The following is a 72,089-nucleotide window of genomic DNA, read 5'->3' as shown; positions in this document are numbered from 1 at the left end:
AGCATCGCGCGGTGGTTATCGTTATGTTCTAACCTTCACAGATGATCTGAGTAGATATGGGTATATCTATTTCATGAAACATAAATCCGAAACTTTCGAGAAGTTTAAGGAATTCCAAAGTGAAGTAGAAAATCAACGTAACAAGAAGATTAAATTTCTACGATCTGATCGTGGAGGTGAATATCTGAGTTATGAGTTTGGCATGCATTTAAAGAAATGCGGAATACTTTCACAATTGACACCGCCGGGAACACCACAGCGAAACGGTGTGTCCGAACGTCGTAATCGAACTCTCTTAGATATGGTTCGTTCTATGATGTCTCTTACTGATTTGCCGTTATCATTTTGGAGTTATGCATTAGAGACAGCCGCATTCACTTTAAATAGAGCACCATCAAAATCCGTAGAACACTACAAGAAAAGTTCTGATAGACAACGTCTCAAAATCGTCCGCTAAGGGGTATTTTTCGTCGCCTATGGGCCTAACCCGACGATATGGGTTCTGTTGTCGAAACTGCGTCAGGCAAAGTCCTACCACATATTTTTCGGTCCGTCGCGCTTGGGTGCCCTTCCGCCACGGAAAATCGGACCGTTGCAGAAGTGTTTCCGGGAGCCCGTTGACTGCTGACGTCATGCAAACTGCCACGTGGCAGACGCCGTTAACTGGCGGTTAACGGCGTTAACCGCTGAAACCCCGTGGTAGATGGTAGACCCACACGAGGCCTGCCACGTCTTAAGCGGGCCGGCCCATTAAGTTTGCGGGCCGGGCCAGCTGACTTAGTTTGACCGGTCAACTATATAGCTGGGCTGGTCCATTAGTTACGTGGGCCGGGCCTAACCTCTAAGGTTGACTGGTCAAAAGATTAATGGGCCGGCCCACTAAGCATGTGGGCCGGGCCGAATGCACTCGTTTGACCGGTCAACAGGCAAAGGGCCGGCCCACAAAACATGTGGGACCCACTTTCATGTTATCGGGCCGGCCCATTTACCATGTGGGGTCCACCTTAAAGCAAGTGGGCCGGCCCAAGAAGTTATTGGGCCGGCCCAATTAGCATGTGGGTCCCACTTTCCTGCTATTGGGCCGGCCCATTTAGTACGTGGGGTCCACATTAGATCAAATGGGCTGGCCCACCAAGCCAGTGGGCCGGGCCAAAAGCACAGGTGGGTCCCACTTTCCTGTTAATGGGCCAGCCCATTTAGTACGTGGGGTCCACCATATAGCAAGTGGGCCGGCCCAACAAGATTGTGGGTCGGGCCAAAAACACAGGTGGGTCCCACTTTCCAGTTAAAGGGCCGGCCCATTTAGTATGTGGGGCCCACCATATAGCAAGTGGGCCGGCCCAACACGCTAGTGGGCCGGGCCAAAAGCACAGGTGGGTCCCTCTTTCCTCTTAAAGGGCCGGCCCATTTAGTATGTGGGGTCCACCATGTAGCAAGTGGGCCGGCCCAACAAGATAGTGGGTCGGGCCAAAAACGCAGGTGGGTCCCACTTTCCTGTTAAAGGGCTGGCCCATTTAGTATGTGGGGTCCGTCATGTAGCAAGTGGGCCGGCCCAACAAGACAGTGGGCCGGGCCAAAAGCACAGGTGGGTCCCACTTTCCTGTTAACAGGCCGGCCCAGTAAGTACGTGAGCCGGCCCAAAATGAAAGTGGGTCCCACACTACTGTTAATGGGCCGGCCCAATCTGTTATAGGGCCCTGGTTGTTTGACTAGTCAACTTGCATTAAATTACATGAGCCTAAAATCTGATATCAATGATACACACAATTACATACACAAATAAAATAACTAGGAAAATTACAAGGCAATTAATGTGCCCAAATAAAAAAATTACATAGAATCATTGAGGACTTTTATTAGCAGCATCAATAACATGTTGACATTTGGCAATCGCCTTGATTGAATCTTGTGTACTCTTGGTCAACATATCAGCTACAGACCTTAAAGCAGAAATACCATGTCTTTTATAAAGTACAACCTTGAGATGTTCACTGTTTGATGAAAAGAATGGTCTAGGTTGACGGCTATGAGAGGATGCATCAGAACAAAGATCAGAACTTTTTATGGGCCTCTCTTCTAATGAAGATTGCTTCATCGTAACCGCATTACGATAATAATGCAAAAAGAGTTAAACGATGAACTATGCAAACATGTATTAAGCATTGTCGATATGAGATAGTCACAAGTACTAAGCGCAGACTTACATTATATCGTTGCATAGGCTCACGCCGGAACCTTTTTTGCGCTCTATCTTCTACTAAGGACTTCTTCATTACAACTGCATTCTAGTAATGTTGCAAACATAGTTACAACAGTGAACTATTCAAACATTTATTATGCAATGTAGATATAAGATAATAACAAGTTGCATAAATAAGACAATGTATGGAACTTGTACTAAAGGACTTACATCATAATGTTGCACGTGGTCGCTTTGGCGACTATCTTCTAATGATGACTGCTTCACTAAAACTGCATTACGGTAATATTGCAAAAATAGTTACAACAATTAACTATTCAAACATGTATTACGCAATGTAGAGATCGAGATAACGACATGTAGCAGAACATACCGGCTCATTGCAGGTCCTTCTCTTGCGTGCACTAGTCGTGGTCGACATGCCTGTCATTTTAGATTCAGCCATCAAGTGAAATGCTAATACTCCTGCTCCATTGTCCTTAATCTGTGTTTAGATATCACATTTAAGACCAAGTCAGCTGGTTTCAAATAACAAAAAACTTGAGCTGCCAAATGAATAAGCCAATATTTACCAGATATCAGATTAAAACCAACTAGATGTTGCTTTGCATGAGATACGAATTTCGGACATTGATTTAGAGTAGGGTAATGCCAAGGTTTTCCACATAAAGTAAACTGGGATTAAGAATGACCAAATGTCAGGTTCAAATCACCTTCGCAGTTGCTCCAAGACAAGCATATCAAATAGGCATAAACATAGTAAAGCATGGATGTCATTGGTATGGCAGGGTTCCAAGTGTTTATCTCTTGCATAAGGAACAATGCATATAGGTTATAGATAATAACGGAAGTAAACTGCCAAAGTTACCAACCAAGAACTCAGATTCCAACCTTCCCTAGCGTCCCCGCTGTTAATGTTGGATATTCTAATAAGTGGTTCGCATGATCAATCCCTAGGAAAAATAACATTGACAAGTTAGTCTACGATAATACAAAGACCAGACATGCACGCAGCAATAACTATACAAGCTGTGCAACAGGAGCATTCATGGAAAAAAATAGCTATAAGCTAAAGACGAGGTATAAGAGCAAGCAGATTGGAAATGCACATAGCATGATTATAAAAGCAGTAAAAGAATAGCAGACACGAGAAAACAGCTAGCGGCTAGCGGTGAGCTAATGAGGTGGTATAAGAACAACCAGATTGGAAATGCCCATAGCATGACTATAAAAGGAATAGCATGCAGTACAAAAACAGTTGGCAGCAAATGAATGGGTCCCCTATAAATATGTGGATGCACACAGGCGTCAGTAGAATGAACAGGATGGTAGCGACCGGATAATGCTTTGGCACTGTACAATATTTAAACGAACTTCATGCGAAGTAACACATCAAGAAATTTAATGGCATATGAGATCTGCAAATAACTACACAAAACATGGCTAAAGAAACACCGTGATCTAACGGGCCAACGTACTAACCAAGCTGTGGCGGGGTGGACGGGGGCGGCAACTTGCATTCCAGCGGCGGCGAACGCGGGAGACGATGAGTCGACCCTGTTTCAGTAGAAGCGGGCGTTAGTGAAGCAGATCTGGTTGGCTGGCAAGGGATTCGGTGAAGTTGATACAACCGCTGCACCGAGGTAGTCGGTGGAATAGATCGGCTTCTGTGGAGGGGGGGCGCGGTGAAGTAGACACGGTTCCGTTGGAGAGGATCCGGTGCGTCGACAGGAAAGGTGTTGATTGCTACGCTGTGGATGAGATCGGCGGTGAAGCAGATCCGTCGGTGGCGAGGTCGGCAGTGAAGCAGATCCATCGGTGGCGAGGTCGGCGGTGAAGCAGATCCGTCGGTGGCGAGGGCGGTGGGGGAGCGGATCAGGTGGGTGGACAGCCAACACGATCAAGGCTAGGCTGTGGAGGAGTATGCCGGCGGTGAAGCAGATCTAGTAGTACTGTAGAGAGTCAGAGCTTTGGCGTGTGAGAGTATTTTTGAGCTAATGGGGCGAATGGTTGGTGGGTGGGAGTGGGCCTGTGGGGAGGGTTCGGGATCTAGGCAAGATATTTCATTGTTACCGAATGAGCCCTCCATGGTCGGTGGGTTGTAGCTTCCGGACCAGGGTTAAAAGGGTAAAACTGGTCACGGGATTTTCGAATGGATGCGGCGGGATGATTTGGCACGCGGCCGAAATTTTCAGTTTCAAGCTACGAGCAGAACGACAAAAATAATGTTCTTCCCCAGGGAGCTCTTATTTCTTCCTCTTCTCTTTCTCTCTCGAGTCTCTCCCACTCCCCTGGCTCCTCTCCCCCTTCTCTCCGTCAGCCTCGCCGGCCGGAGACGAGGCCGACTTCTCTTTGTATATCGTACACCCTCCGAACTAAATTAATTGATTCAACATTCCTTAGACGTGTATGTATCTCGAGTAAAAACATGTGTGGATACATCCATATTTAGATAAGCAAAGTTGAGTCAGTTAATTTGGATCCGAGGGAGTTCATGTTGTTGTAAGCTTAGATCCAGTGTTTCCCATGAGCAGAATGGCGCAATGGAGTCGGGGATCTCGTCATCGGCTTCAGATCTGGCCTACGGTGAATCTGGCGGATCTTGCCGGCCAAACCCCGATCTGGTGCCATCAAGGTGATGGCGCTAACGGTGAGGCTTGCTTTGGTCAGTGCTTCAGATCTGGTCAATGGGGAAGTCAAGCTGCTAACGTTCACAAGCTCGGGGCATACGACGGCGTCATCCGTCTTGCCCGTGAACATCTTGGCCTTTCAGCGGCCCTTCTCAGAGCCAATGTGCCGTTGCTGAGGCCCTTCTTCTCCTTCGTCCTGGTGACTACCGGCGACACCGTCCCAAGTGGTGCGTCCCCGGCGATGGAGTTGCTGGAAAGGATGCGGAGCAGAGATCTGATGTGCGGTCCAGAAGGACTCGATTGATTTTCTTCTATATGTTTTGGGGTCCTTTTTGTAAAGTTGCAGGTCCTATTAGTTATTGTCTAGTTCTCTTGGACCTCTATGTAATTTTTTGGACTAGTTTCCATTTGCACCGATAAACTTGAATTTTGACAAGTTCACGGGAAAAAATTCCTTTGCACATATGGCCTATCATGTATGAACATTCTTGAGTTTTAAACTATATGTAATGGCCAGCACTTGCGCAAGGGGCTCGTCTAGTGCGCACTAGTTTCCATTAGCACCGATAAATTTGAATCTTGACAAGTTCTTGGAAGAAAAAATTGATTCACATATAGCCTATCATGTATGAACATTATTTGGATTCAAACTATACATAGATGGCCAACACGTGTAAGAGGGGTCCTCTAATGTGCACTAGTTTCCATTAGCACTGATAAATTTGAATCTTTACAAGTTCTCGAAAAAAATTGCTTCACACATATGCCCTATCATGTATGAACATTATTGGGATTCATATTATATATAGATGGCCAACACTTGTGCAAGGGGTCCTCTAATTCTTGGGGATTTCAATCTATCTATCTCTCTCGATCTATCGTTGGTGGCCAGAACAACACACATATGCATGCACTTTATGCGCAAAGGCGCGGGTGCCTCTAATAATTCATGTGTGTGCGTATATTTGAACATATTCTTGGGGATTTCAATCTCTATCTCTCGATCTATATATCGTTGGTGGACAAGAAACACACTTATATATATACGCATGCACTTTATGCGCAAAGGCGCGGGTGCCTCTAATAATGTGTGTGTGCACTCAATCGATGATCCCTAAACCTTAAACCCTAAAACCCTAATCCCTAATTATACCCTAAACATACACCCTAAACACCCTAAACACTAAACCCTAGACCCTAAACCCTAAACACTACTCCATATACCCTAAACCCTAAACACTAGACCCTAAACCCTAAACCCCAACCCTTGACCCTGAACCCTAAACCCTAAACCATAAACCCTAAATATATTTCAATCTCTCTCTAGATCTATATATCTTTGGTGGCCAAGAAACTTACTTATATATATATATACGCATGCACTTTATGCGCAAAGGCGTGGGTGCCTCTAATAATTAATGTGTGTGTGCACTCGATCGATGATCCCTAAACCTTAAACCCTAAAACCCTAATCCCTAATTATACCCTAACCGTACACCCTAAACACCCTAAACACTAAACCCTAAACCCTAGACCTTAAACCCTAAACCCTAAACACTAAACCCTAAACCCTAACCCTAGACCCTAAACCCTAAACACGTACTAAACCCTAAACCCTAAACCCTAGACCCTAAACCCTAATTAACCCTAACCCTAACCCTAAAACCCTAGCTAGCTAACCCTAAAACCTAAACCCTAATTAAACACTACATATATATAGGCCAACGACACTTAATTGCGCATCAAGCAGGCGACCAAATAATTAGCGCTGATAAATTAATTAACTTGAATCTTGACAAGTTCTCTCGAATGAAAACACATTAGATTAAGTTGCCTCATAATATATACAATTAGTGTGCATGCGCGCATGGCATACCATGGACATATCATTCGTGCATATATATATCTCAATATATATCTGAACATATTCTTGGGGATATATATATATTTCAATCTCTCTCTCGATCTATATATATCGTTGGTGGCCAAGAAACACACTTATTATATATATACGCATGCACTTTATGCGCAAAGGCGCGGGTGCCTCTAATAATGTGTCTGTGCACTAGCTTGATCGATGATCCCTAAACCTTAAACCCTAAAACCCTAATCCATGATCCCTAATTATACCTTAAACGTACACCCTAAACACCCTAAACACTAAACCCTAGACCCTAAACCCTAAACCCTAAACTCCATATACCCTAAACCCTAAACACTAGACCCTAAACCCTAAACCCCAACCCTTGACCCTGAACCCTAAACCCTAAACCATAAACCCTAAATATATTTCAATCTCTCTCTAGATCTATATATCTTTGGTGGCCAAGAAACTTACTTATATATATACGCATGCACTTTATGCGCAAAGGCGTGGGTGCCTCTAATAATTAATGTGTGTGTGCACTCGATCGATGATCCCTAAACCTTAAACCCTAAAACCCTAATCCCTAATTATACCCTAACCGTACACCCTAAACACTAAACCCTAAACCCTAGACCTTAAACCCTAAACCCTAAACACTAAACCCTAAACCCTAACCCTAGACCCTAAACCCTAAACACGTACTAAACCCTAAACCCTAAACCCTAGACCCTAAACCCTAATTAACCCTAACCCTAACCCTAAAACCCTAGCTAGCTAACCCTAAAACCTAAACCCTAATTAAACACTACATATATATAGGCCAACGACACTTAATTGCGCATCAAGCAGGCGACCAAATAATTAGCGCTGATAAATTAATTAACTTGAATCTTGACAAGTTCTCTCGAATGAAAACACATTTGATTAAGTTGCCTCATAATATATATACAATTAGTGTGCATGCGCGCATGCATACCATGGACATATCATTCGTGCATATATATATCTCAATATATATCTGAACATATTCTTGGGGATATATATATTTCAATCTCTCTCTCGATCTATATATATCGTTGGTGGCCAAGAAAAACACTTATTATATATATACGCATGCACTTTATGCGCAAAGGCGCGGGTGCCTCTAATAATGTGTCTGTGCACTAGCTCGATCGATGATCCCTAAATCTTAAACCCTAAAACCCTAATCCATGATCCCTAATTATACCTTAAACGTACACCCTAAACACCCTAAACACTAAACCCTAAACCCTAGACCCTAAACCCTAAACCCCAAACCCCAAACCCCAAACCCCAAACCCTAAACCCTAAACCCTAAACCCTAAACCCTAATTAATTAACCTTAACCCTAACCCTACCCCTAGAACCCTAGCTAGCTAATCCTAAATCCTAAACCCTAATTAAACCCTACATATATATAGGCCAACGACACTAAATTGCGCATCAAGCAGGCGACCAACTAATTAGCGCTGCTAAATTAATTAACTTGAATCTTGACAAGTTCTCTCGAATGAAAACACATTTGATTAAGTTGCCTCATAATATATATACAATTAATGTGCATGCGCGCATGGCATACCTTGCACATATCATTTGTGCATATATTTCAATATATATCTGAACATATTCTTGGGGATAAATATATATATTTCAATCTTTCTCTCTCGATCTCTATATAAATCGTTGGTGGCCAAAAAACACACTTATATATACGCATGCACTTTATGCGCAAAGGCGCGGGTGCCTCTAATAATGTGTGTGTGCACTCGATCGATGATCCCTAAACCTTAAACCCTAAAACCCTAATCCCTAATTATACCCTAAAGGTACACCCTAAACACCCTAAACACTAAACCCTAAACCCTAGACCCTAAACCCTAAACACTACACCCTAAACCCTAAACCCTAACCCTAGACCCTAAACCCTAATTAAACACTAAACCCCGAACCCCAAACCCTAAACCCTAAACCCTAGATCCTAAACCCTAATTAATTAACCTTAACCCTAACCCTAACCCTAAAACCCTAGCTAGCTAATCCTAAACCCTAAACCCTAATTAAACCCTACATATATATAGGCCAACGACACTAAATTGCGCATCAAGCAGGCGACCAACTAATTAGCGCTGCTAAATTAATTAACTTGAATCTTGACAAGTTCTCTCGAATGAAAACACATTTGATTAAGTTGCCTCATAATATATATACAATTAGTGTGCATGCGTGCTGGCGCAAAGTTGACGTGGGAGTTAGAGATCTCTGTGGTGTAACTTTTCTTCACGTCCCCGGCAACGGCGCCAGAAAATATGCTTGATGGCGTGTATTTCACACGTTCGTTGGGCAACCCCAAGAGGAAGGTATGATGCGCACAGCAGCAAGTTTTCCCTCAGAAAGAAACCAAGGTTTATCGAACCAGGAGGAGCCAAGAAGCACGTTGAAGGTTGATGGCGGCGGGATGTAGTGTGGCGCAACACCAGAGATTCCGGCGCCAACGTGGAACCTGCACAACACAACCAAAGTACTTTGCCCCAACGAAACAGTGAGGTTGTCAATCTCACCGGCTTGCTGTAACAAAGGATTAACCGTATTGTGTGGAAGATGATTGTTTGCGTAAAAAAGAGAACAGTATTGCAGTAGATTGTATTTCAGTAAAGAGAATTGGACCGGGGTCCACAGTTCACTAGAGGTGTCTCTCCCATAAGACGAACAGCATGTTGGGTGAACAAATTACAGTTGGGCAATTGACAAATAAAGAGAGCATGACCATGCACATACATATCATGATGAGTATAGTGAGATTTAATTGGGCATTACGACAAAGTACATAGACCGTCATCCAACTGCATCTATGCCTAAAAAGTCCACCTTCAGGTTATCATCCGAACCCCTTCCAGTATTAAGTTGCTAACAACAGACAATTGCATTAAGTATTGCGCGTAATGTAACTAGTGACTACATCCTTGAACATAGCACTAATGTTTTATCCCTAGTGGCAACAGCACATCCATAACCTTAGTGGTTCTTGTCACTCCTCCAGTTCACGAGGCATGAACCCACTATCGAGCATAAATACTCCCTCTTGGAGTTACTAGCATCAACTTGGCCAGCATCTACTAATAACGGAGAGCATGCAAGATCATAAACAACACATAAGCATAGCTTTGATAATCAACATAACAAGTATTCTCTATTCATCGGATCCCAACAAACGCAACATATAGAATTACGGATAGATGATCTTGATCATGTTAGGCAGCTCACAAGATCCGACAATGATAGCACAATGGGGAGAAGACAACCATCTAGCTACTGCTATGGACCCATAGTCCAGGGGTAGACTACTCACACATCACACCGGAGGCGACCATGGCGGCGTAGAGTCCTCCGGGAGATGATTCCCCTCTCCGGCAGGGTGCCGGAGGCGATCTCTGGATCCCCCGAGATGGGATCGGCGGCGGCGGCGTCTCTCGGAAGGTTTTCCGTATCGTGGTTCTCGATGACCGGGGTTTCGTCACGGAGGCTTTAAGTAGGCGGAAGGGCAAGTCAAGAGGCGACACGGGAGGCCCAGACCATAGGCCGGCGCGGCCAGGGGTGGGGCCGCGCCGCCCTAGGGTTTGGCCACCCCGTGGCCCCTCTTCGTTTCGTCTTCGGACTTCTGGAAGCTTCGTGGAAAAATAGGCCCCTGGGCTTTGATTTCGTCCAATTCCGAGAATATTTCCTTACTAGGATTTCTGAAACCAAAAACAGCAGAAAACAAAGAATCGGCACTTCGGCATCTTGTTAATAGGTTAGTTCCAGAAAATGCACGAATATGACATAAAGTGTGCATAAAACATGTAGATAACATCAATAATGTGGCATGGAACATAAGAAATTATCGATACGTCGGAGACGTATCAGCATCCCCAAGCTTAGTTCTGCTCGTCCCGAGCAGGTAAAACGATAACACAGATAATTTCTGGAGTGACATGCCATCATAATCTTGATCATACTATTTGTAAAGCATATGTAGTGAATGCAGCGATCAAAACAATGTATATGACATGAGTAAACAAGTGAATCATAAAGCAAAGACTTTTCATGAATAGCACTTCAAGACAAGCATCAATAAGTCTTGCATAAGAGTTAACTCATAAAGCAATAATTCAAAGTAAAGAAATTGAAGCAACACAAAAGAAGATTAAGTTTCAGCGGTTGCTTTCAACTTATAACATGTATATCTCATGGATATTGTCAACATAGAGTAATATAATAAGTGCAATAAGCAAGTATGTAGGAATCAATGCACAGTTCACACAAGTGTTTGCTTCTTGAGGTGGAGAGAAATAGGTGAACTGACTCAACATTGAAAGTAAAAGAATTGTCCTCCATAGAGGAAAAGCATCGATTGCTATATTTGTGCTAGAGCTTTGATTTTGAAAACATGAAACAATTTTGTCAACGGTAGTAATAAAGCATATGTATCATGTAAATTATATCTTACAAGTTGCAAGCCTCATGCATAGTATACTAATAGTGCCCGCACCTTGTCCTAATTAGCTTGGACTACCGGATCATCACAATGCATTGTTTTTACCAAGTGTCACAAAGGGGTACCTCTATGCCGCCTGTACAAAGGTCTAAGGAGAAAGCTCGCATTGGATTTCTCGCTATTGATTATTCTTCAACTTAGACATCCATACCGGGACAACATAGACAACAGATAATGGACTCCTCTTTTATGCATAAGCATATAACAACAATTAATAATTTTCTCATTTGAGATTTGAGGATTGTTGTCCAAAACTGAAACTTCCACCATGGAACATGGCTTTAGTTAGCGGCCCAATGTTCTTCTCTAACATATGCATGCTTAACCCTATGGTGGTAAATCTCTCTTACTTCAGACAAGACGAACATGCATAGCAACTCACATGATATTCAACAAAGAGTAGTTGATGGCGTCCCCAGTAAACATGGTTATCGCACAACAAGCAACTTAATAAGAGATAAAGTGCATAATTACATATTCAATACCACAATAGTTTAAAGCTATTTGTCCCATGAGCTATATATTGCAAAGGTGAATGATGGAATTTTAAAGGTAGCACTCAAGCAATTTACTTTGGAATGGCGGAAAAATACCATGTAGTAGGTAGGTATGGTGGACACAAATGGCATAGTGGTTGGCTCAAGTATTTTGGATGCATGAGAAGTATTCCCTCTCGATACAAGGTTTAGGCTAGCAAGGCTTATTTGAAACAAACACAAGGATGAACCGGTGCAGCAAAACTCACATAAAAGACATATTGAAAACATTATAAGACTCTACACCGTCTTCCTTGTTGTTCAAACTCAATACTAGAAATTATCTAGACCTTAGAGAAACCAAATATGCAAACCAAATTTTAGCATGCTCTATGTATTTCTTCATTAATGGGTGCAAAGCATATGATGCAAGAGCTTAATCATGAGCACAACAATTGCCAAGTATCACATTACCCAAGACATTTATAGCAATTACTACATGTATCATTTTCCAATTCCAACCATATAACAATTTAACGAAGGAGAAACTTCGCCATGAATACTATGAGTAGAAACCAAGGACATACTTGTCCATATGCTACAGCGGAGCGTGTATCTCTCCCATAAAGTGAATGCTAGGATCCATTTTATTCAAACAAAACAAAAAACAAAAACAAACCGACGCTCCAAGAAAAAAAGCACATAAGATGTGATGGAATAAAAATATAGTTTCAGGGGAGGAACCTGATAATGTTGTCGATGAAGAAGGGGATGCCTTGGGCATCCCCAAGCTTAGACGCTTGAGTCTTCTTAATATATGCAGGGGTGAACCACCGGGGCATCCCCAAGCTTAGAGCTTTCACTCTCCTTGATCATGTTGCATCATACTCCTCTCTTGATCCTTGAAAACTTCCTCCACACCAAACTCGAAACAACTCATTAGAGGGTTAGTGCATATTATAAATTAACATATTCAGAGGTGACACAATCATTCTTAACACTTCTGGACATTGCATAATGCTACTGGACATTAGTGGATCAAAGAAATTCATCCAACATAGCAAAAGAGGCAATGCGAAATAAAAGGCAGAATCTGTCAAAACAGAACAGTTCGTATTGACGAATTTTAAAATGGCACCAGACTTGCTCAAATGAAAATGCTCAAATTGAATGAAAGTTGCGTACATATCTGAGGATCATGCACGTAAATTGGCTTAATTTTCTGAGCTACCTACAGGGAGGTGGACCCAGATTCGTGACAGCAAAGAAATCTGGAACTGTGCAGTAATCCAAATCTAGTACTTACTTTTCTATCAACGGCTTTACTTGGCACAACAAAACACAAAACTAAGATAAGGAGAGGTTGCTACAGTAGTAAACAACTTCCAAGACACAAAATAAAAACAAAGTACTGTAGTAAAATAACACATGGGTTATCTCCCAAGAAGTTCTTTCTTTGTAGCCATTAAGATGGGCTCAGCAGTTTTGATGATGCACTCGCAAGAAATAGTATTTGAAGCAAAAGAGAGCTTCAAGAGGCAAATTCAAAACACATTTAAGTCTAACATGCTTCCTATGAAGAGGAATCTTGTAAATAAACAAGTTCAAGAAGCATAATGCAACAAGCGTAGAAAGATAAAACAAGTGTAGCTTCAAAAATTTCAGCACATAGAGAGGTGTTTTAGTAACATGAAAATTTCTACAACCATATTTTCCTCTCTCATAATAACTTTCAGTAGCATCATGAGCAAACTCAACAATATAACAATCACATAAAGCATTCTTATCATGAGTCTCATGCATAAAATTATTACTCTCCACATAAGCATAATCAATTTTATTAGTTGTAGTGGGAGCAAATTCAACAAAGTGGCTATCATCATATATAGGAGGCATATTGTAATCATAAAAGAAAATTTTCTCCTCAATGCTTGGGGGACTAAAAAGATCATGCTCATCAAAGCCAGCTTCCCCAAGCTTAGAATTTTCCATAGCATTAGCAACAATGGTGTTCAAAGCATTCATAGTAATAACATTCCCATTAGCATGCATATAAAGTTCCATGGGTTTTTTAATTCTCTCTTCAAACACATCATGTCCTAATTCAAGATAAAGTTCATAAAGATCTCTCATATTTTTGTTGTTTTCCATTATGCTTAACTAGTGAAATAAAAACATGCATGATATTAAGTAAAGTAAAACAAGTAACTAATTTTTTTGTGTTTTTGATATAGCAAACAAGATAGCAAATAAAGTAAAACTAGCAACTAATTTTTTGTGTTTTGATTTAGTGCAGCAAACAAAGTAGTAAATAAAATAAAGCAAGACAAAAACAAAGTAAAGAGATTGGGAAGTGGAGACTCCCCTTGCAGCGTGTCTTGATCTCCCCGGCAACGGCGCCAGAAATTTACTTGCTGGCGCAAAGTTGACGTGGGAGTTAGAGATCTCTGTGGTGTAACTTTTCTTCACGTCCCCGGCAACGGCGCCAGAAAATATGCTTGATGGCGTGTATTTCACACGTTCGTTGGGCAACCCCAAGAGGAAGGTATGATGCGCACAGCAGCAAGTTTTCCCTCAGAAAGAAACCAAGGTTTATCGAACCAGGAGGAGCCAAGAAGCACGTTGAAGGTTGATGGCGGCGGGATGTAGTGTGGCGCAACACCAGAGATTCCGGCGCCAACGTGGAACCTGCACAACACAACCAAAGTACTTTGCCCCAACGAAACAGTGAGGTTGTCAATCTCACCGGCTTGCTGTAACAAAGGATTAACCGTATTGTGTGGAAGATGATTGTTTGCAGAAAACAGTAGAGAACGATTGCAGTAGATTGTATTTCAGTAAAGAGAATTGGACCGGGGTCCACAGTTCACTAGAGGTGTCTCTCCCATAAGACGAACAGCATGTTGGGTGAACAAATTACAGTTGGGCAATTGACAAATAAAGAGAGCATGACCATGCACATACATATCATGATGAGTATAGTGAGATTTAATTGGGCATTACGACAAAGTACATAGACCATCATCCAACTGCATCTATGCCTAAAAAGTCCACCTTCAGGTTATCATCCGAACCCCTTCCAGTATTAAGTTGCTAACAACAGACAATTGCATTAAGTATTGCGCGTAATGTAACTAGTGACTACATCCTTGAACATAGCACTAATGTTTTATCCCTAGTGGCAACAGCACATCCATAACCTTAGTGGTTCTTGTCACTCCTCCAGATTCACAGAGGCATGAACCCACTATCGAGCATAAATACTCCCTCTTGGAGTTACTAGCATCAACTTGGCCAGAGCATCTACTAATAACGGAGAGCATGCAAGATCATAAACAACACATAAGCATAGCTTTGATAATCAACATAACAAGTATTCTCTATTCATCGGATCCCAACAAACGCAACATATAGAATTACAGATAGATGATCTTGATCATGTTAGGCAGCTCACAAGATCCGACAATGATAGCACAATGGGGAGAAGACAACCATCTAGCTACTGCTATGGACCCATAGTCCAGGGGTAGACTACTCACACATCACACCGGAGGCGACCATGGCGGCGTAGAGTCCTCCGGGAGATGATTCCCCTCTCCGGCAGGGTGCCGGAGGCGATCTCCTGGATCCCCCGAGATGGGATCGGCGGCGGCGGCGTCTCTGGAAGGTTTTCCGTATCGTGGTTCTCGGTACTGGGGGTTTCGTCACGGAGGCTTTAAGTAGGCGGAAGGGCAAGTCAAGAGGCGACACGGGAGGCCCAGACCATAGGCCGGCGCGGCCAGGGGTGGGGCCGCGCCGCCCTAGGGTTTGGCCACCCCGTGGCCCCTCTTCGTTTCGTCTTCGGACTTCTGGAAGCTTCGTGGAAAAATAGGCCCCTGGGCTTTGATTTCGTCCAATTCCGAGAATATTTCCTTACTAGGATTTCTGAAACCAAAAACAGCAGAAAACAGCAACTGGCACTTCGGCATCTTGTTAATAGGTTAGTTCCAGAAAATGCACGAATATGACATAAAGTGTGCATAAAACATGTAGATAACATCAATAATGTGGCATGGAACATAAGAAATTATCGATACGTCGGAGACGTATCAATGCGCGCATGGCATACCATGGACATATCATTCGTGCATATATATATATCTCAATATATATCTGAACATATTCTTGGGGATATATATATATATATTTCAATCTCTCTCTCGATCTATATTTATCGTTGGTGGCCAAGAAACACACTTATTATATATATACGCATGCACTTTATGTGCAATGGCGCGAGTGCCTCTAATAATGTGTCTGTGCACTAGCTCGATCGATGATCCCTAAACCTTAAACCCTAAAACCCTAATCCATGATCCCTAATTATACCTTAAACGTACACCCTAAACACCCTAAACACTAAACCCTAAATTAACCCTAGACCCTAAACCCTAAACCCCAAACCCCAAACCCCAAACCCTAAACCCTAAACCCTAAACCCTAATTAATTAACCTTAACCCTAACCCTACCCCTAAAACCCTAGCTAGCTAATCCTAAATCCTAAACCCTAATTAAACCCTACATATATATAGGCCAACGACACTAAATTGCGCATCAAGCAAAGGCGATCAACTAATTAGCTACTGCTAAATTAATTAACTTGAATCTTGACAAGTTCTCTCGAATGAAAACACATTTGATTAAGTTGCCTCATAATATATATACAATTAGTGTGCATGCGCGCATGGCATACCTTGCACATATCATTTGTGCATATATTTCAATATATATCTGAACATATTCTTGGGGATAAATATATATATTTCAATCTTTCTCTCTCGATCTATATATATATATATCGTTGGTGGCCAAAAAACACACTTATATATACGCATGCACTTTATGCGCAAAGGCGCGGGTGCCTCTAATAATGTGTGTGTGCACTCGATCGATGATCCCTAAAACTTAAACCCTAAAACCCTAATCCCTAATCCCTAATTATACCCTAAACGTACACCCTAAATTAACACCCTAAACACTAAACCCTAAACCCCTAGACCCTAAACCCTAAACACTATACCCTAAACCCTAAACCCTAAACCCTAACCCTAAACCCCAACCCCAAACCCTGCTAAACCCTAAACCCTAGGCCCTAAACCCTAATTAATTAACCTTAACCCTAACCCTAAAACCCTAGCTAGCTAACCCTAAACCCTAAACCCTAATTAAACCCTACATATATATATATATAGGCCAACGACACTTAATTAATTGCGCCTCAAGCAGGCGACCAACTAATTAGCTAGCGCGCTGATAAATTAATTAACTTGAATCTTGACAAGTTCCCTCGAATGAAAACACATTTGATTAAGTTGCCTCATAATATATATACAATTAGTGTGCATGCGCGCATGGCATACGTACCTTGCACATATCATTTGTGCATATATTTTAATATATATCTGAACATATTTCTTTGGGATAAATATATATATTTCAATCTTTCTCTCTCGATCTATATATATATCGTTGGTGGCCAAAAAACACACTTATATATATATGCATACACTTTATGCGCAAAGGCGCGGGTGCCTCTCTAATAATGTGTGTGCACTCGATCGATGATCCCTAAACCTTAAACCCTAAAACCCTAATCCCTAATCCCTAATTATACCCTAAACGTACACCCTAAATTAACACCCTAAACACTAAACCCTAAACCCTAAACCCTAAACCCTACACCCTAAACCCTAAACCCTAACCCTAGACCCTAAACCCTAAACACTAAACCCCAAACCCCAAACCCTAAACCCTAGACCCTAAACCCTAATTAATTAACCTTAACCCTAACCCTAACCCTAAAACCCTAGCTAGCTAATCCTAAACCCTAAACCCTAATTAAACCCTACATATATATAGGCCAACGACACTTAATTGCGCATCAAGCAAGCGACCAACTAATTAGCGCTGATAAATTAATTAACTTGAATCTTGATAAGTTCTCTCGAATGAAAACACATTTGATTAAGTTGCCTCATAATATATATAATTAGTGTGCATGAGCGCATGGCATACCTTGCACATATCATTCGTGCATATATTTCAATATATATCTGAACATATTCTTGGGGATAAATATATATAGTTCAATCTCTTTCTCTCTCGATCTATATATATATCGTTGGTGGCCAAAAAACACACTTATATATACGCATGCACTTTATGCGCAAAGGCGCGGGTGCCTCTCTAATAATGTGTGTGTGCAATCGATCGATGATCCCTAAATCTTAAACCCTAAAACCCTAATCCCTAATCCCTAATTATACCCTAAACATACACCCCCTAAACACCCTAAACACTAAACCCTAAACCCTAAAGCCCTAAACCCTAAACCCTAAACACTAAACCCTAAACCCTAAACCCTAAACCCTAACCCCTAGCTAACCCTAAACCCTAAACCCTACATATATAGGCCAATGACACTTAATTGCGCATCAAGCAGGCGACCAACTAATTAGCACTGATAAATTAATTAACTTGATTCGTGCATATATTTCAATATATTTTTGAACATATTCTTGGGGATATATATATATATATATTTAAATCTCTCTGTTATCTCGATATATATATCGTTGGTGGCCAAGAAACACACTTATATATATACGCATGCACTTTATGCGCAAAGGCGCGGGTGCCTCTAATAATGTGTGTGTGCACTCGATCGTTGATCCCTAAACCTTAAACCCTAAAACCCTAATCCCTAATCCCTAATTATACCCTAAACGTACACCCTAAACACCCTAAACACTAGACCCTAAACCCTAGACCATAAACCCTAAATGTACATCCTAAACACCCTAAACACTAAACCCTAAACCCTAGACCCTAAACCCTAGACCGTAAACCCTAACCCTAAAACCCTAGCTAGCTAACCCTAAACCCTAAACCCTAATTAAACCCTACATATATATATATATATATAGGCCAACGACACTTAATTGCTCATCAAGTAGGCGACCAATTAACTAATTAGCGCTGATAAATTAATTAACTTGATTTTTGACAAGTTCTCGATCTCCAATGAAAACACATTTGATTAAGTTGTCTCATAATATATATAATTAGTGTGCATGTGCGCATGGCATACCTTGCATATCATTCGTGCATATATTTCAATACATGTTTGAAGATATTCTTGGGGATATATATATTTCAATCTCTCTCTCTCGATCTATATATCGTTGGTGGCCAAGAAACACACTTATATATATACACATGTACTTTAATTTATTTGCCTCACAATATATATAATAAATATGCATGCATGGCCTAACCATGTATGCTTATATATGTGTTTAATTTGGAGATTTCAATCGCTCTCTCGCCGCTCTCTCGTTGGTGGCCAACAACACACACATGCACTTTGTGCGCAAAGGCATGTGCCTCTAATAATGTGTGCGCAGTCGATCGGTCTAGTTTTGATTAATCATAGCACACAAATATAGAAGTTGTATTTGAATCCACACAACCCTAATCTAAAACACATAGCCCCTAACATGGCCTAATTAACTGACCCCTTCTCTCTAGCTAATTAGTGGAAATTGCACAAAATCAAAAGGGGTCCCTCACTAATTATACATATATATCTAGATTGTGATAAACTTTTGCCCCATATTTGGTGGATAGGTGCATCTTGGCACGTAAAACAATTAATGTTTGCAAATGGCGTTGTCAAAATTTATGTACAAATGATTTCTTTCCATCCAAAGTGCATAAAATGGGAGTTTTAATGAAGAAGGTACAAATAAAACAGCTCAACATGCCTCCATAGTCCACACCCCGATTTTCACAGGAAGTAGAGCATATTTAAAGGATAATTCCAGAGTTTTACTATTTTTCAAGCAACTTTGCTAATTTCCACCCACTCACATGACTTTATGTCGATTTAACGAAAATAGGGCGAATTTAAACTACATGGGCGGGATAGTTTGAATTGTGCACGCGGCAAAGGGAACCGCCTATTCCTCAACCTTGTGCACGGCAAATTACACACGCAACTCCATTAAACACCACCTACCGGGCGGCCTGGCCGCATGACCCCCCACCCACCGCTACACAACTTATCCTCGTCCGTGCGAAGAGCTTCCCCTCCCCGTCCCGTCCGTGCGAAGAAGAAGCTTCCCCTCCCCGTCGTTCTTCTCGAGACGCACCGGCGGTCAAGTTGATCCACGGTAGGGTTGCTATCTCTAGCTCAATCATGCATCGAGCAAGACAGCCTAACGATTTATATTTTCTTGATGCTGCTAAAAAAAATCGTCAGTATGCTCGAACTAATTGGCACTTTATAGTTTTCCGCTCGATTTGTCCTCAATCAATTTGTTCATTTGCATGGGCATATAGAGTCAGTTCTGCACTCGATCCGTTAATTTGCTGAAATGCCATGGCAGAGATTTGTACACGATCTGTTTGCTAAAATGTCGATGGGCATTTTTTGTTTTGTACTCGACATGATTGCTGAAATGCATAATCATGTACTAGTATACTTTTGTACTCGATGGATATACATTTCCTACTTCGCCTTAAATTAATCACCAACCATTGTATCTCATAATTAAACAGATGGACAGAACTTGGATACTGCATGGACACTTATGTTCCCCTTCATATATAAATGGTGTTCAACCCTTTATGGGGTTTATTAGAGCTCATGAAGGTCACGACCTGGACGTGTATTGCCCGCGCTGCACATGTATGAATGGTGAGAAGAGGCCTCACCATGTAGTGGAAGATCATTTACACATTTTTGGGATGGACCGCACATATGTTAGGTGGGTTTATCATGGTGAACCACATAATGATCCTTCAGCGGGAGAAGCAGATCTTGCTCACACTGTATGTGTGCTGGCATATGTAGTTAATTATTTATATTGATGCTGCCGCTGTTTCGATCAATAGTTTGCATTGCTGTGCAAGTTCTGTACTCAAATTTAACTTGTTGCAGATGGATGGACGGGAAGGAGAGAAAAAGCGCTTGCTTCAGGAACCGGGTTTCAGCTCTGGGACATGTGCTGTGCCAGATGAGAAGGTAAATATGTAAAACGGCATTTGTTCAGGTTGCATCCCTTAGATGTTTGTCTAATCTGTTGATGTACTAATTGCAGAAGCATAGAGTTGAAGAGGTCTCTCAGTTTGATGGGAGATTTGAAGATGAATCTCAGTTTGATGCACCTGTGGATGGTACTGATGACGGGCCTTTCATAGACGAAGGTCCTGCACCTGAGATTATCCAGCCTACAGAAGGAGGCCGTGGACCGAGTACACAGCTTTGCGTTGAAGTGGATGCACGCCCAGAGATCATCAGTGGCGTCCGGGTAGTCTCAAGACCACCCAGCCCTGATGCACCTGTGGATGGTACTGATGACGAGCCTTTCATAGACGAAGGTCCTGCACCTGAGATTATCCAGCCTATAGAAGGAGGCCGTGGACCGAGTACACAGCTTTGTGTTGAAGCAGATGCACGCCCGGAGATCATCAGGGGCGTCCCGGTAGTCTCAGGACCACCTAGCCCTAATGCAAAATGTTGAGCTACTTTATGATTCGTACTCTTATGTTCTGGTGCTGTAGTATGTACTATCTTTGTTATGATTTGTACGCCTTTGGCGCTAGAACTATAATTAAGCATTCAGTGGATGATCGCGTTGCAAAATTTGACACCCACACAATCAGTTCATCGTATGAGTAGTAGCACAATTACTTCTACAGCCAGTCCTGCCAGCGCATTAATTGGTAGCATGAAACACTTTCAGGCACTCCCCTCTGATTCATATTAATTGACTCAATTTTGTCTAGATATGGATGTATCTAGATGCATTTGTTAACTAGACTAACAAACTTGAGTCAGTTAATATGAATCGGTGTAAACCGCCCAAGTCCTCCAGCAGCTAGTTTATTGACTCTGGACTCCAAGCCTCTCGCGGCAAGCCATCGACGAAGCTTTGACCAGATCTTGGCCCGCTTTTTTTTTGCAAATAGCAAAGCTTTGACCAGTTCCTCTCGGGATACAGCACGCCGGTGAGCTTGCACGGTTGCCATGAGCACTTTCCGGCGGAACTTCCTCTGCAGCGCCCTCAAGCCGCCGCTGCGAGACAGCACGCAGTGCCTCGAGGTGGACGGAACGGACGAACTCGGGATCTCTGGGCGGGGGGTCCACCTCGTCCGGGAACGATCTCCAGCGGGTTAACGAGGACATGCATGGCGGCCAGGGGATTTGGTTTTTTTGTTGTTGTTGTTTGAGCTTGGGATTTGGGGTTTTTTCGGATAGGGGAGGAGGAACCGAGGAAGTGGAAGGAACAGCCCGCGTGCTTGGCGCGTGGCAGTGTGCTTGAATTTCGATTTTTTGTGAAATGTTTCATTTCCCCGCTACAATTCGGGGGTTTTCTTGACGCGCCAATGCGTCCCGCCATGCAGGTTCAAGTGAATTTGGGGTGCCACACTATGGGCCCCAGTTTCAGTGAGACATGTAATGACTAGTCACAACAGTAAGTTCACTGTGTAATAAAATATGTTACCCCTCCCCTTTATGTAGCCCCCTTTGTCTCTCCCGATCGAGTGCCGACAGCCGACGGATGCAAGCCGCTAGCTCGATCCCCTCCTTTTGCCTCCACCGTCCAGGCATCCAGCTTGGAGGGGCAAGCTGCATCTAGACCAAGCGGATTAGGTAGTACTAGTAATGCTCTTTCCTTTCTCGAGATCGGTTCTTTTTTCCTCACCTCGATATCTTGCGCATCTACTATTTCCTATTCTGGGCGAAGGGGTGTCTTTCTGGTCACCCTCGCGCTGTGAGTGATTGATGGGGGTGGGGGCGGGGGCTACCTTTGCTTGGATTGGGGTGTTCTTCCTTTATTTGTCGACATTTGCAACCTTTGTAGTTTCTGCAGATCCTCAATGTATCTTTTGTCAGCTTGTACAGGAAAGGAAATACCTCGGTGGTGGTGGGGGGGCAATGGAGCGTAAGGCCACCACGCATGTGGGCAGTTGGCTGAGCCTGAGCTGCGTCCCCAGCCCCGCAAAGCAGGTACTCCGTTTGCTTATCCACTCTGTCTGTCTGCATCCTCAATATGTTCCTGTTCTGGAAGATGCTTAAAGTAGCACATGTCTTCAGCTGTTTGTGCATAAAGCCTCTGTGACACCATGCTCTATATTCTCTGTATCAGGTTGGTACCTCCAGGTTCCGTGGCCGAGGCTATGGGGAACGAGAATAGCGCCCACCTGCCGCAGGAGCATGGCCCGATCTCGCAGCACAAGAAGCGAAATGCCATCGCCGAGCTGGGCAGGGACCGCCGAGGGGTAAATTTTTTAACCAACTTACCATGATGTAGTCCGAATCTGATACTCCCTCAGATCCAAATTAATTGACTCAACTATATGTAGATACGGATGTATCTAGATGTGTTTTTAGCTCTAGATACTACTACCTCCATCCCAAAGCTTAGGGATTATATTATTTTTAGAAAGTCAAACTATACCATGTTTGACTAAGCTTTTACCAAAAATCATTAACATGCAAAATACAAAATTAATATCATTAAATAGGTTGTGAAATATATTTTCCTATGGTATCTACACAATATTATATTTGTTGATAGAATGTTCTAAAATTTTGGTCAAACTTTACTTGTTTTGATTTCTCAAAAATAAATAAGCCTTAAGCTTTGGGATGGAGGTATCTAGACAAAGCTGAGTCAACTGGAGTAGTTTTTTTTGTCTGTCCATAGCTAGTGTTCATGGTGCAAAATGCTAAGAGCATCCACTATATGCATCAGTCTATCTCATACAGTAATTCAATATCACTGCCGAGGTCTGCCTTTTGTTTTGCTATTCATATGCAGACTGAAACTTTAGGGCCTTTACTCAAAAGGAAGATCAAAACTGCGGCTGATCAGGCTGCCAGTATGTTGATGCCGCCCCCATATTCTAAATGCCTCTACAAGCACAAGGCCACGCGCCCGCTGGGTGGTGATCTTTTAATGAATATGGTATATTTTCTTAATCCACAAAACATGCCTTGATATTTGTCTGTTTATTGTCGGTTTTTTCTAATGCTTGCCAAAAGTTTACAACAACAACAACAACCAAGCCTTTCAGTCCCAAACAAGTTGGGGTAGGCTATAGTTGAAGCCCATAAGATCTCGAAGCCAAAAGTTTAGAAACACCAAATTCGTTTGCTTACAATCATCATACAGTAATGTTCATCTACTCTCCAGTTCCCCTAACCCAACAAAAAATGATGTTAATTACGATTTTTAGATTAAAAGAGCACCATTAGGCGCTGTTAATTAATTAGTTTAACCTTGATCTATTCCGCTCTCCAATTTTCCCAACCGAAAAAAATGTAACCATTCCATTCCTCTGAAATGGAACCATTCCATTCCATTCCACGCTGTTTCAGAACTGAACACACCCTCGCATTGTTGTGAACTGTTGTCCATACACAGCCATACCCTTCCACTTACATCCAGCACTATATGCATAAGTCTGTCTCAGAGTCATTCAATATCACTGCTGAGATCTGTTCTCATTCTTATGCAGGCTGAAACTGCTGCGCCTTTACTCAAGTGGATGCAAAATGAGGCTGATGAGGCTGCTGTGAGGACCCACCATCATCCGAAAACCTCTACAAGCACAAGGCCATGGGCCAGCTGGGTGGTGACCTTTTAATGAATCTGGTATATTTTCTTAATCCACATACATGATTTTATTATTATCTGTTTAATTACTGTTGGCTTTGCCTAATGCTTACCAAAAGTTCAGAAACACTGTGTTTGCTTACAATCATCATACACTAATTTTTCACTTTTCAGTCTGTCTCATCCAGTATATAAACTGTTGAGTTCCGTTGGCTTCTTTTGTAATCATTTGCATTGTTGTCAACTGTTGTCTATGCACAACCCTATTCTTCCACTTACATCCCGCACTTTTTGCATCTGTCCATCTCATAGATTTATTAAATATCAATGATGAGTTCTGTTGCTATTCATATGCAGGATGAAGCTTCTGTGCCTCTACTCAAATGGATAAAAAATGATCCTGATGAGGCTGCTGTGAAGATGATGGTGCCGCCACCATCTTCTGAAAACCTCCTCAAGCACAAGGCCACGGGCCAGCTGGGTGGTATCCTTTTTAAGCAGGTATATTTTCTTAATCCTCATACATGATTTGATTTGTCTGTTTATTGCCGGCTTTGTCTAATTATGCTTACCAATAGTTCAGAAACACACACAACCCTATTCTTCCACTTACATCCAGCACTATATGCATCAGTGTCTCATAGATTCATTTTATATATCACTGCTGATGTCTGTTGCTCATCAATTTTCATATGCAGACTGAAACTGCTAAGCCTTCATTGGTCAAAAGGATTGCAACTGCTGCTGATGAGGCATCTGCAGAGGCTGCCACCAAGTTACTATCAGCCCCACCTTACGGATGCTTATATAAGCTCAAGTCCAAGGACCAGCCGGGCCGTAACCATCCAAGGGTTCGGGTATATTTTCTTAAGCCACATATACATGCCATGATTTATTTACGATATTATCACCAGCTCGTTTCATCGCTTCTTGGAATTCGGAAACGCCAAATTAGGATGCTTATATTCATCATACAGTAAATTTTGACTGCTCAGCTTTGTAGCAGTGTTATGCACTCGCTTGTCAACATTTGCATTGCTCTGAACTATGCACTTTACACAACCTAATTCTTCCACTTACATTCAGCGCTACGCACCAAAAGAGTACCTCCCATGTTTCCTTCACCATCCCGATGCCGAGCTTGCGGGAATATGGTGGGCCCATGTACATACCCCGCATATAACACCTCCTATGGCTCTATCTACCTTTCTAATAACTCCTTCACAGAGTTACAGGTATGTATTCTCAGTGGTTTAGCATGAATTGGCATATAGTAAAGTCTTGTTTTTAGTCTTCCTGCTTCTTACATTAGTATCAATTTTCACCTGCAGACTGTACCTTGTGAACTTCGTCCAATGATTAACCAGAAGTGTCCGCATGAAGGGTCTTTCACTATGCATGGCAATGGCAAATTGATGAACACCTACACGGTCTATGAGGTGTATGTCTACAAGACGCAGGCCATCACATATTTGTATGGACATGATTGGAGAAAGTTTGCTTTTGACTACGGTCCGAAGAAGGGCGACGAGCTGAGCATCAGAAACTCAAACGGGCAGATATACGTAATCGCTTACGTAGTTGGAGACACTTCCAAATATATAATATGTAACTTTTTTGTACTCATATCCTTTGATTACTGCATTCTGAGCAGTTGTTCTAAACCATTCCCTCTGTTCTAGCTTGCTGGGTTTAACATGATCAAAGCTGCAGATCCCCTGATGGAACAGGAGCGGATGTCACAAAGGGCACCCACACCAAAGACCGGCACCGGCTTCCCACTCTCCGCATCGCACCGGTTCTGTACCAAAGACCGTTTATTGCATCTACCCAAAGAGGCCCCTACATCAGCATTGGTTCTGTAGAGGCCCCATATACTACACCTGCCCAGCGAGCTCCCGCATCAAGACTGGTTCCTCTAGCTGCACCGTTTATCGCACTCGCCTACCGCCTCTCCTGCATCAAGACTGGTTCCTCTAGAGGCACCGTTTATTGCACCTGCCCAGCAGTCTCCCGCATCAGCACCAGCTCGTGTACCAGCCCAGTGCTCGCACCTGCCCCACCCGGATCACCGAGGTCTCAGCTCATTGCCGTGGCCACCCGTGTGGTGACCAGGACGCATCTCGAAGGCTATGTTCGTGAGTATATGACAACATAATCGCTCTTATCTTGATGTCTTCTCTGCTCAAAGTCTCACATGGTTCAGTCTTGATGCATTGGTGCCATTGACTAATTTTTGTTGGTATCTCTTGCTTTGAATCAGAAATTGCCTAAAAGTATCGCCAAGGATCTCAATGCTGGCCGAAGGGGCAAGATTTCCCTCGTCATGGAGAGTGAAGGTCTCACCGTGGAGGGACGGTACTTCGTCAGTCCCACAGATGGCCGCTTGGCTGTTACTTCCAGGTGGAAAAAGTTCATTGACGGTGCCAAACTTCGCATTGGATCAAAGTTGAAGGTCAAGATCTTTCGATGCCACTGTGACATGCTGGTCATCAAGTTTGCGGTTGTCTAGTTCTATTGTCCCATGAGCCCTTAGCAAATGCATTTGTAGTTATACTTATATAAGGTTATCTTATCCGAACTGCTAATTAATTGTATGGGTGGTAAAACTACGGCAAGCTTTTGCTCTTAGCAAGTATGTATGTATGATCAGCTATTATGATAACTAATGTTTGTGTTCATCTTAATTTGCATTTCCGTTTTAGAAAAAAACTTAATTTCTATTTTGGCTGACCTGTTAGAGAACTATCGATTGAATCCACAACATGATTCAAATAGATTCATTACACCAAGCCACATGTCTTGACCTTGCTATACACTAGTTCCATTAATCAAAGTGCAAGAAGGCTTACCCGAGCTGCCCGAACCACGGCAGATTCGAATCCACCTTAGCTATCTAGCTAGAAATACAACCTTTGCGTAAAGAGGATTTGCAAGACGGGAGGCTGACATTGGGGACCCATGAGCCAGCAGCGTCGTCAACGTTTTAAAGGCGGCAGGAGATCGAAACAAAAAAAAGCCAAAAATCAGTTGGTAAACAAAATCCAAGAAATGAAACTTTTACCTTTCTGAGAGGATGACATGCGGGACCCATGAGGCAGCAGCATCCTCAACTATTCCAAGGCGGCAGGGGATCAAAATAAAAATAGGAAATAGCCAGAAATTAATTAGGGTAAAAAATAAATCTATCAAAGGAAACCTTTATTGTTCATAGAGGATGACATGTGGGACCGACCTGCCAGCTGCGTTGTCATGGTTTCAAAGGGGGCAGGGGATCAAAAGAAAAAGGCAAATAACCAGAAATTAGGGGTAAAAAATAAATCCAACAAAGGAAACTTTTATTGTTCATAGAGGATGACATGCGGGACCCATGAGCCAACAGCTTCCTCAACGTTTCAAAGTCGGCATGAGATTGAAAGAAAAAGGCAAGTGACCAAATATCAGGAGCCAAAAATAATCCAAGAAAAGAAATTTTATTGTACATAGAGGATGACATGCGGGTCCCATTTTGCAGCAGCGGTCTCAACATTTCCAAGGCGGCACAACACCAAAAGAAAACTGAAGTAGCCAGAAATCAGGGGGTGAAAAAATCCAAGAAAAGAAAGATTTCAATTGGGCTGCATCTGGACATCTGGGCCTTCGAACTATCCTGCTGGGCCTTTTGACTCGTACAATTTCAGCCCACTCCAAAACAGGAAAGTTCGGATTTTTCTAAAAAAAAACAGGAAAGTCCTATGCTTCGCAAAAACACAAAACAAGGAGATTCAACATATAAGTTTGTTTATGTAAAAATAAAGATTTAATTTATCCGTTTGCAATAGCTCAGAGCGAAATACAATGTTTATTGTCTGCAAAATAATCAAGATATCACATGTTTCTTGTACGGGGAGGCTGACATCGGGGACCCATGAGCCAGCAGCGTCGTCAACGTTTTAAAGGCGGTAGGGGATGGAAAGAAAAAATAAACCAAAAATCTGTTGGTAAAAAATACAAGAAAAGAAACATTTTCGTTCTGAGAGGATGACATGCGGGACCCATGAGGCAGCAGCATCCTCAGCGTTTATTGTTCATAGAGGTTGACATGTGGGACCCGTGAGCCAGCAGCGCCCTGAACGTTTTAAAGGCTGCAGGAGATCAAAAGAAAAAATAAGGCAAAAATCGTTTGGTCAACAAAATCCAAGAAAAGAAACATTTACCGTTCTGAGAGGATGACATGCGGGACCCATGAGGCAGCAGCATCCTCAACGATTCCAAGGCGGCAGGGGATCAAAGGAAAAAAGGAAATATCCCGAAATTAATTAGGGGTTCAAAATAAATCCATCAAAGGAAACTTTTATTGTTCACAGAGGATGACATGTGGGACCGACCTGCCAGCTGCGTCGTCATCGTTTCAAAGGGGGCAGGAGATCAAAAGAAATAGGCAAATAGCCAGAAATTAGGGGTCAAAAATAACTCCAAGAAAGGAAACTTTTATTGTTCGTAGAGGATGACATGCGGGACCCATGAGCCAGCAGCTTACTCAACGTTTCAAAGGCGGCATGAGATCGAAAGAAAAAGGCAAGTGACAAAATATCAGGAGCCAAAGATAATCCAAGAAAAAAACTTTATTGTACATAGAGGATGACATGCGGGTCCCAATTAGCAGCAGCGGTCTCAACGTTTCAAATGCGGCTTGAGATCAAAAGAAAAAGAAAGTTGATTGTACATAGAGGATGACATGCGGGTCCCATGAGTCAGCAGCTTACTCAACGTTTCCAAGGCGGCAGGGGATCAAAAGAAAAAGGAAATAGCCAAAAATCAGAGGGTGAAAAAAAAACCCAAGAAAATAAACTTTTATAGCACATAGAGGATGACATGCGGGTCCCATGAGCCAGCAGGTTCCTCAACGTTTCAAACGTGGCATGAGATCGAAAGAAAAAGGCAAGTGACCAAATATCAGGAGCCAAAAATAATTCAAGAAAAGAAACTTGAGTGTACATAGAGGATGACATGCGGGTCCCATTTAGCAGCAGCGGTATCACCGTTTGAGAGGCTGCACGGGATCGAAAGAAAAAGGCAAGTGACCAAATATCAGGAGCCAAAAATAATCCAAGAAAAGAAAGTTGTATAGTACATAGAGGATGACATGCGGGTCCCATTTTGCAGCAGCGGTATCACCGTTTGAGAGGCGGCAGGGGATCGAAAGAAAAAGGTAAGTGACCAAATATGAGGTGCCAAAAAAAATCCAAGAAAAAAAAGTTTTATAGTACATAGAGGATGACATGCGGGTCCCATTTAGCAGCAGCGGTATCACCGTTTGACAGGCGGCAGGGGATCGAAAGAAAAATGAAGTAGCCAGAAATCAGGGGGTGAAAAAAATCCAAGAAGAAAGATTTCAATTGGGCTGCATCTGGACATCTTGGCCTTCGAACTATCCTGCTTGGCCTTTTGACTCGTACAATTTCAGCCCACTCCAAAACAGGAAAGTTCAGAATTTTCTAAAAAAAAACAGGAAAGTCCTATGCTTCGCAAAAACAAAAAAAACAAGGAGATTCAACATATAAGTTTGTTTATGTAAAAATAAAGATTTATTTTATCCGTTTGAAATAGCTCAGAGCGCAATACACTATTTATTGTCTGCAAAATAATCAAGATATCACATGTTTGTTGTACGGGGAGGCTGACATCGGGGACCCATGAGCCAGCAGCGTCGTCAACGTTTTAAAGGCGGCAGGGGATGGAAAGAAAAAATAAACCAAAAATCTGTTGGTAAAAAATCCAAGAAAAGAAACATTTTCGTTCTAAGAGGATGACATGCGGGACCCATGAGGCAGCAGCATCCTCAGCGTTTATTGTTCATAGAGGCTGACATATGGGACCCGTGAGCCAGCAGCGTCCTCAACGTTTTAAAGGCTGCGGGAGATCGAAAGAAAAAATAAGCCAAAAATCGTTTGGTCAACAAAATCCAAGAAAAGAAAACATTTACCGTTCTGAGAGGATGACATGCGGGACCCATGAGGCAGCAGCATCCTCAGCGATTTCAAGGCGGCAGGGGATCAAAAGAAAAAAAGGAAATATCCAGAAATTGATTAGGGGTTCAAAATAAATCCATCAAAGGAAACTTTTATTGTTCATAGAGGATGACATGTGGGACCGACCTGCCAACAGCTTCCTCATCGTTGCAGAGGGGGCAGGAGATCAAAAGAAAAAGGCAAATAGCCAGAAATTAGGGGTCAAAAATAACTCCAAGAAAGAAAACTTTTATTGTCATAGAGGATGACATGCGGGACCCATGAGCCAGCAGCTTAGTCAACGTTTCAAAGGCGGCATGAGATCGAAAGAAAAAGGCAAGTGACCAAATATCAGGTGCCAAAAAAATCCAAGAAAAGAAAGTTTTATAGTACATAGAGGATGACATGCGGGTCCCATTTAGCAGCAGCGGTCTCACCGTTTGAGAGGCGGCAGGGGATCGAAAGAAAAAGGTAAGTGACCAAATATGAGGTCCCAAAAAAATCCAAGAAAAGAAAGTTTTATAGTACATAGAGGATGACATGCGGGTCCCATTTAGCAGCAGCGGTATCACCGTTTGAGAGGCGGCAGGGGATCGAAAGAAAAAGGCAAGTGACCAAATTTGAGGTGCCAAAAAAAATCCAAGAAAAGAAAGTTTTATAGTACATAGAGGATGACATGCGGGTCCCATTTAGCAGCAGCGGTATCACCATTTGAGAGGCGGCAGGGGATCGAAAGAAAAAGGCAAGTGACCAAATATGAGGTGCCAAAAAAATCCAAGAAAAGAAAGTTTTATAGTACATAGAGGATGACATGCGGGTCCCATTTAGTAGCAACGGTATCACCGTTTGAGAGGCGGCAGGGGATCGAAAGAAAAAGGCAAGTGACCAAATTTGAGGTGCCAAAAAAAACTCCAAGAAAAGAAAGTTGATTGCACATAGAGGATGACATGCGGGTCCCATTTAGCAGCAGCGGTCTCAACGTTTCCAAGGCGGCAAGGGATCAAAAGAAAAAGGAAGTAGCCAGAAATCAGGGGGTCAAAAAAAAATTAAGAATAGAAAGAATTTTGGTTCATAGAGGATGACATGCGGGACCCATGATCCTGCATCGTAAACGGCTCGATCGGAGAACGTTGAACGAGATGGCGCGATCGAGAAAAAAAACAATGCCAGAGAGGCTGCCATCTGGGCCCTACATCCCTCGGGTGGTGCGGATTTGCGTTGACTCGGCCGGCGAACCCGAGAATTCGAGATGCACCACGTCACGGGCCACCATACGCAACGTTTTGGCCGGTTTCGTCGGGCTAGGTGGCCTCAAAAACGAGAAAAAAAACGTTTTGACATGCACAACGGACAGACCCAAAATCGTCGGCCATGGTACACCAGCAACCACGGCGCGACTTCAACTTCGTCGGCCATGGCAACTTTTCTAGTAGTGGAAACGACACCGTATGAATTATGGTTTAATAAGAAACCTAAGCTGTCGTTCCTTAAAGTTTGGGGTTGTGAAGCCTATGTAAAGAAGTTACAACCAGACAAGCTAGAACCCAAAACGGAGAAATGCGTCTTCATAGGATACCCTAAGGAAACTATAGGGTACACTTTCTATCACAGATCCGAAGGCAAAATCTTTGTTGCTAAGAACGGAACCTTTCTTGAGAAAGAATTTCTCACTAAAGAAGTGACTGGAAGAAAAGTAGAACTCGATGAGATTGATGAATCTATACTCATTGATCAGAGTAGCGCAGTACCGGAAATTGTACATGTACCGCCTACACCGGCAACAGAGGAAGCTAATGATAATGATCATGAAACTTCGAATGAGGAAACTACTGAACCTCGCAGATCGACAAGGGAACGTGCCACTCCTGATTGGTATGATCCTTGTCTAAATGTCATGATTGTGGACAACAATGATGAGGACCCTGCGACGTATGAAGAAGCGATGATGAGCCCAGATTCCAACAAATGGCAAGAAGCCATGAAATCTGAAATGGGATCCATGTATGATAACAAAGTATGGACTTTGGTAGACTTACCTGATAGCCGCAAGGCTGTCGAGAATAAATGGATCTTCAAGAGAAAAACAGATGCTGATGGTAATATTACTGTCTATAAAGCTCGACTTGTCGCAAAGCGTTTCCGACAAATTCAAGGAGTTGATTACGATGAGACTTTCTCACCTATAGCGAAGCTAAAATCTGTGAGGATTTTGTTAGCAATAGCTGCATTTTTCGATTATGAGATTTGGCAGATGGATGTCAAAACGGCGTTCCTTAATGGAGACATTGAGGAAGAGTTGTATATGGTACAACCCAAAGGTTTTGTCGATCCTAAAAATGCTGACAAAGTATGCAAACTTCAGCGTTCAATCTATGGACTGAAGCAAGCATCAAGAAGTTGGAACCGACGCTTTGATAAGGTGATCAAAGACTTCGGGTTTATACAGTGTCATGGAGAGGCCTGTATTTACAAAAAAGTGAGTGGGAGCTCTGTAGCATTCCTGATATTATATGTATATGACATATTATTAATTGGGAATGATATAGAACTATTAAGCAGTGTAAAAGGTTATTTGAATAATAGTTTTTCAATGAAAGACTTTGGTGAAGCATCGTATATATTAGGCATCAAGATATAGAGATAGATCAAGACGCCTAATAGGGCTATCACAGAGTACATACCTGGACAAGATTCTAAAGAAGTTTAGAATGGACGAAAGTAAGAAAGGGTTCTTACTTATGTTACCAGGCAAGGTTTTGAGTAAGACTCAAGGACCGGCTACGGCAGAAGAAAGAGAAAGGATGAGTAATATCCCCTATGCCTCGGCAGTAGGATCTATCATGTATGCCATGCTATGTACTAGACCGGATATAGCACATGCTGTTAGTTTGACTAGCAGATATCAAAGTGATCCAGGAATGGAACACTGGACAGCGGTCAAGAATATCCTGAAGTACTTGAAAAGAACTAAGGATATGTTTCTTTGTTATGGAGGTGACCAAGAGCTCGTTGTAAGTGGTTACACCGATGCAAGTTGGAACACTGATCCTGATGACTCTAAGTCACAGTCTGGGTACGTGTTTATATTGAATGGTGCTGCAGTAAGCTGGGCAAGCTCGAAGCAGTGCACGGTGGTGAAGTCTTCAACAGAATCAGAGTACATAGCGGCTTCAGAGGCTTCATCAGAAGCGGCATGGATGAAGAGGTTCATTGTAGAGCTCGGTGCGGTTCCTAGTGCATTGGACCCACTAGTCATATACTGTGACAACATGGGTGCCATCGCCAATGCACAAGAACCAAGGTCACACAAGAGGCTGAAGCATATCAAGATGCGTTACCACTCGATTCGCGAGTACATCGAAGATGGAGAAGTAAAGATTTGCAAAGTACACACTGATCTGAATGTAGCAGATCCGTTGACTAAAGCTCTCCCTAGGGCAAAGCATGACCAACACCAGAATGCCATGGGTGTTAGGTACCTTACAATGTAATCTAGATTATTGACTCTAGTGCAAGTGGGAGACTGAAGGAGATATGCCCAAGAGGCAATAATAAAAGTGATTATTATATATCTTTATGTTTATGATAAATGTTTATATACCATGCTATAATTGTATTAACCGAAACATTAATACATGTGTGATATGTAAACAACAAAGAGTCCCTAGTATGCCTCTTAAATAGCTTGTTGATTAATGGATGATTAGTTTCATAATCATGAACATTGGATGTTATTAATAACAAGGTTATATCATTGTATGAATGATGTAATGGACACACCCAATTAAGCGTAGCATAAGATCACGTCATTAAGTTATTTGCTATAAGCTTTCGATACATAGTTACCTAGTCCTTATGACCATGAGATCATGTAAATCACTTATACCGGAAAGGTACTTTGATTACATCAAACGCCACTGTGTAAATGGGTGGTTATAAAGGTGGGATTAAGTATCCGGAAAGTATGAGTTGAGGCATATGGATCAACAGTGGGATTTGTCCATCCCGATGACGGATAGATATACTCTGGGCCCTCTCGGTGGAATGTCGTCTAATGTCTTGCAAGCATATGAATAAGTTCATAAGAGACCACATACCATGTTACGAGTAAAGAGTACTTGTCAGGAGACGAGGTTGAACAAGGTATAGAGTGATACCGATGATCAAACCTCGGACAAGTAAAATATCGCGTGACAAAGGGAATTGGTATCGTATGTGAATGGTTCATTCGATCACTAAAGTCATCATTGAATATGTGGGAGCCATTATGGATCTCCAGATCCCGCTATTGGTTATTGGTCGGAGAGAGTACTCAACCATGTCCGCATAGTTCACGAACCGTAGGGTGACACACTTAAGGTTGGATGTTGAAATGGTAGAACTTGAATATGGAATGGAGTTCAAAGATTTGTTCGGAGTCCCGGATGAGATCCCGGACATCACGAGTTCCGGAATGGTCCGGAGAATAAGATTCATATATAGGAAGTCATTTTATAAGATTTAAAATGATCCGGAAGGTTCTATGGAAGGTTCTAGAAAAGTCCGGAAGAAACCACTTTGGAAGGCGGAGTCCCAAAGGGACTCCACCACCATGGCCGGCCAACCCTAAAGGGGAAGGAGTCCCAAGTGGACTCCCCTAAGGGGGCCGGCCACCCCCTCCCAAGGAAGGGTGGGAATCCCACCTCTAGTGGGAGTCCTAGCTTGGGTAGGTTTCATGTGATATGGAATGTTTTGGTTTGGGGTCTTATTCGAAGACTTGTAGACCAACTCTTGGGTGTTCCACCTATATAATGAGGGCCAAGGGGAGGGGGCCGGCCACCCTAAGACCACAAGGTGGCCGCACCCCCTATGGGCCGGCGCCCCCCTCTCCCAAACCCTAGCGGCCCTCTCTCCTCCACCACATCCCGCACGCTTAGTGAAGCTCCGCCGGGTTTCTCCACCACCACCGACACCACGCCGTCGTGCTGCCGGATTCAAGAGGAGCTACTACTTCCGCTGCCCGCTGGAACGGGGAGGTGGATGTCGTCTTCATCAACAACCGAACGTGTGACCGAGTACGGAGGTGCTGCCCGTTCGTGGCGCCGTGATCAAGATCTTCTACGCGCTTTTGCAAGCGGCAAGTGAACATCTACCGCAGCAACGAGAGCCTCATCTTGTAGGCTTTGGAATCTCTTCAAGGGTGAGACTCGATAATCCCCTCGTTGCTACCATCTTCTAGATTGTATCTTGGCTTGGATTGCGTGTTCGCGGTAGGAAATTTTTTGTTTTCTATGCAACGAATCCCTACAAGAAGAATTGCCAAGTGTCTTGTGGAGTATTCGAACAACACCAAATACGGCGACACAAGAAACTCCGTTCTTCTTAGTCCATGGAGCTGAGGCAGTACTACCGATCGAAATAGAGCATGACTCCCCAAGAGTCACAGAGTATGATGAAGAAACCTCAAGAAGAGCTTTGGAGGACGATGTAGATGCACTCGACGAAGCTCGAGATGAAGTACTTTCACGGGTTACCAAGTACCAGCAAGACGTAAAAAACTACCACAGTCGACGATTACGGCCAAGATCTTTTCAAGTCGGAGATTTAGTACTACGGCTCAATCAGCAAAGTACTGAAAAACTCGAGTCGCCATGGCTTGGCCGTTACATCGTCACAGAAGTAATTGAAGGAGGAGCATACAGGATCAAGAACAAGAAGACAGGGGTTCCCGAGAAAAACCCCTGGAACATGGCGCAGCTCAGGCGGTTCTACGCTTAGAGCCGAAATATAGTCCTCCTTTGTAAAAATACAATGTACTGAAACGCCCGCGAGTTTTCAGACGCACTCTTTTCCTTTTCAGGGCACCGAGTGGGGCTGGAAAGGTTTTTAATGAGGCGGGCTCGCGGTGCTTCAATATAATAAAAGATAGTGATGATATACATCCTTTTTCTTCGACATGCTCGGGGGCTTATAACCCACGATAGCAAAATACATATATTCTCGCAAAACAGTAAATTCTTCGAGATGACAAAATAGTATAAGCTCCAGCCAAAGGCTCGGTGGCTTCGCAATATAGATTACACTTTTCAATATAGACAACTTCATCAATACAAAGAATTCGACAAAAAATATAGACATAACTTTTCGCAATATAGTACAACTCAGTCAAGGCCTAATATACTATCTATGGATAAACCTTTGTTATTTGCAGCAGTTGTCTTGTGCTCAGCATAGCTCCCCTTGACGAAGAATTCAGAATCCATCCGAAGAAGTTCATCCATCATCGCTTCGGCCACAGGAGTCACCATGTCATTGATTTCGTCGATGTTATTCTTTCGTCGCGATTTTTTGGCCAGGCAGTCAGAAACAATCTTCGTCAGATCTAATTTTGGATGGCAAATATGTATCATGATCATGGCGAATCTTGCTCCAGCAGTCAACTGAGCTCGTACAAAGTTATGAATACGAGGGGCATCTCGAAACTTTTCCATCAATCCAAGAAGAGTATCGGGAGCTTCATCTCGAGGAAACATAGTCTTGTAAACAAGGGTCAATGTTCTCGTGCAGAAGTTAAGGAATTCGCGAACCTGATAGGCGCGGTCTTGGAACCTGACAATCTGTTGGGTCCGCTCGGGAGTGGCCCAGAACAGACAGCCGTGGTTAAGAGAAAGGTTAACGATGAGGTTCGTTCTTACATTCACCCTTTCATCTTCAGCAGCAGCGTCGAGAACAGAACCTATCAAGAGAAAGAACAAGAAATTCAAAAAAAGGGGGTACAGCAAAAGACAGAAGAAGTTCTGGGTTGAAAAAGCATACCTAACATATCCACACTAGCTTCAGTCATTAGCTCGAGCATACTATTTTCTCGAGTAGTTGCTTTTTCAGCTTCAGAAATAGCAGCTTCCTTGGCAGTTATGGCTTCTTTAGCTTGTTGAAGGGCAATCTTCTCTCTTTCGGATGCCCTGCGGGATTGCTCCATCATCGCAAGAGTTTGCTTTTTCATGGACTGAAGTTGTTGGCGAAGTTCTTGCAAATCTTGCGAGGAGTGTTTACTTGAAGAACCTTCGATAAGGTCATCATCGACAAGTGTCTTCTTCGAGAAGGAGGAAGCAGGAAAAGTATCGGTAGGATGAGGATTTGCGGAGTAGTTATCAAATATCAACTGGAAAAGAAAATTTCAGTATCAATGATCACGCAAAATAGAATTCCATTGATCTTCGGGAAATTTACACAGATATTACAGAAGGAGTCTTCAAAAGAATTACTACGACAGTTGTCGCCAAAGCTACTGTGACGACAACATCAAAAGAAACAGTAAAAATAAAAACAGAAAAAGATAGGGCATTCTACTAGACCTCCGGCTTCGATGAGCTAGGAGCAGGAGTAGGCTTGCATCCAAGATAGGCAAGGATCTTCTTTGAGTTGGGCTTTGAAGCCCTGATCAGCGATTGCCACTTCGTGGTCTCCATCTCCTGCGTGTCGCCAACTTTGGTCCAGTAGATATTTTGCTGGCTGTCAGCAACCAGAGCAATAGTGCTTTCCACGGCGACCTTCATATTTTCTTGGCGAAGCTTAAGTCCAAGATCTTCTGGGGGATTGAAGCACTTGGCAAGAGCAAGGAAGGTCGCGGGTTCCTTTTTCTTCGGGTAGAAGTAAGGGTACAGCCACGACAATCCTTCCCTAGCCACAGTAAGACCTTCGCGTGCTTCATCTCCGTGAAACTCCAGGAAAGCAAGTGCGTCAAGAAGAGGATCATTGTCGGGATCTTCAAGTTCATATTCTTGAGATGTTTTCCCTGTCGAGGCAGAAATTTATTGATCAACAAACGAGTACAAAAAAGCAAGTCCAAAGAATGCAAAATAGTTCGGGTACTCACTGACAAATCGACGGCTTTGTGATTCCAGGCGTTTAGTAATCGCGTCTTCACGAGCAGATTGTGCGGCTATATGCTCGCTCAACGAAGTCTCGGCGTCGTGAAGCCTCTTCTGAAGTTCTTCGACACCAGCAGCATCTGCCTTGGCTTTGTCAGCTTCTGCCCTAGCCTTACTAGCATCTGATTCGGCCTTCTTACGAGCCTCCTCACTTTGCTCTAATTTTTGAGCAAGTGTGTCGGCACGTTTGTTGGCCTCCGCAAGTTTCTCTGCCAAAATAGTCAAATATAGTCAAAATCACGACAAGAAAGGAGTGAGAAGTCATGGGTAAAGAGAAGCAGAAAGTCACTACCTTCAGCTTTGCTAGCATACTCGCGATACCCAACGAATTGGGCACCGAAGCGGATGAATTCCTTAATCAAAGGCTGTTAAAGAAAGATAGAGAAAGAAAAAGTTTCAGTATGGGACAAAGTGCGACAGCACAAAATGAAAAGAAGCAAACAATGAAAACGTCGATAGCATGAAAAAGTATTCAATGACTTACATCATCCAAAAGAGGAGTCGCGGAGCTACCCAATTGTAAGGTAGGCTCTGTGATTGATTCAACCCTCGCCCTTTTTGGTGAAGGGACGAGGGGGCTTGCAGGAGGAGTAGGTGCGTCGGTGTTTTGTTGAGGAGGCGAAGATTCTTCTCCTTCAACGTGCACTTCAGAAACAACTAAAGTATGCGACGTACTCGTTCGAGCAGTCGCATCAATAGCTGGCGTTTCTTCCTCGTCACCACTACGATTAAATGGCGACAGTATAAGAAGCAAGATAGACAAAAATCTTCAAGAGGCAAAACAGTAAGAAACAAGGGGTGACTTACGAACTAACGAGGGCGTCAAGGTATGGATCGAAAGCTGCCTTCCGATTTGAAGGAGCAGCTTCTTCGGCTTTGGAGGTGCCGGAATCTTCGACGTCTGTCCTCTTCCTCTTGTTCTTTCGAGAAACAGCAGGAGGAGGAGAGTGTGCCGATGTGGTAGCCTCGGAGTCAGCCTCCTTTTCAGAGGATCCCGCAGATTTTCGAGAACCTGCGGGTTCACTCTCAGGGCAAGGAGCACCCTGGTTGTCATCAGTGACAACGGCTCGTTCTTCGACTTCTCCACCTTCAGGAAGGGGAGGAAGAGAGACAAGATCTGGATGGTTCTATAAAAAAAGGGGGATGTCAATAAAAGAGTAATGCAAAGGATGTCAAACAAAAATGAGCAAGTCAACAAAGGTTACCTTGGGAAGCGCATTGGTGGCGCTATATGGTTTTACGCGACAAGAAGAGGGGACATCATCTTTCTTGCTGAGGGAGGAGATTTTCCGGACAAGTTTTTCTAAATCCTTGACCGACAAATCCACCGACAGCCGATCCACATCATTGTCGCCAGCATACTTCCAGAGGGGATTTTTGCGGGCCTGCAGAGGTTTGATGCGTGTGGTTGGCACGTCCGTTGGGAACCCCAAGAGGAAGGTGTGATGCGCACAGCGGCAAGTTTCCCTCAGTAAGAAACCAAGGTTTAATCGGACCAGTAGGAGTCAAGAAGCACGTTGAAGGTTGATGGCGGCGGGATGTAGTGCGGCGCAACACCAGGGATTCCGGCGCCAACGTGGAACCTGCACAACACAACCAAAGTACTTTGCCCCAACGAAACAGTGAGGTTGTCAATCTCACCGGCTTGCTATAACAAAGGATTAACCGTATTGTGTGGAAGATGATTGTTTGCAGAAAACAGTAGAACAAGAATTGCAGTAGATTGTATTTCAGTAAAGAGAATTGGACCGGGGTCCACAGTTCACTAGAGGTGTCTCTCCCATAAGACAAACAGCATGTTGGGTGAACAAATTACAGTTGGGCAATTGACAAATAAAGAGAGCATGACAATGCACATACATATCATGATGAGTATAGTGAGATTTAATTGGGCATTACGACAAAGTACATAGACCGCCATCCAACTGCATCTATGCCTAAAAAGTCCACCTTCAGGTTATCATCCGAACCCCCTCCAGTATTAAGTTGCAAAGCAACAGACAATTGCATTAAGTATGGTGCGTAATGTAATCAACAACTACATCCTTAGACATAGCATCAATGTTTTATCCCTAGTGGCAACAGCACAACACAACCTTAGAACTTTCTCACACTGTCCTGTGTGTCAATGCGGGCATGAACCCACTATCGAGCATAAGTACTCCCTCTTGGAGTTACAAGCATCTACTTGGCCAGAGCATCTACTAGTAACGGAAAGCATGCAAGATCATAAACAACACGTAGATATAACTTTGATAATCAACATAACAAGTATTCTCTATTCATCGGATCCCAACAAACGCAACATATAGAATTACCGATAGATGATCTTGATCATGTTAGGCAGCTCACAAGATCCGACAATGATAGCACAATGGGGAGAAGACAACCATCTAGCTACTGCTATGGACCCATAGTCCAGGGGTAGACTACTCACACATCACACCGGAGGCGACCATGGCAGCGTAGAGTCCTCCGGGAGATGATTCCCCTCTCCGACAGGGTGCCGGAGGCGATCTCCTGGATCCCCCGAGATGGGATCGGCGTTGGCGGCGTCTCTGGAAGGTTTTCCGTATCGTGGCTCTCGGTACTGAGGGTTTCGTCACGGAGGCTTTAAGTAGGCGGAAGGGCAAGTCAGGAGGGGGCACAGGGGCCCCACACCATAGGTCGGCGCGGCCAAGGGGGGGCCGCGCCGCCCTAGGGTTTGGGCACCCTGTGGCCCCACTTCGTTTCGTCTTCGGACTTCTGGAAGCTTCGTGGACAAATAGGCCCCCGGGCTTTGATTTCGTCCAATTCCGAGAATATTTCCTTACTAGGATTTCTGAAACCAAAAACAAGAAAATGACAGAATCGGCACTTCGGCATCTTGTTAATAGGTTAGTTCCAGAAAATGCACGAATATGACATAAAGTGTGCATAAAACATGTAGATAACATCAATAATGTGGCATGGAACATAAGAAATTATCGATACGTCGGAGACATATCAGCATCCCCAAGCTTAGTTCTGCTCGTCCCGAGCAGGTAAAACGATAACACAGATAATTTCTGGAGTGACATGCCATCATAATCTTGATCATACTATTTGTAAAGCATATGTAGTGAATGCAGCGATCAAAACAATGTATATGACATGAGTAAACAAGTGAATCATAAAGCAAAGACTTTTCATGAATAGCACGTCAAGACAAGCATCAATAAGTCTTGCATAAGAGTTAACTCATAAAGCAATAATTCAAAGTAAAGGCATTGAAGCAACACAAAAGAAGATTAAGTTTCAGCGGTTGCTTTCAACTTGTAACATGTATATCTCATGGATATTGTCAACATAGAGTAATATAATAAGTGCAATAACCAAGTATGTAGGAGTCAATGCACAGTTCACACAAGTGTTTGCTTCTTGAGGTGGAGAGAAATAGGTGAACTGACTCAACATTGAAAGTAAAAGAATGGTCCTCCATAGAGGAAAAGCATCGATTGCTATATTTGTGCTAGAGCTTTGATTTTGAAAACATGAAACAATTTTGTCAACGGTAGTAATAAAGCATATGCATCATGTAAATTATATCTTATAAGTTGCAAGCCTCATGCATAGTGTACCAATAGTGCCCGCACCTTGTCCTAATTAGCTTGGACTACCTGGATTATCACCGCAATACATATGCTTTAACCAAGTGTCACAAAGGGGTACCTCTATGCCGCCTGTACAAAGGTCTAAGGAGAAAGCTCGCATTTGGATTTCTCGCTTTTGATTATTCTCAACTTAGACATCCATACCGGGACAACATAGACAACAGATAATGGACTCCTCTTTTAATGCTTTAAGCATTCAACAACAATTAATTCTTTTCTCATTAGAGATTTGAGGATGTTTGTCCAAAACTGAAACTTCCACCATGGATCATGGCTTTAGTTAGCGGCCCAATGTTCTTCTCTAACAATATGCATGCTCAAACCATTCAACTCAGTGTAGATCGCCCTTACTTCAGACAAGACGAACATGCATAGCAACTCACATGAAATTCAACAATGAAAAGTTGATGGCGTCCCCAGTAAACATGGTTATCGCACAACAAGCAACTTAATAAGAGATAAAGTGCATAATTACATATTCAATACCACAATAGTTTTTAAGCTATTTGTCCCATGAGCTATATATTGCAAAGGTGAATGATGGAATTTTAAAGGTAGCACTCAAGCAATTTACTTTGGAATGGCGGAAAATACCATGTAGTAGGTAGGTATGGTGGACACAAATGGCATAGTGGTTGGCTCAAGCATTTTGGATGCATGAGAAGTATTCCCTCTCGATACAAGGTTTAGGCTAGCAAGGCTTATTTGAAACAAACACAAGGATGAACCGGTGCAGCAAAACTCACATAAAAGACATATTGAAAACATTATAAGACTCTACACCGTCTTCCTTGTTGTTCAAACTCAATACTAGAAATTATCTAGACCTTAGAGAATCCAAATATGCAAACCAAATTTTAGCATGCTCTATGTATTTCTTCATTAATTGGTGCAAAGCATATGATGCAAGAGCTTAATCATGAGCACAACAATTGCCAAGTATCACATTACCCAAGACATTAATAGCAATTACTACATGTATCATTTTCCAATTCCAACCATATAACAATTTAATGAAGGAGAAACTTCGCCATGAATACTATGAGTAGAAACCAAGGACATACTTGTCCATATGCTACAGCGGAGCGTGTCTCTCTCCCATAAAGTGAATGCTAGGATCCATTTTATTCAAACAAAACAAAAACAAAAACAAACCGACGCTCCAAGAAAAAGCACATAAGATGTGATGGAATAAAAATGTAGTTTCAGGGGAGGAACCTGATAATGTTGTCGATGAAGAAGGGGATGCCTTGGGCATCCCCAAGCTTAGACGCTTGAGTCTTCTTAATATATGCAGGGGTGAACCACCGGGGCATCCCCAAGCTTAGAGCTTTCACTCTCCTTGATCATGTTGCATCATACTCCTCTCTTGATCCTTGAAAACTTCCTCCACACCAAACTCGAAACAACTCATTAGAGGGTTAGTGCACAATATAAATTAACATATTCAGAGGTGACACAATCATTCTTAACACTTCTGGACATTGCATAATGCTACTGGACATTGGTGGATCAAAGAAATTCATCCAACATAGCAAAAGAGGCAATGCGAAATAAAAGGCAGAATCTGTCAAAACAGAACAGTTCGTATTGACGAATTTTAAAATGGCACCAGACTTGCTCAAATGAAAATGCTCAAATTGAATGAAAGTTGCGTACATATCTGAGGATCATGCACGTAAATTGGCTTAATTTTCTGAGCTACCTACAGGGAGGTGGACCCAGATTCGTAACAGCAAAGAAATCTGGAACTGCGCAGTAATCCAAATCTAGTACTTACTTTTCTATCAACGGCTTAACTTGGCACAACAAAACACAAAACTAAGATAAGGAGAGGTTGCTACAGTAGTAAACAACTTCTAAGACACAAAATAAAAACAAAGTACTGTAGGTAAAAACATGGGTTGTCTCCCATAAGCGCTTTTCTTTAACGCCTTTCAGCTAGGCGCAGAAAGTGTGTATCAAGTATTATCAAGAGACGAAGTGTCAACATCATAATTTGTTCTCATAATAGAATCAAAAGGTAACTTCATTCTCTTTCTAGGGAAGTGTTCCATACCTTTCTTGAGAGGAAATTGATATTTTATATTACCTTCCTTCATATCAATAGTAGCACCAACAGTTCGAAGAAAAGGTCTTCCCAATATAATGGGACAAGATGCATTGCATTCAATATCCAAGACAACAAAATCAACGGGGATAAGGTTATTGTTAACGGTAATGCGAACATTATCAACTTTACCCAAAGGTTTCTTTGTAGAATGATCAGCAAGATTAACATCCAAATAGCAATTTTTCAGCGGTGGCAAGTCAAGCATATTATAAATTTTCTTAGGCATAACAGAAATACTTGCACCAAGATCACATAAAGCATTACAATCAAAATCTTTAACCTTCATCTTAATGATGGGCTCCCAACCATCCTCTAGCTTTTTAGGAATAGAGGTTTCACGCTCTAGTTTCTCTTCTCTAGCTTTAATGAGAGCATTTGTAATATGATGTGTAAAGGCCAAATTTATAGCACTAGCATTAGGACTTTTAGCAAGTTTTTGCAAGAACTTTATAACTTCAGAGATGTGGCAATCATCAAAATTCAAACCATTATAATCTAAAGCAATGGGATCATCATCCCCAATGTTGGAAAAAATTTCAGCAGCTTTATCACAGGCAGTTTCAGCAGTTTTAGCAGTTTCAGGCAGTTTCTCGCGCTTTGCATTAGAAGTGGAAACATTGCTAACACCAATTCTTTTATTATTAATAGTAGGAGGTGCAGCAACATGTGTAGCATTAGCATTACTAGTGGTGGTAATAGTCCAAACTTTAGCTACATTCTTCTCTTTAGCTAGTTTTTCATTTTCTTCTCTATCCCACCTAGCACGCAGTTCAGCCATTAATCTTATATTCTCATTAATTCTAACTTGAATGGCATTTGCTGTAGTAACAATTTTATTATGATGATTTTCATTAGGCAAAACTTTCGATTTCAAAAGATCAACATCAGCAGCTAGACTATCGACTTTAGAAGCAAGTATATCAATTTTCCCAAGCTTTTCTTCAACAGATTTGTTAAAAGCAGTTTGTGTACTAATAAATTCTTTAAGCACGGCTTCAAGTCCAGGGGGTGAACTCCTATTATTGTTGTAAGAATTCCCATAAGAATTACCATAGCCGTTGCCACTATTATAAGGATATGGCCTATAGTTGTTACTAGAATTGTTCCGGTAAGCATTGTTGTTGAAATTATTATTTTTAATGAAGTTTACATCAACATGTTCTTCTTGTGCAACCAATGAAGCTAACGGAACATTATTAGGATCAATATTAGTCCTATCATTCACAAGCATAGACATAATAGCATCAATCTTATCACTCAAGGAAGAGGTTTCTTCGACAGAATTTACCTTCTTACCTTGTGGAGCTCTTTCCGTGTGCCATTCAGAGTAGTTGATCATCATATTATCAAGAAGCTTTGTTGCTTCACCAAGAGTGATGGACATAAAGGTACCTCCAGCAGCTGAATCCAATAAATTCCGTGAAGAAAAATTTAGTCCTGCATAGAAGGTTTGGATGATCATCCAAGTAGTCAGTCCATGGGTTGGGCAATTTTTAACCAGAGATTTCATTCTTTCCCAAGCTTGAGCAACATGTTCAGTATCTAATTGTTTAAAATTCATTATGCTACTCCTCAAAGATATAATTTTAGCAGGGGGATAATATCTACCAATAAAAGCATCCTTGCATTTAGTCCATGAATCAATACTATTCTTAGGCAGAGATAGCAACCAATCTTTAGCTCTTCCTCTTAATGAGAAAGGGAACAATTTTAGTTTAATAATATCACCATCTACATCTTTATATTTTTGCATTTCACATAGTTCAACAAAATTATTAAGATGGGCAGTAGCATCATCAGAACTAACACCAGAAAATTGCTCTCGCATAACAAGATTCAGTAAAGCAGGTTTAATTTCAAAGAATTCTGCTGTAGTAGCAGGTGGAGCAATAGGTGTGCATAAGAAATCATTATTATTTGTGGTTGTGAAGTCACACAACTTAGTATTTTCAGCGTTGGCCATTTTAGCAACAGTAAATAAAGCAAACTAGATAAAGTAAATGCAAGTAAACTAATTTTTTTGTGTTTTTGATATAGCAAACAAGATAGCAAATAAAGTAAAACTAGCAACTAATTTTTTTTTTTGTATTTTGATTTAGTGCAGCAAACAAAGTAGTAAATAAAACTTAAGCAAGACAAAAACAAAGTAAAGAGATTGAGAAGTGGAGACTCCCCTTGCAGCGTGTCTTGATCTCCCCGGCAACGGCGCCAGAAATTTGCTTGATGCGTGTGGTTGGCACGTCCGTTGGGAACCCCAAGAGGAAGGTGTGATGCGCACAGCGGCAAGTTTCCCTCAGTAAGAAACCAAGGTTTAATCGGACCAGTAGGAGTCAAGAAGCACATTGAAGGTTGATGGCGGCGGGATGTAGTGCGGCGCAACACCAGGGATTCCGGCGCCTACGTGGAACCTGCACAACACAACCAAAGTACTTTGCCCCAACGAAACAGTGAGGTTGTCAATCTCACCGGCTTGCTGTAACAAAGGATTAACCGTATTGTGTGGAAGATGATTGTTTGCAGAAAACAGTAGAACAAGTATTGCAGTAGATTGTATTTCAGTAAAGAGAATTGGACCGGGGTCCACAGTTCACTAGAGGTGTCTCTCCCATAAGACAAACAGCATGTTGGGTGAACAAATTACAGTTGGGAAATTGACAAATAAAGAGAGCATGACAATGCACATACATATCATGATGAGTATAGTGAGATTTAATTGGGCATTACGACAAAGTACATAGACCGCCATCCAACTGCATCTATGCCTAAAAAGTCCACCTTCAGGTTATCATCCGAACCCCCTCCAGTATTAAGTTGCAAAGCAACAGACAATTGCATTAAGTATGGTGCGTAATGTAATCAACAACTACATCCTTAGACATAGCATCAATGTTTTATCCCTAGTGGCAATAGCACAACACAACCTTAGAACTTTCTGTCACCGTCCTGTGTCAATGCAGGCATGAACCCACTATCGAGCATAAGTACTCCCTCTTGGAGTTACAAGCATCTACTTGGCCAGAGCATCTACTAGTAACGGAAAGCATGCAAGATCATAAACAACACGTAGATATAACTTTGATAATCAACATAACAAGTATTCTCTATTCATCGGATCCCAACAAACGCAACATATAGAATTACAGATAGATGATCTTGATCATGTTAGGCAGCTCACAAGATCCGACAATGATAGCACAATGGGGAGAAGACAACCATCTAGCTACTGCTATGGACCCATAGTCCAGGGGTAGACTACTCACACATCACACCAGAGGCGACCATGGCGGCGTAGAGTCCTCCGGGAGATGATTCCCCTCTCCGACAGGGTGCCGGAGGCGATCTCCTGGATCCCCCGAGATGGGATCGGCGTTGGCGGCGTCTCTGGAAGGTTTTCCGTATCGTGGCTCTCGGTACTGAGGGTTTCGTCACGGAGGCTTTAAGTAGGCGGAAGGGCAAGTCAGGAGGGGGCACAGGGGCCCCACACCATAGGCCGGCGCGGCCAAGGGGGGGGGCCGCGCCGCCCTAGGGTTTGGGCACCCAGTGGCCCCACTTCGTTTCGTCTTCGGACTTCTGGAAGCTTCGTGGAAAAATAGGCCCCTGGGCTTTGATTTCGTCCAATTCCGAGAATATTTCCTTACTAGGATTTCTGAAACCAAAAACAGCAGAAACAGAATCGGCACTTCGGCATCTTGTTAATAGGTTAGTTCCAGAAAATGCACGAATATGACATAAAGTGTGCATAAAACATGTAGATAACATCAATAATGTGGCATGGAACATAAGAAATTATCGATACGTCGGAGACGTATCAAGGTTGCACTCTGATTCTAAGGAAATATGCCGTGATTTGGATACCCGACAGTTCTTTGCCGCGGGTGCTTTGAAGCTCATGGATGCGGGTCATCAGTGCCTCCGTCGCCGTTTTTTCTTCGTCGGTAGCCTCTGCATCCCAGGAGCGGCGGCGATAGATTTTCTCGGCACCGTCAAAAGGAGGGATGTTGTCTTCAGCACACCCATGATTCTCCTCGTGGATGTACAACCATTTTTTGCGCCACCCTTGAACTGAGTTAGGGAATTTGACATCGAAGTATTCGACATCAGGGCGAACGCAAATACAAACACCGCCTATGTTATAGGCGACATTGGCAGAGCCATTACGGCGACACAAAAAGATGCATTTCCATAACGCCCAGTTAGGCTGGACGCCGAGGAAGGATTCGCAAAGAGTGATGAAGATGGAAATATGGAGGATAGAGTTGGGTGTGAGGTGATGAAGTTGCAATCCGTAAACGAAAAGCAACCCACGAAGAAAATTGTGAATGGGGGCAGAAAGGCCGCGGATGAGATGATCAACGAAACTAACCCGATACTCCATTGGAGGGGTTGGGTAGCTCTCTTCGCTGGGGAAGCACAGTGCCTTAGGCTTCTTGCTGATCCCCAGTTTCTTCAGCAGGTTGATGTCCTGGGCAGAGATTTTGGATCTCTCCCACTCAGCGCTCCCCAGATCTGCGGAAGCCATCTTTGATTCCGGAGTGCTGTGCCTGATCAATCTGCGCGGTGGCATCAACAATGGCGCAGGAGTACAGTGCGGGAGTAGTTGGGATCAAGGAACTATGGGATGCAAGAGGAGATTTTTGCAAGAGGAGAGCAGAGGAGCGGCGCAAGCGAAAGTGCGGAAGGAAGAAGACGAAGCCCTTAAATAGAGGTGCGGTGAATCGGTGCACCGTTAGATGGAAAAAGTGTGAGGCAGATGGTGTACACGTGGAGCAAGGGTAAAAAAGTAATTTCGCCCTACAGGCGTTACAGTGCGTGCGCCAGGAAAAGCGGAGGACGTGTGTCCCCCACTTGCACGACGTGTCAATACGATGCGTAACTTGGGCCCGCAAGGCAGCGAAAGAGAACTTCTCGCGATTTCCAGGAACAGCGGTCGTGGCTATCGTCAGCAATGATGTCACTTCAGCAAGAGAAAATTTCGACTTAACAGCTTCATAAAAAAGGCGACAGCAAAAGATATTGGAGAGCCTTTGATCAAATACAAGTTTTTGATCAAATGCTCGGGGGCTATGATACGTCTCCGACGTATCGATAATTTCTTATGTTCCATGCCACATTATTGATGATATCTACATGTTTTATGCATACTTTATGTCATATTTATGCGTTTTCCGGAACTAACCTATTGACGAGATGCCGAAGGGCGATTCTTTTTTCTGCTGTTTTTGGTTTCAGAAATCCTAGTAAGGAAATATTCTCGGAATCGGACGAAATCAACGCCCAGCATCTTGGAATCCCCGGAAGCATCCAGAACACCCGAGAGCCGCCAGAGAGGGGACACAGGCCCCCCAGGAGGTAGGCCGGCGCGGCCCAGGGGTGGCCCGCGCCCCCCTGTGGTGACATCGCCTCGTTGACCCTCCGACGCCGCCTCTTCGCCTATTTAAGGGTCCTCGACCTAAAACCTCGACACGGAAAAACCACGGTACGAGAAACCTTCCAGAGCCGCCGCCATCGCGAAGCCAAGATCTGGGGGACAGGACTCTCTGTTCCGGCACGCCGCCGGGACGGGGAAGTGCCCCCGGAAGGCTTTTCCATCGACACCGCTGCCATCTCAACCGCCATCTTCATCACCGCTGCTGTCTCCCATGAGGAGGGAGTAGTTCTCCATCGAGGCTAAGGGCTATACCGGTAGCTATGTGGTTAATCTCTCTCCCTATGTACTTCAATACAATAATCTCATGAGCTGCCTTACATGATTGAGATTCATATGATGATGCTTGTAATCTAGATGTCATTATGCTAGTCAAGTGGGTTTTACTTATGTGATCTCCGGAGACTCCTTGTCCCACGTGTGTAAAGGTGACAGTGTGTGCACCGTGTGGGTCTCTTAGGCTATATTTCACAGAATACTTATTCACTGTTATGAATGGCATAGTGAAGTGCTTAATTATATCTCTTTATGATTGCAATGTGTTTTGTATCACAATTTATCTGTGTGCTACTCTAGTGATGCTATTAAAGTAGTTTATTCCTCCTGCACGGTGTAATGGTGACAGTGTGTGCATCGTGTTAGTACTTGGCGTAGGCTATGATTGTGATCTCTTGTAGATTATGAAGTTAACTATTGCTATGATGGTATTGATGTGATCTATGCCTCCTTTCGTAGTGTGAAGGTGACAGTGTGCATGCTATGTTAGTACTTGGTTTGGTTATGTTGATCTGTCATGCACTCTAAGGTTATTTAAATATGAACATTGAATATTGTGGAGCTTGTTAACTCCGGCATTGAGGGTTCGTGTAATCCTACACAGTTAGTGGTGTTCATCATCCAACAAGAGGGTGTAGAGTTTAGCATCTGTTTATTTATTCTGTTATGTGATCAATGTTGAGAGTGTCCACTAGTGAAAGTATGATCCCTAGGCCTTGTTCCCAAATACTGCTATCGGTGTTTGTTTACTGTTTTACTGCATCTGTACTGCCCGCAATATTACCACCATCAACCACACGCCAGCAAGCACTTTTCTGGCGCCGTTACTACTGCTCATACTTATTCATACCACCTGTATTTCACTATCTCTTCGCCGAACTAGTGCACCTATTAGGTGTGTTGGGGACACAAGAGACTTCTTGCTTTGTGGTTGCAGGGTTGCTTGAGAGGGATATCTTTGACCTCTTCCTCCCTGAGATCGATAAACCTTGGGTGATCCACTTAAGGGAAACTTGCTGCTGTTCTACAAACCTCTGCTCTTGGAGGCCCAACACTGTCTACAGGAATAGAAGCTCCCGTAGACATCAAGCACTTTTCTGGCACCGTTGCCGGGGAGGAAAGGTAAAAGGCACTCATACTCCGGTTCCAGGTAACAGTACTTTTCTGGCACCATTGTGTTTGTGCTCGAAGCTATTTCCTTTAGATCCTGCAATTGCATCTTTTTGTTTCTTGTTTACACTAGTAAGGCATAATGGACAACAATGAGCTTCTTACTCTATTTCCTGATTTAAGACATGGATGGTTTGATCCGAAAATTAAAAAACCCATGGAACATATTAGTATGAACACTTTGAACACCATTGTTGCTAATGATATGGAAAATTCTAAGCTTGGGGAAGCTGGTTTTGATGAGCATGATCTTTTTAGTCCCCCAAGCATTGAGGAGAAAATTTACTTTGATGATACTTTGCCTCCTATCTATGATGATTATAATAATAGTAGCCTTTTGGTTCCACCTGTTATGGAGGATAAATTTGATTATGATTACAATATGCCTCCTATATTTGATGATGAGAATAATAATGATAGCTACTTTGTTGAATTTGCTCCCACTACAACTACTAAAATTGATTATGCTTATGTGGAGAGTAATAATTTTATGCATGAGACTCATGATAAGAATGCTTTATGTGATAGTTATATTGTTGAGTTTGCTCATGTTGCTACTGAAAGTTATTATGAGAGAGGAAAATATGGTTGTAGAAATTTTCATGTTACTAAAACACCTCTCTATATGCTTAAAATCTTGAAGCTACACTTGTTTTATCTTCCTATGCTTGTTACTTTGCTCTTCATGAACTTGTTTATTTACAAGATTCCTTTTCATAGGAAGCATGTTAGGCTTAAATGTATTTTGAATTTGCTTCTTGATGCTCTCTTTTGCTTCAACTACTATTTCTTGCGAGTGCATCATTAAAACTGCTGAGCCCATCTTAATGGCTATAAAGAAAGAACTTCTTGGGAGATAACCCATGTGTTTATTTTACTACAGTACTTTGTTTTATATTTGTGTTTTGGAAGTTGTTACTACTGTAGCAACCTCTCCTTATCTTAGTTTTGTTGCATTGTTGTGTGATAACCCACAAGTATAGGGGATCGCAGCAGTCTTCGCGGGAAGTAAATCCCAATTTATTGATTCGACACAAGGGGAGACAAAGAATACTTGGAGGCCTTAACAGCGGAGTTGTCAATTCAGCTGCACCTGGAAACAGACTTGCTCGCAAGAGTTTATCAGTAGTAACAGTTTTATAGCAGTAGCAGTAGTGAAATAACAGCAGAGTATGAGAGACGGTAGTGATTTTAGTAAACAGCAGGATTAAAATACTGTAGGCACGGGGACGGATGACGGGCGTTGCATGGATGAGAGAAACTCATGTAACAATCATAGCAGGGCATTTGCAGATAATAATAAAACGGTGTCCAAGTACAAAGCAATCAATAGGCATGTGTTCCAATTATAGTCGTACGTGCTCGCAATGAGAAACTTGCACAACATCTTTTGTCCTACCAGCCGGTGGCAGCCGGGCCTCAAGGGAAACTACTGTATATTAAGGTACTCCTTTTAATAGAGTACCGGAGCAAAGCATTAACACTCCGTGAACACATGTGATCCTCACGTCACTACCATCCCCTCCGGTTGTCCCGATACTTGTCACTTCGGGGCCATTGGTTCCGGACAGCGACATGTGTATACAACTTGCAGGTAAGACCATAAACAATGAATATCATGATGAAATAATAACATGTTCAGATCTGAGATCATGGCACTCGGGCCCTAGTGACAAGCATTAAGCATAACAAGTTGCAACAATATCATCAAAGTACCAATTACGGACACTAGGCACTATGCCCTAACAATCTTATGCTATTACATGACCAATCTCATCCAATCCCTACCATCCCCTTCGGCCTACAGCGGGGGAATTACTCACACATGGATGGGGGAAGCATGGCTGGTTGATGGAGAGGCGTTGGCGGTGATGATGGCGATGATCTCCTCCAATTCCCCGTCCCGGCGGAGTGCCAGAACGGAGACTTCTGGCTCCCGCGACGGAGTTTCGCGATGTGGCGGCGTTCTGGAGGCTTTCTGGCGACTTCGACTTCTCCCCGTGCGTTTTTAGGTCGAAGGCATTATATAGTCCGAAGGAGGGCACCGAAGGAGGGCGTCGGAGGCCGGCCGAGGGGGCCACACCATAGGGCCGCGCGGGCCCCCCCTAGGCCGCGCCGCCTTATGGTGTGGGGCCCTCGGGCCTCCACCTTACTTGTCCTTCTGGCTCCGTCGCATTCGGGAAAATAGGGCCTTCTGCATAAATTCCGAGGATTTTCCCGAAAGTTGGATTTCTGCACAAAAACGAGACACCAGAACAGTTCTGCTGAAAACAGCGTTAGTCCGTGTTAGTTGCATCCAAAATACACAAATTAGAGGCAAAACAATAGCAAAAGTGTTCGGGAAAGTAGATACGTTTTGGACGTATCAACTCCCCCCAAGCTTAGCTTATTGCTTGTCCTCAAGCAATTCAGTTAACAACTGAGCGATAAAAGAACTTTCACGAACACATTTGCTCGTATGATGTATATATTCTCATGCTATGGCTAATACTTAAGCAGTTCATAATGAGATATATACAAATAAGATCATCTAACAGCTATGTCAATCATGCAGAGGTACCAACAATTAATAATAAGCATCATGAATCATGTATATAAGCAGGATTGCAATGTTCATAAGAGAGTATGATAAAGTGGTATCTCGCTTGCCTGTATTTGATTGGCAAAACATAAATGCCCGGGCACCTCTGGAGTTCATAGAAAGACTAGAAGTAGTAATTGTCAAAGATAAAAGCATCAAAGTTATACCACAGTCAATCATATTTTGAGACAAGCATATCGTACTAAGAATGACAGTTGTGCTCTCAAGATAGTGCTCAAAGAAATAATGGAGACACAACATAAAAGTAAAAGATTGACCCTTCGCAGAGGGAAGCAGGGATTAACATGCGCTAGAGCTTTTCATTTTTGAAATCAGGAGTAAAATTATTTTGAGAGGTGTTTGTTGTTGTCAACGAATGGTAATGGGTACACTAACTACCTCGCCAACCGGACTCTCAAGAGCGGCTCCCATGAATTATTTGCATGTTTATGTGGCACTCCTTCCAACCTTTCTTACACAAACCATGGCTAACCGAATCCTCGGGTGCCTGCCAACAATCTCATACCATGAAGGAGTGCCTTTTTATTTTAGTTTTATTATGATGATGACACTCCCCCCAACCTTTGCTTACACAAGCCATGGCTAACCGAATCCTTCGGGTGCCGTCCAACAATCACATACCATGGAGGAGTGTCTATTTAAGTTAATTAATTTGGGACTGGGAATCTCGTTGCCAGCTCTTTTTGCAAAATTATTGGATAAGCGGATGTGCCACTAGTACATATGAGAGTCCGTCAAAAGTAAATGACAAGGTCGAAAGCTAAACACCACATACTTCCTCATGAGCTATGAAACATAAACACAAATTGAGAAGCATTTTGAAGGTTTTAAAGATAGCGCATGAGAATTTACTTGGAATGGTTTGAAATGCCATGCATAGGTATTTATGGTGGACACTTTGGAACAACTTGGTTTTCAGGTGTTTGGAAGCACGAGCAGCATTCCCGCTCAGTACAAGTGAAGGCTAGCAAAAGACTAGGGAGCGACAAATCAAGAGAGCAAAGAATCGTCATAATCATGCTTGCGGCAAAATAAATTAACGGAGGCATAAAAGTGATACAAGAACTCTGAAGCAATATAAATCATCGTGGCTTAATTGACTTTGGTTCAGTCATATGCATGCGTGAGCATGTGCCAAGTCGATATAAATGAATTATTCAGAGGAGGATACCACAATGCCATACTTACTTATGAATAAAACAATGCAAGCAAACATCCATGACATGCTACTCATATTAATAAATTGGAGCTAAACATGAGAGATCATAAACTACTAGACTTTCTCAAATAACATATACCTCACATGAATCAACTAAGCATGCTCACATGGATGAGTATATGTACAAAAATGAAAACAAATAGAGTTCATACCAGCCTCTCACCACAATCCAATTGTCGTAGATCGTCATTATTGCCTTTCACTTGTGTAGCTTGGATAATATGGAATGAAAACCACGCTCCAGCCACCGAAGACCATTGAACTCATAATGAACTTTACAAACCAAAGAAGAACAGCAAATATTTTTGGTGTTTTCGAATTAGAAACAAGAACAAAAGGAAACAAGCAAACAAAGCAAAATCTTTTTGGGTTTCTTGTAGCAAACTAGCAATAGCAAATAAAGCGAAACAAATACAAGAAACTAAAGCAAACAAATGGTGAAGAGAAACAACAGAAATATTTTTGGTCTTTTTGTGTTTTGGGAAAGAAACAAAGCAAAAACAAGAAATGGCAAACTAGAAAACTCACATCAACACAAAGCAGGAGAAATTCGTCAAACTTGATAGCAGTACAGTACTCGATTTTTAATAAATTCTTCCACTGCTCAAATCGAAAAGTGTTCAACTAATGAAAGTTAGATAACAACCTGGGGAACATGCAAAAAAATTGGCTTCGCAAAATAGTATTCTGGCTATTTTTGAGAATTTTTACGGTAACAGTCCAGAATCTGTTTTCAGGCAGCACTTCCCCAAATATCATCTCCCTCTCATTAGAAAACCACTCAAGCTAACAAAACAAGTATATACAAGTATCCAGGAATCATAATATGCAAAGAATGAGTAATGCCGGTATACCTCCCCCCAAGTTTAGGCTTTTGGCCTAAGTGGAGTTCAATCCCATCGAGACCATGAGGTAGTATCTCCGTAGTACGACGAAGATGGATCATATTCCGGGCATGTGCTAGAAGAAGCACCCGGATACATGACGGTGTAGTCGTAGGAGGGCTCGGCATCCTCGGAGTCATGCTGCTGGTGGAAGTCTTGTATCTTCATATGTTCATCCACCTCCTCCTTAGTGCGCGACCATGATTGCCTGTCAATACTGAACAAACCTGGTTGGGGAAGAGGGATTTCCTTCTCATCCCCGTCAGCAAACAACATTCTATAGACCATATTATCTAAAGTAGAATCAGCGGTAACAAAATGATGACTCTTCATAGCAGCAATATCGAGTCTCCTAGGGGTCAATGGCACATCATTAGGATCAAGAGGAAGTCTTAAATATGTTAAAACGCGCAGTGCAATAGTTCCTCCAAAAATAGGCCCCCTATTAGACAGGCGGCGAGCAATAAGAGAACCAAGATGATATGATGTCCGTCCAGTAAGTGCAATATTCAAGAAAGCAAGATGGTAACTAGAAATATTGCTAGTGTTCTCCCTACCAAGAATGCTAGTAGCAATGTAATATGCAAAATACTTAATGGCGGGGAGTTGAATGTTACTTATCTTGTCACGCTGAATGGTGCGACAATCATCATCGGTGATCCCTCGATAGAGCTCCAACAAGTCCCGGGGGTTGTCATCAATCCTCCTTGCTATACCTACAGGGGCAATATCCAATGCACGACAAAAATCTTCCAATTCCATAGTAACAGGATTACCATAGATCTTGAATGCAACTGTCGGCTCGTATTGCGTGTTGTTGAACTTGAAGCTCTCGACGAAAATTTTGGTGAGCATGTAGTATTGCTCCCTTTCGTCTCCCACGTAGGTGGTTAAGCCCGCCCTATTGACAAGGGTGAAGAAATCCTCCAATATCCCTGCATTTCTCAGAAAATCATAGCATGGAAAAGACGAAGCATTAGGAGCCCCGTTGTCCTCTTCGGGCGCGAAGCTAGGCGCGATGATATCCTCATTGTACGATCGCCTAAGCCGAGTGGTGGCCCTAGACGGCCTCCCGGTGCTGGTTGTTCCTCTCTTGAACAATTCTCCAAAGTTGAACTTCTTCATCTTTCTTTTCTGAAATTTTCAACAAACAATATAAAATTTGATTTGGTGACATATAATCAAGGGGAACTACTATAGGAACTTGCTAGAGTACTAATCATGCATCAAAACTAGTTTATACAACTTAGAACAAGCATGCAAGCTCACTAAACATGTTACCTACAGCAGCAAAATACTCAAGATATACTCAACCAAACAAAATTCTATTTGGATAGGCGGAGGAGTCACATACCGGAGAGCAAATGTGCCAAATTTCAGACAGAAATCTGGGCTGAGCAAAGAGATCGAAAAATCCTGAGCTCTTGAGCAAAAACGCGAGTGAGAGAAAGCTGGTTCGAGTTTTTTTCGGGAGAGAGAAGATGCTGGGAGAAAGAGATGAAGTAGTGGGGCAAGGAGGGGCCCACACCACAGGGTGGCGCGCCCCCCTCCTTGGCCGCGCCGGCCTGTGGTGTGGCACCCTGGGGTGCCCCACAGGTCATCCTCTGGTGCTCCCAGGTGCCTCTTCGAAAAATAGGACCAACGGTATAATTTTTGTGAATTTTTGAAAACTTTGAAAAATGCACATTTCTGGGTATTAAGTTTATTATTACTGGCCAGGAAAAATTTTGAAATCTCTAATTAACTAAGGAACTTTGCAAATCAAAAGTGCTACAGCAAATAAGACAAGTGGAGGAAGAAAGAGATGTTGTTTACCTCCCCTATGCATATAAAAGGTATTCGTTAACAAGGTTGATCAAGTCTTGCCACCGAATAATTTTTACATAACATAAGAAGAAATAAACCTCAAATCAATCATGTTACCTTGAATTGTATTTATATTGATCCAATCATAAGATTTTGATAACCTTCTTTAGGCTCATATATAGGACAATCAATAGTTCCAACTTTGATAGTTCTCACATTAGAGATAGTATTGACTCCACATACTTTATCAATCTTCTTGGGGAAATAGACAGTATGCTCCTTATCATCAACATTGAAAGTAACTTTTCCTTTATTGCAATCAATAACAGCCCCTGCGGTGTTAAGAAAAGGTCTCCCAAGAATAATAGACATATTATCATCTTCAGGCATTTCCAACACAACAAAATCAGTTAATATCAAGCAGTTAGTAGTAACTTGAACAAGAACATCCTCACATATACCAACAGGAATAGCAGTAGATTTATCAGCCATTTGCAAAGATATATCAGTAGGTATCAACTTATCTAAGTAAAGCCTCTTATAAAGAGAAAAATGCATAACGCTAACACCGGCTCCCAAGTCACATAGAGCAGTTTTAACATAATTATTCTTGATAGAACAAGGAATAGTAGGTATACCTGGGTCGCCCAATTTCTTCGGAACCTTGCCATTGAAAGAGTAATTAGCAAGCATAGTGGAAATTTCCTCATTGGGGATTTTCCTCTTGTTAGTAACAATATCTTTCATATACTTTGAATAAGGAGGCAATTTAATAGCATCAGTCAAAGGGATTTGCAAGAATAAAGGTTTCATCCAATCACAAAATTTATTGTAGTGTTCTTCTTCCTTTGATTTTAATTTCTTAGCAGGAAAAGGCATTTGCTTTTGCACCCAAGGTTCTCTTTCATTACCATGTTTCTTAGCAATAAAATCTTCTTTAGTATACTTTTTATTTTTATCATGCTTTTCAGGTTCATCTTCTACCTCTTCTTTATCAGAAGCATCATTCTTATCATTATCATTATTATTTTCATGTTCATTACCACTTTCAGTTTCAGCATCAGAAATAGAAATACTATTAGGATCATTAACAGGTTCAGAGGATTCTACAACATTTTTATGTTTCTTCTTCTTTTTCTTCTTAGAATGAGCACTAGGTTCAATGCGTTGAGAATCTTGTTCAATTCTTTTGGGATGCCCTTCAGGATATAGAGGATCCTGGGTAGAGACACCACCTCTAGTTGTTACTTCATAAGCATGTTTCTCTTTAGAATTATTATTTAGCAGATCATTTTGCACTTTAGTGAGTTAATCAATTTGAGTTTGAATCATTTGAAAATGTTTAACAAGCACCTTAACATCACTGGAGGTTCTCTCCACAATATCATGCAAATTGCTAATAGCTTGAGAATTTTCCATTAGATGATTCTCTACTCTCATATTAAAATTTTCTTGCTTAACAATATAATTATCAAACTCATCTAAGCATTGCGCAGGAGGTTTTGAATACGGAATATCTTCCCTAGTAAAGCGTTGAAGGGAGTTTACCCCAATCATGGGTGAAGGGGGAATTATCTCACATATATCCTCTATGGGAGGTAGATTCTTCACATCTTCGGATTTAATACCTTTCTCCTTGAGAGTTTTCTTAGCTTCCCGCATATTATCATCATTCAATTCAATTAAACCCCTCTTCTTCAATATTGGCGTTGGAGTTGGTTCAGGTGTTTCCCAATCATCATGATTCCGGCTTATTCTAGCCAATAAATCTTCAGCTTCGTCTGGAGTTCTTTTCCTGAAAACACAACCAGCACAACTATCCAAATATGCTCTAGATTCAATGGTTAGTCCACTATAAAATATATCAAGTAGATCATTCTTTTCTAAATCATGTCCAGGTCGAGCTCTGATAAGTGAACAAAATCTTGCCCATGCCGCGGGCAATTTCTCTTCATCTCCCTGGTCAAATCTGTAAATTCTCTGTAAAGCAGCATGTTGAGCACTAGCAGGAAAGTATTTTCGAAAGAAAACATCACGCAAATCAGTTGGACTTTTAATAGAACCAGGAGGCAAATTATTATACCAAGTTTTAGCATCATCCTTTAATGAGAAAGGAAAAAATTTAGCGACAAAGTAAGTACGCATCTTGATATCATCAGAAAACAAGCTACTCATAGAAGAAAGTTCAATCATGTGTTCTACAGCACTTTCTTTTTCAGTACCACAAAAGGGTGTTTTCTCTACAATAGCTATATGAGATAGATCAAGAGAAAAATCATAATCTTTATCCTTAATGCATATAGGAGATGTGGCAAATTCAGGATCAGGAGACAGCTTATGTCTAACAGTATATTGTGCGAGAAACTTTTTAATGTTTCTTGCATCAGTAATAGAATTGCATTTATCAATAAAATCATCATTAAGCTCCACATAATCTTCATCAGGATCATCACTAGAATAATCAAGTTCAGGTGAATTAACAGGTGTAGTGGCATTTTCATTAGGAGTTTTAGCATTTTCAATTTGTCTAGACCTAGCAATTGTAGCATCTAGAAAGGATCCCAACGAACCACTATCATCAAGCACAGCAGAAACATTATCAATATTATGAGAGTTTTCAGATTCAGCAGACATACCAGTTTGTGGCGGTGAAACAAGTTGACTTATCACAGATGGTGAATCAAGTGTAGCGGAGGTACTCAGAATTGTACCTTTCTTGTAGTGGATGGTAATATGGCGACTTTAGAATCGCGAGGTTTACCCATGATGGAGAATTTGCAGCGAACAATATTAATCCAAGTGAACTTCCAAATAAAGCTATGCTCCCCGGCAACGGCGCCAGAAAACGGTCTTGATAACCCACAAGTATAGGGGATCGCAGCAGTCTTCGCGGGAAGTAAATCCCAATTTATTGATTCGACACAAGGGGAGACAAAGAATACTTGGAGGCCTTAACAGCGGAGTTGTCAATTCAGCTGCACCTGGAAACAGACTTGCTCGCAAGAGTTTATCAGTAGTAACAGTTTTATAGCAGTAGCAGTAGTGAAATAACAGCAGCAGAGTAACAGAGACAACAGTAGTGATTTTAGTAAACAGCATGATTAAAATACTGTAGGCACGGGGACGGATGACGGGCGTTGCATGGATGAGAGAAACTCATGTAACAATCATAGCAGGGCATTTGCAGATAATAATAAAACGGTGTCCAAGTACAAAGCAATCAATAGGCATGTGTTCCAATTATAGTCGTATGTGCTCGCAATGAGAAACTTGCACAACATCTTTTGTCCTACCAGCCGGTGGCAGCCGGGCCTCAAGGGAAACTACTGGATATTAAGGTACTCCTTTTAATAGAGTACCGGAGCAAAGCATTAACACTCCGTGAACACATGTGATCCTCACGTCACTACCATCCCCTCCGGTTGTCCCGATTCTTGTCACTTCGGGGCCATTGGTTCCGGACAGCGACATGTGTATACAACTTGCAGGTAAGACCATAAACAATGAATATCATGATGAAATAATAACATGTTCAGATCTGAGATCATGGCACTCGGGCCCTAGTGACAAGCATTAAGCATAACAAGTTGCAACAATATCATCAAAGTACCAATTACGGACACTAGGCACTATGCCCTAACAATCTTATGCTATTACATGACCAATCTCATCCAATCCCTACCATCCCCTTCGGCCTACAGCGGGGGAATTACTCACACATGGATGGGGGGAGCATGGCTGGTTGATGGAGAGGCGTTGGCGGTGATGATGGCGATGATCTCCTCCAATTCCCCGTCCCGGCGGAGTGCCAGAACGGAGACTTCTGGCTCCCGCGACGGAGTTTCGCGATGTGGCGGCGTTCTGGAGGCTTTCTGGTGACTTCGACTTCTCCCCGTGCGTTTTTAGGTCGAAGGAATTATATAGTCCGAAGGAGGGCGTCGGAGGCCGGCCGAGGGGGCCACACCATAGGGCCGCGCGGCCCCCCCTAGGCCACGCCGCCTTATGGTGTGGGGCCCTCGGGCCTCCACCTTACTTGTCCTTCTGGCTCCGTCAGTATTCTGGGAAAATAGGGCCTTCTGCATAAATTCCGAGGATTTTCCCGAAAGTTGGATTTCTGCACAAAAACGAGACACCAGAACAGTTCTGCTGAAAACAGCGTTAGTCAGTGTTAGTTGCATCCAAAATACACAAATTATAGGCAAAACAATAGCAAAAGTGTTCGGCAAAGTAGATACGTTTTGGACGTATCATTGTGCCAAGTAAAGTCTTTGATAGTAAGGTTCATACTAGATTTGGATTACTGCGCAAGAAACAGATTTCTTGCTGTCACGAATCTGGGCAAAATTCTCTGTATGTAACTCATAAAATTATGCCAATTTACGTGAGTGATCCTCAGATATGTACGCAACTTTCATTAAATTTGAGCATTTTCATTTGAGCAAGTCTGGTGCCTCAATAAAATTCGTCTTTACGAACTGTTCTGTTTTGACAGATTCTGCCTTTTATTTCGCATTGCCTGTTTTGATATGTTCGATGGATATTTCGATTCCATTAACTTTCAGTAGCTTTGTGCAATGTCCAGAAGTGTTAAGAATGATTATGTCACCTCTGAACATGTATATTTTGATTGTGCACTAACTCTCTAATGAGTTGTTTTGAGTTTGGTGTGGAGGAAGTTTTCAAGGATCAAGAGAGGGAGATGATACAACATGATCAAGGAGAGTGAAAGCTCTAATCTTGGGGATGCCCCGGTGGTTCACCCCTGCATATTTCAAGAAGACTCAAGCGTCTAAGCTTGGGGATGCCCAAGGCATCCCCTTCTTCATCGACAACATTATCAGGTTCCTCCCCTGAAACTATATTTTTATTCCATCACATCTTATATGCTTTGCTTGGAGCGTCGGTTTGTTTTTGTTTTTGTTTTGTTTGAATAAAATGGATCCTAGCATTCATTGTGTGGGAGAGAGACACGCTCCGCTGTTGCATATGGACAAATATGTCCTTAGGCTTTACTCATAGTATTCATGGCGAAAGTTTCTTCTTCGTTAAATTGTTGTATGGTTGGAAACGGGAAATGTTGCATGTGGTAGTGTATAATAAAATACTTGTAGAACATTGAGCTTTGATAACTTGATTCTTTGAAAATGTTTTGAGGTATTTAGATGGTAAGGCTTGCTGGATAAATAAGCTAAAATTAGTAGTGGATTGTTGTCTTTAAGCTTGTGCCGTACTACAAATTCTATTTAAATAGTTGAAGGCGTAGTTGGACTTGATAGCTTTCCATGTCTGAGAGTTCATCGTAATAAGTAAGTTGTGCTGAAGGTCGAGGGAGCTAGCGGGGTACTTGTGCCACCGTGAACGGCCCTCCTTGGAGTAAATTTTAATCATGCTCTTAATGTTGAACCTGTTAGATGTTTGCAATAAGCTTGTGAGTTCTTTTTGACTAATGTTAAGCTACGGTTTTTGGCACTTCCACCATCCAAATTTGCTAGCCTCTTCGGTACTGTGCATTGCCTTTTGCTCACATTGAGAATTGTGCATAGTTCGCCGGTGCATCCAAACCCGTGGGAGAACTTTCTCTTGTTCTCCTACACATAAGCCCATACGTCTCCTCAAAACAGCCACCATACCTACCTACCACAGCATTTTCATAGCTGTTCCGAGATATATTGCCATGCAACATCCATTTTTACATTACATGCCATGTTGTCATTTATTATTTATATATTGCTTTGCATGATCATATACAGCTGATGTGTGGTTTACCCATGTTACGCTAGATCATTGCACATCCTGCTACACTGGCAGAGGCATATAGTTTCATACATCATGTTTCATTCATTATGAGTTATTTGTACCAAAAAGTGTGTTGTCATATTAGGATGTTGCCCCTAAAAATGAAAAGAGCCGTGGAGGCCATCAAAAAGAAAAAAAAAAGAAGAAAGAAAAAAAATGAAAAGAAAGAAAAAAGAAGAAAAAAGAAAAAAGGAAAAGAGAGAATAAAGAAAAGGGGGAGCATTACTATCTTTTATCCACACTTGTGCTCATGTTTTAGCACCCGCATTATTCATAGTCATCATTTGTGCTCATGTTTAGCACCTACATTCATATGAGAGAGTTTTCATGTTTTACTAGTATAACTATGTGGGGAATTTACACTATAGAACTTGGGTTGTATATTCCAATGATGAGCCTCCTCAAAAGTGCTCTAGGTCTTCGTGAGCAACCAAGTTGGATGCACCCCCACTAGTTCCATTGGAGAGCTTTCATACACATATAGCTCTATGTGCATCCGTTGCATGGCAATCACTACTCCTTGCATAGCTTCGATCATAAGACTTCCTCTTGTCTAATGGTCATTTACAGCTTTGCAATCCTTTCTTCCATTTGGCCTTCCAAACCCCCATTAACGTTCTTTATGCCATAACATCCTGGTGCTAATACCAAATGCTTGCGCTCACCGGTTGAGTGGACTTCGAAACAGTTGATTCATGACGTGCATGTTTATGTTTACTTGACTGAATCCTTCTTATGTTGTGAAAATTTACTTGATGCTTGGAATGAAGGATAGAACTTCTATGCTGAATACTTAATACATCTTTAATGAACTTTGTACGGTTGCATGTCTTTAAAGCAATAGTTCATGAAAACTTCTAGCTTGTCTAACTCTTGCATTATCATCTCTTATATCAATATAGATACTTGCTTTGAATGATTTGATCTCAGCTCATATGCTTTACAATAGTATGATCAAGGTTATGATGGCATGTCACTCCAGAAATTATCTTTGTTATCGTTTAGCTGCTCGGGACAAGCAGAAACTAAGCTTGGGGATGCTGATACGTCTCCGACGTATCGATAATTTCTTATGTTCCATGCCACATTATTGATGATATCTACATGTTTTATGCATACTTTATGTCATATTTATGCGTTTTCCGGAACTAACCTATTGACGAGATGCCGAAGGGCCAGTTGCTATTTTCTGCTGTTTTTGGTTTCAGAAATCCTAGTAAGGAAATATTCTCGGAATCGGACGAAATCAACGCCCAGCATCTTGGAATCCCCGGAAGCATCCAGAACACCCGAGAGCCGCCAGAGAGGGGACACAGGCCCCCCAGGAGGTAGGCCGGCGCGGCCCAGGGGTGGCCCGCGCCCCCCTGTGGTGACGTCGCCTTGTTGACCCTCCGACGCCGCCTCTTTGCCTACTTAAGGGTCCTCGACCTAAAACCTCGACACGGAAAAACCACGGTACGAGAAACCTTCCAGAGCCGCCGCCATCGCGAAGCCAAGATCTGGGGGACAGGACTCTCTGTTCCGGCATGCCGCCGGGACGGGGAAGTGCCCCCGGAAGGCTTCTCCATCGACACCGATGCCATCTCCACCGCCATCTTCATCACCGCTGCTGTCTCCCATGAGGAGGGAGTAGTTCTCCATCGAGGCTAAGGGTTGTACCGGTAGCTATGTGGTTAATCTCTCTCCCTATGTACTTCAATACAATAATCTCATGAGCTGCCTTACATGATTGAGATTCATATGATGATGCTTGTAATCTAGATGTCATTATGCTAGTCAAGTGGGTTTTACTTATGTGATCTCCGGAGACTCCTTGTCCCACGTGTGTAAAGGTGACAGTGTGTGCACCGTGTGGGTCTCTTAGGCTATATTTCACAGAATACTTATTCACTGTTATGAATGGCATAGTGAAGTGCTTAATTATATCTCTTTATGATTGCAATGTGTTTTGTATCACAATTTATCTGTGTGCTACTCTAGTGATGCTATTAAAGTAGTTTATTCCTCCTGCACGGTGTAATGGTGACAGTGTGTGCATCGTGTTAGTACTTGGCGTAGGCTATGATTGTGATCTCTTGTAGATTATGAAGTTAACTATTGCTATGATGGTATTGATGTGATCTATGCCTCCTTTCGTAGTGTGAAGGTGACAGTGTGCATGCTATGTTAGTACTTGGTTTGGTTATGTTGATCTGTCATGCACTCTAAGGTTATTTAAATATGAACATTGAATATTGTGGAGCTTGTTAACTCCGGCATTGAGGGTTCGTGTAATCCTACACAGTTAGTGGTGTTCATCATCCAACAAGAGGGTGTAGAGTCTAGCATCTGTTTATTTATTCTGTTATGTGATCAATGTTGAGAGTGTCCACTAGTGAACGTATGATCCCTAGGCCTTGTTCCCAAATACTGCTATCGCTGTTTGTTTACTGTTTTACTGCATCTGTACTGCCCGCAATATTACCACCATCAACCACACGCCAGCAAGCACTTTTATGGCGCCGTTACTACTGCTCATACTTATTCATACCACCTGTATTTCACTATCTCTTCGCCGAACTAGTGCACCTATTAGGTGTGTTGGGGACACAAGAGACTTCTTGCTTTGTGGTTGCAGGGTTGCTTGAGAGGGATATCTTTGACCTCTTCCTCCCTAAGATCGATAAACCTTGGGTGATCCACTTAAGGGAAACTTGCTGCTGTTCTACAAACCTCTGCTCTTGGAGGCCCAACACTGTCTATGATACGTCCAAAACGTATCTACTTTCCCGAACACTTTTGCTATTGTTTTGCCTCTAATTTGTGTATTTTGGATACAACTAACACGGACTAACGCTGTTTTCAGCAGAACTGTTCTGGTGTCTCGTTTTTGTGCAGAAATCCAACTTTCGGGAAAATCCTCAGAATTTATGCAGAAGGCCCTGTTTTCCCAGAATACTGACGGAGCCAGAAGGACAAGTAAGGTGGAGGCCCGAGGGCCCCACACCATAAGGCGGCGCGGCCTAGGGGGGGCCCGCGCGGCCCTATGGTGTGGCCCCCTCGGCCGGCCTCGACGCCCTCCTTCGGACTATAAATTGCCTTCGACCTAAAAACGCACGGGGAGAAGTCGAAGTCGCCAGAAAGCCTCCAGAACGCCGCCACATCGCGAAACTCCGTCGCGGGAGCCAGAAGTCTCCGTTCTGGCACTCTGCCGGGATGGGGAATTGGAGGAGATCATCGCCATCATCACCGCCAACGCCTCTCCATCAACCAGCCATGTTTCCCCCATCCATGTGTGAGTAATTCCCCCGCTGTAGGCCGAAGGGGATGGTAGGGATTGGATGAGATTGGTCATGTAATAGCATAAGATTGTTAGGGCATAGTGCCTAGTGTCCGTAATTGTTACTTAGATGATATTGTTGCAACTTGTTATGCTTAATGCTTGTCACTAGGGCCAGAGTGCCATGTTCTCAGATCTGAACATGTTATTGTTTCATCATGATATTCATTGTTTATGGTCTTACCTGCAAGTTGTATACACATGTTGCTGTCCGGAACCAATGGCCCCGAAGTGACCAGAATCGGGACAACCGGAGGGGATGGTAGTGATGTGAGGATCACATGTGTTCACGGAGTGTTAATGCTTTGCTCCGGTACTCTATTAAAAGGAGTACCTTAATATCCAGTAGTTTCCCTTGAGGCCCGGCTGCCACCGGCTGGTAGGACAAAAGATGTTGTGCAAGTTTCTCATTGCGAGCACGTACGACTATAATTGGAACACATGCCTATTGATTGCTTTGTACTTGGACACCGTTTTATTATTATCTGCGAATGCCCTGCTATGATTGTTACATGAGTTTCTCTCATCCATGCAACGCCCGTCATCCGTCCCCGTGCCTACAGTATTTTAATCCTGCTGTTTAATAAAATCACTACTGCTGTCTCTGTTACTCTGCTGCTGTTATTTCACTACTGCTATTGCTATAAAACTGTTACTACTGATAAACTCTTGCGAGCAAGTCTGTTTCCAGGTGCAGCTGAATTGACAACTCCGCTGTTAAGGCCTCCAAGTATTCTTTGTCTCCCCTTGTGTCGAATCAATAAATTGGGATTTACTTCCCGCGAAGACTGCTGCGATCCCCTATACTTGTGGGTTATCAAGACCGTTTTCTGGCGCCGTTGCCGGGGAGCATAGCTTTATTTGGAAGTTCACTTGGATTGATATTGTTCGCTGCAAATTCTCCATCATGGGTAAAGCTCGCGATTCTAAAGTCGCCATATTACCATCCACTACAAGAAAAGGTACAACTCTGAGTACCTCTGCTACTCTTGATTCACCATCTGTGATAAGTCAACTTGTTTCACCGCCACAAGCTGGTACGTCTGCTGAATCTGAAAACTCTCATAATATTGATAATGTTTCTGGTGTGCTTGATGATAGTGGTTCATTGGGATCCTTTCTAGATGCTACAATTGCTAGGTCTAGACAAACTGAAAATGCTGAAACTCCTAATGAAAATGCCACTACACCTGTTAGTTCACCTGAACTTGATTATTCTAGTGATGATCCTGATGAAGATTATGTGGAGCTTAATGATGATTTTATTGATAAATGCAATTCTATTACTGATGCAAGAAACATTAAAAATATTTCTCGCACAATATACTGTTAAACATAAGCTATCTCCTGATCCTGAATTTGCCACATCTCCTATATGCATTAAGGATAAAGATTATGATTTTTCTCTTGATCTATCTCATATAGCTATTGTAGAGAAAACACCCTTTTGTGGTACTGAAAAAGAAAGTGCTGTAGAACACATGATTGAACTTTCTTCTATGAGTAGCTTGTTTTCTGATGATGTCAAGATGCGTACTTACTTTGTCGCTAAAATTTTTCCTTTCTCATTAAAGGATGACGCTAAAACTTGGTATAATAATTTGCCTCCTGGTTCTATTAAAAGTCCATCTGATTTGCGTGATGTTTTCTTTCGAAAATACTTTCCTGCTAGTGCTCAACATGCTGCTTTACAGAGAATTTACAGATTTGATCAGGGAGATGAAGAGAAATTGCCTGCAGCATGGGCAAGATTTTGTTCTCTTATCAGAGCTCGACCTGGACATGATTTGGAAAAGAATGATCTACTTGATATATTTTATAGTGGACTAACCATTGAATCTAGAGCATATTTGGATAGTTGTGCTGGTTGTGTTTTCAGGAAAAGAACTCCAGACGAAGCTGAAGATTTATTGGCTAGAATAAGCCGGAATCATGATGATTGGGAAACACCTGAACCAACTCCAACGCCAATATTGAAGAAGAGGGGTTTAATTGAATTGAATGATGAAGATATGCGGGAAGCTAAGAAGTCTCTCAAGGAGAAAGGTATTAAATCGGAAGATGTGAAGAATCTACCTCCTATAGAAGATATATGTGAGATAATTCCCCCTTCACCCATAATTGAGGTAAATTCCCTTCAACGCTTTACTAGGGAAGATATTCCGTATTCAAAACCTCCTGCGCAATGCTTAGATGAGTTTGATAATTATATTGTTAAGCAAGAAAATTTTAATATGAGAGTAGAAAATCATCTAATGGAAAATTCTCAAGCTATTAGCAATTTGCATGATATTATGGAGAGAACCTCCAATGATGTTAAGGTGCTTGTTAAACATTTTCAAATGATTCAAACTCAAATTGATCAACTCACTAAAGTGCAAAATGACTTGCTAAATAATAATTGTAAAGAGAAACATGCTTATGAAGTTACAACTAGAGGTGGTGTCTCTACCCAGGATCCTCTATATCCTGAAGGGCACCCCAAAAGAATTGAACAAGATTCTCAACGCATCGAACCTAGTGCTCCTTCTAAGAAGAAAAAGAAGAAGAAACATAAAAATGTTGTAGAATCCTCTGAACCTGTTAATGATCCTAATAGTATTTCTATTTCCGATGCTGAAACTAAAAGTGGTAATGAACATGATAATGATAATGATAATGATAAGAATGATGCTTCTGATAAAGAAGAAGTAGAAGATGAACCTGAAAAGCATGATAAAAATAAAAAGTATACTAAAGAAGATTTTATTGCTAAGAAACATGGTAATGAAAGAGAACCTTGGGTGCAAAAGCAAATGCCTTTTCCTGCTAAGAAACTAAAATCAAAGGAAGAAGAACACTATAATAAATTTTGCGATTGGATGAAACCTTTATTCTTGCAAATCTCTTTGACTGATGCTATTAAATTGCCTCCTTATTCAAAGTATATGAAAGATATTGTTACTAACAAAAGGAAAATCCCCAATGAGGAGATTTCCACTATGCTTGCTAATTACTCTTTCAATGGCAAGGTTCCGAAGAAATTGGGCGACCCAGGTATACCTACTATTCCTTGTTCTATCAAGAATAATTATGTTAAAACTGCTCTATGTGACTTGGGAGCCGGTGTTAGCGTTATGCATTTTTCTCTTTATAAGAGGCTTTACTTAGATAAATTGATACCTACTGATATATCTTTGCAAATGGCTGATAAATCTACTGCTATTCCTGTTGGTATATGTGAGGATGTTCCTGTTCAAGTTACTACTAACTGCTTGATATTAACTGATTTTGTTGTGTTGGAAATGCCTGAAGATGATAATATGTCTATTATTCTTGGGAGACCTTTTCTTAACACCGCAGGGGCTGTTATTGATTGCAATAAAGGGAAGGTTACTTTCAATGTTGATGATAAGGAGCATACTGTTTATTTCCCCAAGAAGATTGATAAAGTATGTGGAGTCAATACTATTTCTAATGTGAGAACTATCAAAATTGGAACTATCGATTGTCCTATATATGAGCCTAAAGAAGGTTATCAAAATCTTATGATTGGATCCATATCAATACAATTCAAGGTAACATGATTGATTTGAGGTTTATTTCTTCTTATGCTATGTAAAAATTATTCGGTGGCAAGACTTGATCAACCTTGTTAACGAATACCTTTTATATGCATAGAGGAGGTAAACAACATCTCTTTCTCACTCCACTTGTCTTACTTGTTGTAGAACTTTTGATTTGCAAAGTTCCTTACTTAATTAGAGTTTTCAAAAAATTTCCTGGCCAGTAATAATAAACTTAATACCCAGAAATGTGCATTTTTCAAAGTTTTCAAAAATTCACAAAAATTATACCGTTGGTCCTATTTTTCGAAGAGGCACCTGGGAGCACCAGAGGATGACCTATGGGGCACCCCAGGGTGCCACACCACAGGCCGGCGCGGCCAAGGAGGGGGGCGCGCCACCCTGTGGTGTGGGCCCCTCCTTGCCCCACTACTTCATCTCTTTCTCCCAGCATCTTCTCTCTCCCGAAAAAACTCGAACCAGCTTTCTCTCACTCGCGTTTTTGCTCAAGAGCTCAGGATTTTTCGATCTCTTTGCTCAGCCCAGATTTCTGTCTGAAATTTGGCACATTTGCTCTCCGGTATGTGACTCCTCCGCCTATCCAAGTAGAATTTTGTTTGGTTGAGTATATCTTGAATATTTTGCTGCTGTAGGTAACATGTTTAGTGAGCTTGCATGCTTGTTCTAAGTTGTATAAACTAGTTTTGATGCATGATTAGTACTCTAGCAAGTTCCTATAGTAGTTCCCCTTGATTATATGTCACCAAATCAAGTTTTATATCACTTGTTGAAAAATTTCATAAAAGAAAGATGAAGAAGTTCAACTTTGGAGAATTGTTCAAGAAAGGAACAACCAGCACCGGGAGGCCTTCTAGGGCCGCCACCCGGCTTAGGTGGTCATACAATGAGGATATCATCGCGCCTAGCTTCGCGCCCGAAGAGGACAACGGGGCTCCTAATGCTTCGTCTTTTCCATGCTATGATTTTCTGAGAAATGCAGGGATATTGGATGATTTCTTCACCCTTGTCAATAGGGCGGGCTTAACCACCTACGTGGGAGACGAAAGGGAGCAATACTACATGCTCACCAAAATTTTCGTCGAGAGCTTCAAGTTCAACAACACGCAATACGAGCCGACAGTTGCATTCAAGATCTATGGTAATCCTGTTACTATGGAATTGGAAGATTTTTGTCGTGCATTGGATATTGCCCCTGTAGGTACAGCAAGGAGGATTGATGACAACCCCCGGGACTTGTTGGAGCTCTATCGAGGGATCACCGATGATGATTGTCGCACCATTCAGCGTGGCAAGATAAGGAACATTCAACTCCCCGCCATTAAATATTTTGCATATTACATTGCTACTAGCATTCTTGGTAGGGAGAACACTAGCAATATTTCTAGTTACCATCTTGCTTTCTTGAATATTGCACTTACTGGACGGACATCTTATCATCTTGGTTCTCTTATTGCTCGCCGCCTGTCTAATAGGGGGCCAATTTTTGGAGGAACTATTGCATTGCGCGTTTTAACACATCTAAGACTTCCTCTTGATCCAAATGATGTGCCATTAACCCCTAGGAAGTTAGATATTGCTACTATGAAAAGCCATCATTTTGTTACCGCTGATTCTACTTTAGATAATATGGTCTATAGAATGTTGTTTGCTGATGGGGATGAGAAGGAAATCCCTCTTCCCCAGCCAGGTTTGTTCAGTATTGACAGGCAATCATGGTCGCGCACTAAGGAGGAGGTGGATGAACATATGAAGATACAAGACTTCCACCAGCAGCATGACTCCGAGGACGCCGAGCCCTCCTACGACTACACCGTCACGTATCCGGGTGCTTCTTCTAGCACATACCCGGAATATGATCCATCTTCGTCGTACTACGGAGATGCTACTTCATGGTCTCGATGGGATTGAACTCCACTTAGGCCAAAAGCCTAAGCTTGGGGGGAGGTATACCGGCATCACTCATTCTTTGCATATTATGATTGCTGGA

This window comes from Lolium perenne, chromosome 7 (assembly GCF_019359855.2).
Source record: "Lolium perenne isolate Kyuss_39 chromosome 7, Kyuss_2.0, whole genome shotgun sequence".
NCBI lineage: Eukaryota > Viridiplantae > Streptophyta > Magnoliopsida > Poales > Poaceae > Lolium > Lolium perenne.
The sequence above is the reverse complement of the archived record's forward strand: the minus strand, read 5'-3'. Positions refer to the sequence as shown.